The 51,452-nt window shown below is 43.8% G+C and overlaps 1 protein-coding gene across 1 annotated transcript; it reads left to right on the top strand.

Annotated features, from left to right (window-relative positions):
- Positions 1–18,807: 18,807 nt before the first annotated feature.
- Positions 18,808–48,191, top strand: THOC1 (THO complex subunit 1). Its single transcript, XM_069957719.1, has 21 exons — positions 18,808–18,918; positions 19,043–19,116; positions 19,198–19,258; positions 26,537–26,603; positions 29,044–29,162; positions 31,174–31,222; positions 31,351–31,446; positions 31,746–31,828; positions 32,249–32,322; positions 33,510–33,618; positions 33,755–33,886; positions 34,045–34,145; positions 35,585–35,651; positions 35,729–35,779; positions 35,859–35,929; positions 36,052–36,147; positions 41,988–42,053; positions 42,648–42,731; positions 46,298–46,445; positions 46,874–46,955; positions 47,743–48,191. The coding sequence occupies exons 1-21, from the start codon at positions 18,871–18,873 to the stop codon at positions 48,036–48,038; spliced, it is 1,974 nt and encodes a 657-aa protein (XP_069813820.1). The 5' UTR covers positions 18,808–18,870; the 3' UTR covers positions 48,039–48,191.
- The last annotated feature ends 3,261 nt before the right edge of the window (positions 48,192–51,452 follow it).

The raw sequence follows: 51,452 nt of genomic DNA, 5'->3' as shown, positions 1-51,452 counted from the left end.
AGTAGGTGAATCCTTTAAAATAACCCAAATTACTGCACTGCTTACTAATAAAACGAAGTCTGATTATTACAATTATAGACAAACACAATGTAACTAAAGTAATAAAAAAAATGTACAATTTACGTATCTCTTGTGCCCACTGTGCAGCAGGGCCTTATTTAGGACTGATGTGTGAGTACACCGGTTTTAATAAATGTGCCCTATCGAGAGTAAACATCCACAGTACAAGGAGAAAATGTAAGTGAACCTCAGTGTTTAGCAATGTCCTCCACCAAAACCTTTCCTGCAGCTACAAATAAAACTGAGAAACCTTGTGTGCTAAGACCTCTTTAGGTATGTCACAACATCTTGATAGGAGGCCAGACTGACAAGACCATTCCAAATCATAAATATGTTTCTTCTTCAACCATTCTTTAGTTGATTTACTTGTGTGGTTGGAGTCATTGCCTTGTTGCATCACCCAACATTCTTAAGCTTAGTCATGAATTTCTGCCCTTAGATTGTCTTTTAAAATGCTTTGATACATTTTTGTAGTCATTGTTCCCTTAATGGTCTAAATAGATCCAGGCCCTAAGGCAACAGAGCAGCCCTTAACCATGATGGTCCCTCTACCGTGCCTCACAGTTGGAAGGAGATTTTGGTGTTGGTGAGTAGTGTTGAGCTGATCTGTTAAAATGTTCGAGTTTGGCAACTGGAAGGCTCGGCATTTGATTACCGGTGGCTGCAGAAATTGGATGCTGCCCCATGTCCATGTTTTCCTGGCAGCCCTTGGGCGGCATCCAATTTCTGCAGCCACTGGTAAATAAATGCCGAGCGTTCCAGTTGCCAAACGTTAACATTTTGACAGATCAGCTCAACACTATTGGTGAGCAGCAGCCTACTTCCATTTACTTCCATTAACACCATTCGTGTTTGATTTTTGCAGGTTGTAGCACTGTCTGTTACAACATATTTTACCATGTTGCAGATGGAATTTCCTTAACTTTCTCTATTTTATCTCTGAGTTTCTGCAGATTCCGCCCATTGATAAACAGGTACCATCCACTTCAAAATTTGACCTCCCATAGGGGGGAACAGAACTTGCTGTATGGGGTCCAGAAATCCCTAACGCCTCTTAGAGGAGTGAAATAAAACAGATTTCTAATAAACATATGATTTATAGTTCATCTGCAACGCTAATCATGATTTCCGCATCTGCATTTGCCAAGCCAACAAAGCTTTGCCTTGTTTATACATCAAATGCTGAAAAGTGCTGTGGTTTCATATGTATGGATACATTCTCTGAATTCGTAGAACGATTAAGAAGCCAAAAATTACATTACAAATAGTAAAATCAACAACTTGTGTGCCGTCTATCCATAATCGTCTGTCCTCATCTATAGACAATATGAGAAATAACAGAAAGAGGATGTTTGTGGCAGGATGCTTTGTTATGTGGTATTGGCCTCTTTCATTATTCCCAGGAAAAACATGCAAAGAACAAATAACGAAAAGTTGTGGTCTGTGTAATAACTGAAATTGATAACTGTGGAAAAGCAGAACATTTATACGTGACATATTACATGAACATTTATACGTGAGATAATAAACGAAAACCTAGATCCACCAGGACTCTGCATTATTACAGTTCATTCTGTCACTGGATCCAGGACTACACTAAAGACCTAGTCCTGCCTATAGCCTCTAGCTAAACATGGCTAGGTCCAACCACAAGGAGCACTTATTGTTTGGTTTGCTTTTTGGTTTTTTTTCCAAGAGATGTTGTAACTTGCAGTTACTTCACAAGTCCATGACCAGCTCCATTTTGTGTGTGCACCAGGCTATTCCAGCAAAAGCCCCTTTCTCTTCCTAACGTCAGGACGGCTGGTAACAATATATGTCTGCCATCCTGATTGCACTGTAATATGTTGAACTAGATTGACTTTTGTATTTTTCAACCTTGTTACTAAACTTGATTTGAGAAACTAAGTCCTGGCCAATGAAGACAAATAAGATACATTATTAATGGATCCACAGTATGAATATATCATACTCCACCACTGCCCATCCATGCATAACAGAGGGGGATGGGAGGATATTGCAGGCAGTGATCAATAGCTGCTCAATGTTTCCGATGTATCGGTACAATAAGGAAAGACTGTGGAATTATGGATGAATGAGAAGGGAAAGAAGAAGCATCAACAATTGTTGTCTTAGGGTAAATTCACACGGGTAGATCTGCCGCGAGTCTCACGCTCAAAATCTGCAGCTAATCCGCAATACACGTAAGTGCATGTTTGATTGCGGGTTAAACTACATGTAAATCTAAAGCTACCTACTTGCGATTTACCCCCAATCAAACACGCACTTACGTGTATTGCGGATTAGCTGCGGATTTTGAGTGTGAGTCTCGCGGCAGATCCGCCCATCTGAATTTACCGCCCATTTGAATTTTTGAGATTTAAATAAAGGCTTCATCCCTAGAAAAGAACCAAAGTTGACCTGGATTTTTAGCTGGCTGTGATAAAGAATATCCTACATATTTATTATACCGCACTCCACACTCTTTACTGTAGTTCAAGCAGGTAACTGGCATGAACTATAAGAGAAATCTACGCTGGCTTGGAGATACATCCAGTGCTTGGGCATCAGCTGCCTTAGGAGACTCAATAATAGATGTATACTTCTTAATGTGTTTGCCTAATCCAACAGCAGCTGGACTGTTCAGGACTGCCACAGTGCCCGCACTACACAGCGAATGGGACTGTAAGCTGTGCACCGTTCATTGTGTAGTGCTGGTGCCAGGTTACACCCGTGTAGCACCCATTCACTTTAATAGTACAGAAGTATCCACAACTGTGACCACACAATTATTAGGAAGATTGTCCAGCTTCCTAAAAGCACATCCGTCATCAGCGTATGGTGCTCTATGCAAGGGCAGCATACTTTCTGTATAAGTCCCCAGTAATGATTGATGTGTATTGTGTATATAAGCAGATACATCAGTGGCCAACAGAGGAAAGGGAGTAGGTGGATGCTGGGAGTACATGAGAGCATTGGTACTGGAGCTACAGGGGATTTAGCAGGTGAGTGATGTCTTTTTTTTATGAGAAAAAAAACAAGTTCTGCAAGTGAGAGTGCGACAATGATCTTCAACAGAATTGGGTGTTTGGTTGTAAATGTACTATTATGTTAGGCATTCAAATAAATGGCAAATGGCAATGTAAGGTATGCTGACCATGTGCGATAGACTTAGACCTGCTCTTTGTAAGTGTCTCTGTTTTTACGACAACCATATGCCTCAAAATATAACAAGGCATATGGATAAGTGTTGTTTTATTGAGATAACCCCCTTAAATTTATAGAAGCTGTTACCTTTCCACATGGATGATATATGGATTAGATAGCCGTAACATAAAAGCAGCTGAAATCAAAAGAAAACGATGGGTTATTATATGTTTATTGTGTTTAAAGGGCGTTCCCATCTGGGACATTTGTATATCCTTAGGGACATGCATTTATTTCAAGATCTAGCATCCTCTGGCCCCCTCCTACCTGGCTGTGGCTGACATAGGTGGTTGGGAAGCCAAAAATAGCTAAACAGCCTGTTTTACACAGTTTACCACTGACATTAAAGGGGTACTCCAGCGGGGGGGGGGGCACTTTTGTTCTGGGACAGGGGAGGAGGTGGCCGAGGGAAAAGACCTCCACTCACCTCCCCGGTTCCAGCGGCGGGTCCTGCATCGCGGCGCTACGGTGCCTGGTTCCCAGCCGCTTTCGGGTGTCTGACGCGGGCCACTCAGTGAAGGAGACGGGATCTGAGCGGACTTGAAACGGATCCCGCCTCCTTCACTGAGTGGCTGAGCGGACCTGAGACGTCACGTCTCAGGCTCGCGTCAATCACCCGGAAGCGGCCGGGAACAGGGCACCGGAGCACCGCGATGCGGGAGCCGCCGCTGGAACCGGAAGGTCAGTGGACGTCTTTTCCCTAGGCCACCTCCTCCCCGGTCTCAGAACAAATGTGCCCCCCCCCCCGCTGGAGTACCCCTTTAATGTGCTTTGAGCATAGACCATATTTACGCTGTTTATGTCATGTAAACTGATCAATAAATTTCCCATCATCACTTTCATGTCACCTGAACCCCAAGTCATGAGGGTGCTCTCCAGCAGTTTCTCCCCAACTAACCAGTCATGACTGATACCTCCATCCCTGTTTGGGTACAGGGACAGATCTATCAACCAATGCTGGAGGGGCAGGCAGACATTTAAATAAGCCCATGGCTAAATAAAGCTAGTCATCATGATTCTGAGTACACCTCTTTATTTCAATAGTCCTCTCTTTTGGTGAGATATAAATGAGGTTCATGTGCCCAAGAGGCGTTCTCCAGCACAGGATAGTCCAGGCCATCTCTATCCCTGCCCCTCCCTGCTGGCTTCCATCTGCCTATCCCATTTGACTGACAACCTCTAGATAAAGAGGACATGGCTTGGACTTACCTGGACTCCTGTCTTTCTGGGGAATGCCCTTGGCACTTGAGCCTCATTTACATATTTAAAAAAATAGCCTATATCTTGCAGATGGAAAAGATAAAAAAAATAGGTCTGCCCAGAATCATGATGACTAGTTCTATCTAGCTATGTGCTTCTTTACAATTATCTGCTGACAGGTCTGCTTTAACCTCTATAGGAGGTATATAAACTATGCATAATAGACCATTCAGCTGTTCTCTGCTTCCTGGCCAGCTTCCATGGTTGCAGCAAGGCCAAAGGGGGCCTGAGGTCCTTGTTATTGAGATCTCCTGTGGATATGTCATGTATGTCCCAGATGGGAATAACCCTTTCATATAGTTTTGGTCCAAAAACATTCAGTTTAACAAACAGGAAATATCAGAGAGCATAAAGAAAGAGGGCACATACCATTACACAGTGCCATATGTAGTCACTCATAGAGCCGCTCCTTACAGCTTTTCCATAGTCTCTGCTTTATAGAGATGCCTGTGCCTTTTTATCAACATATATAATAGAAAGAAATATTACAGGTGCTGAATTGAGTTTGCCATCTTTATATACCCGAGAACAACAGAAGAGTGGAAGACAATGCAAAAATCTTGTAAGAATATGCAGCTGAATCCTATGAAGTAACCCCTTTATTTGTAGTTTATGGAATGTCCAGTTATGGAATGTCCCAAGCTGTAGGAAAGGTGTCTCGAAACGTTATTTTAGGACCGCGCTTTAACCCTCGCACCATGTCACCTTTACTTTGTATTTATACATGTCCCCAAAAGACATGGAGAAGTGTGTTTATTAATGAGATATCAGCAGGAGGAAGAACAGCAGGCCCCATGCACATCTGTTCCAATGTAGCCCTTCAATAGCAGGGAATCAGGGCAATATACAGGACAACACAGATGAAGACTCTCTTTAGGAGGCCTCAATAAATAAAATCTGGAAACCTTTGACAGACCACCCTTGTAAGAAGAAATGTCTGCGGGGAGCTTATACAAATAACCCAAGAGGATTCTTTAAACCAGATGGCATAAAGGATGAGATATCTATGCCTTGTGTCTTCATAGATGTTCTTATCTGCTTCATATAATCCCAATCTTTTTTAAAAGTTACTTTTTCCTTTTAAGTAGTAACATTCTGGTAATGGAGGGCAGCCGGCGTAAATTGAAGCTGGTGGGTCCTAGCGCCAAATCTGACTGAGCACCGCATAATTTTATAGAACTGGCGTCCTCATATGGGGAGGAGAGACACCCCCCTTGCATCCCCTACAGCTGCACCCCTGGACAGAGGTCTGCAGCATTGTAAAGAATCAGGATATCTGACATTTATTGTGCAGAATGATGAAGAAACATGTTGGGCGCACACCATGCTTCTGGTGTACGCTGTGTGCTATGAGCCCAATGGATGCCTAGCCCTTGATTTTCTTTAGTCTCTGCTTTAGCATATATTCATAAATTGCCTCTTTACATTACAAAACCATGAGATGGCGGAACAGGATTGCACAAGATACTAATATAGAATTATCAATCTCCCTGACACCCAAACTGTCTGGTTTTGCCCAAAGCAACCAATCACAGCTCAGCTTACCTTAGCTGTGATTGGAGGCTATAACGGCAGCTCTAACAGTCAGCCATGCAGCTTCTGTGTAGTACCATACTGGTTATGTTACACTCTGTGTCTATCCTTTTTTCATCATTATTATTTATTTTTAAAGCACCCTTATTTCGAGAGTGCTATACATGCTATTGATCATGGTATCGATCAGGGGTGACAAACAGAAAATTACAAAATCAAAACACGTTATATGAATAAGGTAAATGGCGGACTGGTACAATCCTTCTGTATGATTGTCAGTCCTGCAGCAGACATTATTAATCTGGTGCACATCACTTAATAAATCTATCATATTCTCCAATAGATGACATGTGCCAGAAATCTGTCTGACATGAAAAACCACAGATGTATTCAGTTGTAAGAACTGTTTAGACCATTTTATTAAGGGTGTAAAATATACACATGTTAAACAAGTAATGGTCAGCTCACCCCATAAATATATTGCAGCATTAGCGGGAGGGCGCACAAATCTAGACAGTCCATAGAAGATTCTGTGATGGACCCAGCACTCTAATACATAAATAAGACTTTGATTGCACTCCCAAAGTTAGAACTCCATAACTGGATGGAGCAGACCAGTGTTTTTCATGCAGGTGTATTCCATAATTTAAACTATGATTAAGCGCACCTGCACAAAACACACATTGCTTTGTTAATCCCATTATGGAGTTCTCAGATAGCAGAGAGTTCACTGGACAGTAATCGGAAACTGTCACAGACGGAGACATTCATGTACATGATCATAAATCATCATAATGTACATGCCGCGCAATATATATCTAGAATGTATTGCAAGCTAATTAATAAATCCCACTGTGTGTACAAACATATTCTCCCCTACAAAATCATCTTTCAAGGAATTATCCAAGATCAGAAAAACTTGGCCGCTTATTTTCAGGAACAGCGCCACTCTTGTCCTAAGTGTGTGATTGGTATTGCGGCTCAGCTGCATTGAAGTGAATGAAGGAGAGTGGTAATACCACACACAACCTGACGACAGATATGGCACTGTTTATGGAAGAAAGCAGCCTCCTGGATAATCCCTTTAAATTGTGCAATCTGGTATAGGATGCGGAAAACAAAGACATCAGGGCAATAAAAAGCAAGGTTGCAAAGTAAAGCAAACTTTGCTCAGCAAGGGATGTGGCTGTGTTCGGGGGAATACCAGGATCTCCCCTAGAACATTAGGCTAGGAATATTTCTACTTCATAACTGGGGGTCACATCTAGAGTTGAGAAAACTTTAAGTACGTTCAAATTCATGTGAACCCCAGAGTCCAGTATTTGATTAGCGGTTGCTGCAGAAGCTGGATGCAGCCCTAGGGAGTCCTGGAAAACATGGATACAGCCTATAATGTTAGATGCAATGTGTTAAATATGGCGGTCTATCCCCTATGGCTAAGGCACATGCTATGCTGCAGTCGTTGGGTCCAAGACACTTGACAAACGACTGGGACTAGACTTGCTGAACAATCACAACGGTGATGCAACCTAAATTCTTCACTATGGGAAATGTTTATACTTTAGGTAAAAATAAAGAAGGTTCTGCTGCTCCAAGGATTGTGCAACATATTATTTATAGGGCCTAGAACACAAACAGAATGTGAACGCTCTGTAAACTGCCTCCCACACAGCGATTCCAGCTGCATGAAAAGCTATTTTTATGTTCGCTGCATGAGATGACTAATTAGATAAAGCCTGTTAATTGGAAATTGATGTCACCTTAATGGGACACGACAAGTCAGAAACCTTCTAGTGGGAATTTCTATTACGGGAAGGCCTATTGATATTTCTAAGAGTTTCATGGGATTGGATGGAACACAACTCATTTTCCCAGGGGCTTCTTTGAATTCACATATGGAGCACATCTGTGTTTAGAAAGCTGAAGCTGCATTTTCTTCATGCTTGAGGTCAATATCAAAGAAAATGAAACTGTGAGTTTAGGAAGAGAAACACTCATGTAGATACAGCGCTTTGTTAAACATTTCATTAGGAACGTCTAGCGATCAAAGATCACAGGAGCATACATTGTTAGGTGATATTATCGGTATTTGCAACAGTATTCAGTAAATTGAACACGCCAGCATAGTGATGCCAGTATAAAGCTGTCATTGTGATGGTCAGGCCTCAGATATTTTATTGCAACCTGCCATAAAATGTTAGAATCTCAATTTCACCTTCTGTTTCTCTCCAAGTCTTACAAATGAGAGAAGAGATAAATTTGGTTTCCACAAGAGAAGTGATGGCGTAACCCTAGGATATTCCTAAACAGTGGGGGTCCAAGTAGGATATCTGACAATCTTCATAATAAAGGTAAGTTGAAGCTAGTTATTATTATTATTATTATTATTATTATTATTATTAATAATAATAATAATAATAATAATAATAATAATAATAATAATAATAATAATAATTTACATAATGTACTTTCCTGCAAAGTGGGTGGACAGGATTTGTGACAACTTTTTTCTATAAGGAAAAATATAAATGCATTGAAATGTAGACAGAATAAGATGCAACAGAATAAAAATTTTTAAAATATATTTCAGACCTTTACTTAAAAGCACCTTCAGGCACATTCATTTTGCACATGAATAGAACAGCGCTGCTGCGGAGAAGCCGGTGCCACGGACCTCTTTTTTGAACCGCGGTCCGGTTCCCCTGCATGACTCTGGTCTATTACCGAGCCTCAGCCCGGGCTGGGAGAAGGGAAACCCCCACCCCTCTATGATGCTGCTCCATTGATTCTAAACAAGCAGAAACCAAGCAAAAATCGACACTTGCTCCAGAGCAGGTGTAGATTTTTACGCAATGCCTACTCCAGGCAAAGGGCCTGCTGGCGTATACCTCAGACTGGGGAAAAGGGGACAGGGCTTTAATACTGGAGTACTGGTACGCCAATCTTGACAAGTGTCCCCCATTATGTTTTATCAATAACATAGAGGTTGCTTGCTATATGGCAGGAAGCTAATTCTAGAATGATAACCAATATGGCTGTGGATCCTTTTTCATTTTTACAAAAAGTTTGCAAAAACTCACAGCAAAACAAAAAAGGCAGTATGTGAATAAAAGAAATAACCTCACACTGTCAGATTTTGCTGAAAATCATCTTAGAAAGGGTTTATGCCACAAATAACATTTTTCAAGTATCCACAGTACAGGTGATAAGACCTCCTCCAGATGACCATAATGAAGAGAGAAGTTATATGGAGGGATGAGTCAGCATGTGTGTGGCAAACTATACAAGACTATGGAAAATATGTAATAGCAAAGTGTTTGGGGTCTATATTTTGCCAGCACATTGTGAGCTCACTTCAGTTGAAGGGGTATTCCTATCTTGACAAGTTATGTCCTATCCACAGTATTATGTGTCCCGCTGCTACGATTTCAAGGTCCCGTTCTCAAGAATGTAGGAGGCTCCAGTGATCAGTCCTTCTGCTATCTCTTAGCTATCCCATGGATACTGTGGATTGGATATCACTGTAACTGTAAATCCTTCTATGTATCTGCAATATTCTAAGTGACAACGTCTAAAGCATAAAATCTATTAAATTAAACAATAATTCTTAAAGGCCACATGCAGCTGCTAATCCAATGGCATAAAATCCTGCATAATGAAAGCAGGGATAATAAAAGAATAGGAAACAGAAATGATACTTGAAACATCTGCCCTAAGCTGTCCCATTGGAGCTGGCATGGATAATGAAGCAATTGACTTTGTGAATACCACAACTACTGACTATAGCTGGGCTGTAAACCTTGATCTTCATCACATTTCGATGAGGTGGAGAATGAGCCTTGGCAGAACCATACAAGCTGCACAATGTGCCTTGATGGGTGTGACAAAGCTGTGTTCAGCAGAAGTGTTTAAGGCGAAAAAAACAGATATTTGGCCTACTCATATTTCCAAACCACTAGTGTTATTTCTGGAAGGTGAAGCTGCTGCTGAGTCCTGTAACTAGTTTTCCTACTTGTTCACAATTTAATAAAACATTATTATAAGAAACATTTATCAACTATGTATTTCAGGGCTGCATTGTACAAATTATGAGACTAATGTATCAAAACAAGAAAGAATTGCCCTGTGTACCTATGGTGATGTTCATCCCATCCAGATATGTAGGATGTCAAGGGGTTTTCTAGGTTTTTTACATTTGTCGTCAGCGGGGGGGGGGTTGGGGTTGTTGACCTGGATACAAGTAAGTTACACAAGTATACAAGTATAGCTTTGTTTTAAGGAATGATAACTATAAAAGTGTGATAACTACCAGGGGTGATTACCTACAGAGTGATGCCTACATGGGGGATATTATCTGCACAGAGAAGCCCAACTGCTATATAGGAGGCACATATGGGGCATAACCACTATATGGGGGCACGGGTAGGTGTCTAAATACTATATGGACACAAAGCAGGGCTCCTAATTACTATATGAAAGGAGAGATGTCTTCATGATGGCCTGAACCAGATGAAAAAGAAAGGAAAAAGTAAGCAACTCCAATCAGAGAAGACACCCCTGTGAGTACCTGAATCTAACTGTATTGTAATCACTTATATGATGTGCATAGCCTGTGTTCCATTGCTATGTACCTCTAAATGGGTCAGAGTATGGTGAGATACTGATATATATACAGTGGATGTTAATTTTACTGTTACCACATGATTTGCTTCACAAAGGGGCCCGCTGAGGATTTGTCGCGCAAAGGACCACAAAAACCTGGAGCAGGTTTGTCTCTGAGGTGACATCACAGTCAATGAAATACTTAGTACATATCATAATTGCCATAATTGTTACTTGTTTAAAAAAAAAAACTTTTAAGGGTACGTCCACACGTACAGGATCCGCAGCAGAATTAAAGCAGATTTGATTTGCTTGATTTGCAGATCTGCTGTAGATCCTGTACATGTGAATGCACCCTAAAACTACTAATAATCAGATGGAGACAGTTGGTGCAAAGCGGGAGGATGGCACTATTTCTGTGAGTCTTGTTTCAGGACAGTGCCTAGTACTGCTTCTCAATGTATAGTAATTGGCATTTTTCAGCTGCTGCCTGTATGGGGATATAGCTGTAAGCATATTTAAACAGTTACAGGTATAATACATACACAGTTAGCTCCCCCTAATGGTGGTTGTAGCTAGAAAACTGTGAAAACAAATGGTTATATGTCTCTCATCTGACAATACTCATGTACTATATACTCATATGTAGCATTTTCTCCTCAAATGTTTATAAAATAAATCATCTAACACTTCACATATGAAGAGTTGCTCATCCGATTCTTTGTATGACTCTAGATAGATACTAATTGTTAGTTGTAGCTGTCAGACAAAGCTGGTATTGCTTGTCTGCCCTTTTCTCCTATGTACTCTCACAGCTGCACATTCTCCATGAAGAGTCAATTATGGACTTTTTAATTTGTTTAGGTAGATGCGTTTAATAAGGCTGATCTGATTATCCCCATGTGTTTTCTGTACACATCTGCTGACCTTCCCCATGTTTCCAGGGCTATATTTGCCACAAGGCATTGGTGTGTGACATTCTAGGAGAGAACAATGTGGAGGGCGGCACTGTCATCTGTAGTCAACACTCTAGTTAGTATATTTTCACATTTAAAAAGATGTCAAACTTCATCCTTTATACACGGTCACATCTAGGACTCTTCACGCTCTTATTCTAAATACCAGCCGGGCTGTTGATATTCCGCTAATATCTATAAACAGAGAAGAAAGGAGATTTCCTCCATCGTATATAAATATGAAGAGATAAAACATCAGCCTCCCAGCTCAGTCAGCATGATGATGTAACTGCATCACACCATCTGGGTACAAGAAGAGGACCATACTAATATTATATATATTTTATATTGGTGCAAAAGGGCTGTATTACTGGAGGGGGAGACGCTACTGCTGTACTGAATTACTATAATGTGGCAGAGAAGTTAACTACAAAAGTGTGTAGTAACATGAAAGTGGAACATCATTAGTGTATGGAAATTAAAGGGGGGTGACTAATGTGTAGGGGCAGAATGGGGACATAACTATGTTATGGGGGATAGGGGAATAACATTATCATAATTTGGGTATGAAGCACAAAAACGGGCATTATTAGGCCAGGTTTATACGCTGTAAGACACCAGCTGTTCTGTGACCCGGCCATGTCAGTGAAGATCATAAAATGGATTTCTGTTCAATTGGGGTGCAGGCACAGTGTACACACTCCGGCCGGCATGCCATTGACTGCAGAGCAACATAAATTTTCTATTAATCACAGCCGTTATTGCTGATTGGCAACAACAGCTGTGATTAATAAAAAAAAAATGGATGTTGTGTGAACATAGACTTAGTTTAATACCTTTTTAATGATAATTTAATTTCACAATTTTTTAATGATAATTTTTATAAAATTAGACACACAAGGTAAGGAAGAGTAAATAATAAGTAGCGGCAACGATCTGCGGCCATGGTATAGGTTCGTTTTTTCATTTGTGCTCCCGTTCTCTGTATAAATTACTTATAGGCTGAAAAAAAAAAAGGAAATAAATAAAAAGAGGTGAAAAAAAGGAGAAAATGTGGAGGAGGACTGGGAGAAAAGAACGAAGGAACACAAATCAAACATAGTGAAGGAGATATAATCACAGGATTCTGGGATATGGGTCCAGGAGAGCCAAACTTTTTCAAATTTCTTCAGCGTGTCTTGGGAGTTGGGAAGCCAGGTGTTTATAGTAATCCAATTCAGTTTAGCAGGCAACTTCACCTTCAGCAGCCAGGAAAGTAATTGGTATCAATTTGCAGGGGGTCTAGGGGAGACCTTGCAGGCAAGGGGGGTTATTCTATTAAGCTTCCCTGGGTAGTTATGTAATCTGATGTCTGTTCCAAAATTGAAGCCTTTCTCTCCATCTCCCCCCTCCCTTCTGAGACAACTGATGTAAAAAAGTCCCTGACTAGCTTTATCTATATTCCCACCGCTGACTCCCCACGGAATTCCGCCAGCCTCAGGCAAAGGGCGCCCCAAATTTAACATTGAGAGATTGGGGTTAGAGAATGATGGATTAGGGTTATGGAGCGTTTACACAGACAGATTTATCTGACAGATTTTGGAAGCCAAAGCCAGGAATGGATTTTAGAAGAGAAGAAATCTCAGTCTTTCCTTTATGACCTGATCCCTGTTTATAGTCTGTTCCTGGTTTTGGCTTCAAAAATCTGTCAGATAAATCTCTCTGTGTAAACGCATCATTAGGGTAGCTTCACACGTACCGACTCGCAGCGTTAATGACGCTGAGAGTCGGCTAGGTTCTGGCAGATCACTTTCACTACATGCCCGCAGCCACCGATTGGCCGGGCGGGAGAGCAGTACGCCGGGACCCCGTGCAGCGAGGACAGGTAATGTATACAGAGCGGGAGCAAGAGCCGGGCGGCAGCTGAAGGGGTTAGGCGGTCGGCAGAATTACATACACGCAGCGGTCGTTCAGACCGCTGTGTGTATGTAGTGAAAGTGATCTGCCAGGACCTAGCCGTCGGCAGGGCCGTATTTGTCACTAGGCACCCGTGGTCCGGTGCCTAGGGCGGCGCCCTGGGGGGGGCGGCACCCGCAGGGAACATTTTTTTTATTATTTAAAAAAAAAAAAAAAAAAAAAAACGTCCTTAGGCACCGGCCCACGGGTGCCTAGTCCGCGCCGGGGGGGGGGGGGGGGGGGGGGGGAGGTGTGATGGAGCGGCCGGGAGCAGGCTGGTGGGCAGGCTGGTTCCCTCCCCCCATGCTGCCCCGAGGTCCGGGGTGCGAGGCAGGGGGTGAGCTTCCGGCAAACACAGTCTGACAGAGGCCGGAAGCTCACAGCTGCAGCCCCGCGGTCCCGGATCTTGTCTCCTGCTCGGCGGCGCTCACGTGATGTGACGTCATCGCCTAGCAGGAGAGAAGGTCCAGGAACGCGGGGCTGCAGCTGTGAGCTTCCGGCCTCTGTCAGACTGTGTGTGCCGGAAGCTCAACACCTGCATCGCACCCCGGACCCCGGACCTCGGCGCTGCATGGGGGGAGGGAACCAGCCTGCCTGCCCATCCTGCTCCCGGCCGCCCCGTCTCCCCCCAGCCCCACAGCGTCTGCCCGGCCCCCCTGCATCCTCAGCTGCCCCCCCAGCCTCTCACCTGCCCCCCCCAGCCTCTCACCTGCCCCCCCCAGCCTCTCACCTGCCCCCCCAGCCTCTCACCTGCCCCCCCAGCCTCTCACCTGCCCCCCAGCCTCTCACCTGCCCCCCAGCCTCTCACCTGCCCCTCAGCCTCTCACCTGCCCCTCAGCCTCTCACCTGCCCCTCAGCCTCTCCCCTGCCCCCCAGCCTCTCACCTGCCCCTCAGCCTCTCACCTGCCCCCCCCCAGCCTCTTACCTGCTCCTCAGCCTCTCCCCTGCCCCCCAGCCTCTCCACCTAACCATCAGCCTCTCCCCCCAAACCTCAGCCTCTCCCACTGCCCCCCAGCCTCTCTCCCTAACCCTCAGCCTCTCCCCTGCCCCCCAGCCTCTCCCCTGCCCCCCCCTTAGCCTCTCCACCTAACCCCTTAGCCTCTCCACCTAACCCCTTAGCCTCTCCACCTAACCCTCAGCCTCTCCCCTGCCCCCCAGCCTTTCCGCTGCCCCCCCCCCAGACTCTCCCCCTAACCCTCAGCCTCTCCCCTGGTCCCCAGCCTCTCCCCACTGCATTCTCAGCCTCTTCCCTGACCCCAGCCTCTCTCCCCTGGTCCCCAACCTCTCCCCCCTGCATTCTCAGCCTCTCCCCTGCCCCCAGCCTCTCTCCCCTGCATTCTCAGCTGCTCCCCAGCCTCCCAGCCCCTCCCCCTGACCCACAGCTTCTCCCTCTGACCCCCAGCCTCTCCCCCTGAATCCCAGCTTCTTCCCTGCCCCCCTACCGCTCCCCCTGACCCCCAGCCTCTCCCCCTGAGCCCCAGCCCCCCCCTGAACCCCAGCTTCTCCCCTGCCACCCTAGCTGCCCCTCCCTGCTGGTCCCCTGCCCCCCAGCTGCTCTCCCTTTCCCCCAGCTGCCTCCCTTCCCCAGTTACCCCCAGTTGCCTCCCTTCCTCAGTCACCCCCAGCTGCCTCCCTTGCCCTGTCACCCCCAGCTGCCCCCCTTGCCCTGTCACCCCCAGCTGCCCCCCTTCCCCAGTCCCCCTGTCGCCCCAGCTGCCTCCCTTCCCCAGTCTCCCCCAGCTGCCTCCCTTCCTCAGCCCCCCCCAGCTGCCTCCCTTCCCCAGTCACCCCCAGCTGCCTCCCTTCCCCAGTCACCCCCAGCTGCCCCTGCAGACAAGTTGTGGTCAGAGAAGTCTTCATGATGCTGCGCCAGATGGAGAAGAAAGCAAAAAGTTAGCGACGGCAATCGGAGAAGACGTCACCTGTGAGTCATTAGTAACTGCACTGTAATCACTTCTATAGTGTGCAGAGCCTGTGCACCATTGGGGTCTATAAGGGTCAGTTTATTGTTTGCGGTAGTGTACTGACACAGCCCTGCGGTCACTACAGTACACTAGTGCAAACTTTTTAACTAGGACCCAACTACAACAGCTGCAGGCACTACAACTCCCAGCATATCCTGAGGGCTGCAGACTGTCAGTACTTGCTGGGAGTTGTAGTGCCTACAGCTGTTGTAGTTGGGTCCTAGGTGCATTATACACTGGATGCTTTGTGGCATATAAGAATACATAGATCTGTGGGGGCTCAATGCAGGGAAGTGACCCCAGAACATCACTAATAGGGGATAGAACAAAAACATCTCCCCCTATCCCCTATTAGTGATGTTCTGGGGTCACTTCCCTACACTGAGCCCCCACAGATCTATGTATTCTGATCTCCCACAACGCCTCCAGGACCCAACTACAACAGCTGCAGGCACTACAACTCCCAGAACAGTCTGCAGCCCTCAGGATATGCTGGGAGTTGTAGTGCCTGCAGCTGCTGTAGTTGGGTCTTAGGTGCATCATACACTGGATGCTTTGTGGCATATAAGAATACATAGATCTGTGGGGGCTCAGTGTAGGGACGTGACCCCAGAACATCACTAATAGGGGATAGGGGGAGATGTTTTTGTTCTATCCCCTATTAGTGATGTTCTGGGGTCACGTCCCTACACTGAGCCCCCACAGATCTCTTTATTCTTATATGCCACAAAGCATTCAGTGTATAGGACCCAACTACAACAGCTGCAGGCACTATAACTCCCAGCATGTACTGACAGTCTGCAGCCCTCAGGATATGCTGGGAGTTGTAGTACAGTAGTACAATCCTCTGATAGCTGCCGCTGTAGACAGATGTATTGCTGGACCCTCAGGGCTGATGGTTGTCACCTACAGATTGCAGCCACCAGGAGCCTCTGCACACAGTGATTTATTACAGGGTTGTCCTCTCAGATACTACAACTCCCAGCATACCCTGAGAGCTGTATAAATGGAGGGTGTTCTGAGATTTGTCACAGATACAGATGAATTCAGGAAAGGAGCGGGGTCAGCATGTTGTGTCTCACTGGTTGTATATTGGTGGCTCCAGGTACCCCAGTCCAACACTGGACAGAACCAGTCCCCCGGCCTCCTTCCTTCCTCCATCACGTCTTGTTTGATGAGAACAGCGGGCATCAAGCAGAGCGGCACCCAAGTGCCAGGGTATATACCATGCATGTAAAGTAACGGCACGGCGGGGGGGTGGGGGGGTTGGTGAGGGGGGGCGCCTCTGCGTGCAAAGTGCCTAGGGCAGCATGAACTCTAAATACAGGCCTGGCCGTCGGTAGGTGTGAAGCTACCCTTAGAGTTGAGCGAATCGCTTTGTTTGATCAGCGCTCCACAGGTGGCCTCAGATAATAACAATAATATCTATTTATATAGCTGCAACATATTTTATAGCACTTTACAATTCAGAGTACATATAAAATGGTGAGCCCACAAGAGCCCATCAGTGTCCTGCCCACAAGAGCTTACAATTAGAGATGAGCTCCTGTAATTCTAAATCAGATTTGATGGCCGATTCTACTGTCCACTATATACCTCCCTGCTCATCCCCATTTGTGTATACTCACCCTCTCCACCCTTTGGTCTGTCAGATGCACCTAAGCAGCATTTTTAGCAGATAATGTTAACACAAACATATCCCCAAAATTCTGATTCATATGGATTTTTTAGGAAATTTGGGCCTCAATTATTTAGTTTCAAACCAATTTGCTCATCTCTACTTACAATCTACGAGGAAGCATGTAAAGAGGCTCGTTTTGTAGAATAGTCAAGCCATCTTTATTAGAATATTAAAAACCTAGTAAATAACAGCCTCTCTTCTTGGGTTTACCGTGTATTGAATGGTTTTGTATAATAAAGCTGACTATATTACTAGGGAAAAGGTCACTTTTAGGGAATTCTTACAGCACCAATGCTGACCCCTGCTGCCTACTTACTAACTACATCTGTTGCCAAACAAACCTCTTACCGTGAATTGTCGCGTCTACACTTTTTGTACTGATTAAAGCGGATACTGAAACCTGTTAATTTTTTTTCTATTTTCTGTTAGTGATTTTTTTTTTCTTTACTTTAGTTGTAGTACATTATCATGGGGGCTGCAATCTCGGATGAGCTTTATTAACAGCATTCGGTGACATGCTTTACAGCAAGCCTCATTAACATAGGCACAATAAAAATCTCCAGACACTGTTCATTGTACAGGGCAGGTTTGTAAGCATGCTCAGTGACCTGTGCAGAAGTTACTCTACAGGGGAAGGGAGACAGAACAAGAAGTCCCAGCTTAGTTTTTGGTTTAGTGCTCAGAATGAAAACTGGAAGATTTCAGGATTATTTTATTATACAGACAGGAAAATGTAAAAATAGAAGAGGAAAACACCAAAAATCATTGGAAGATATATATTTGACAATCTGACATTTTTTGGTGACACATGCCCTTTAAAATAAGAGAATCATTTACTGGTTACTAGTAGGGCATCTGATAAATGATCGTATGGATTTTTAAAAATTCTGTTAGGTTAGCAGATCAAGATGTATGGGAATAACACATTGGACTCCTGCTCTGCCATCCTGGACAATCACATGTAAGTGACCTGTAGACTTAAAGGGGTACTCCAGAGAAAAAAATCAACTGTTGTCAGAAAATTATACAGATTTGTAAATTACTTAATACAAATCTCAAGTCTTCCAGTACTTATCAGCTACTGTATGTCCTACAGGACATGGTGGCACAATGTTCTCTGCTGCCACCTATGTCCCAGGAACACCTTAGAAAACCTCTCCCGCTCTCCAGACTGGAAAGAGTACACCACTTCCTGCAGGACATACAGAAGCTGATAAGTACTGTAAGACTTGAGATTTTTTTTAATAGAAGTGAATTACAAATCTGTATAAATGTTTGAGAGCAAATGATTTAAAAGCATTTTTTTCTTTAGGGTACCCCTTTAAAACAGTATGACACATCTTGGTGCTCCTAACCTACTACCTGGATTTCCCCCCTACTGATCTACTTGTTACTGCAGTTCTTTTTAGAGAATCCAACAAAGGTAAAAACCAAAAAGTTTATGAAATGTGTCCACATTATATTCCTCCCTCTTCATTTCTTTGTTCCTTCCCAGATCGAAATAACTAAGCAAAACAGTAGCTCCCCTACACCACCCAGTACTATAGAGTTCCACACAGTCCGCCTAGAGCGCCGCATACTCACCGGAAGTTCTTCCCGGACACCGTTCTCTGCGGGCGCTGGTGCTGTGACGTCATCGGGATGCGCCGTGCATGTTGGTAACTGGTGCACTATGTCTCCGCCGTTGTTCAGTCTCCCCGAGGCGCGGAATAAACTTACGGTAAGAGACGCTTCCGGTGGCGGAGATGTCACGGTGACTCTCACGTTTCTGTATAGTGTTGTGTTAGTCCTCCATGATGGTTGTAGAGTATGTGTAATGTGAGCTGCTGCTTGTGTCTTATCAGGCGGCCACCAGGGAAGCGGTGCCCAGCAAGAACATCAAGCACCTAGTGACCGTGTTCAGCCAGGTCCCCGGCAGGTATACACGTGATCACAGGGCATGCTGAGCCTTGTAGTGCTCTCTATGCGGCCAGTCACCGTACAATGTCTTGTCTTACAGCGAGAATGAGAAGAAGCCGACGCTCGACCAAGTCTTCCGAGTGGTGCTGGAGGAGGAGATAGTAAGTGATCGCCCCTGCCATGTCCTTATACACTATATATACCCTGTCCTGTACTATATATATACCCTGTCCTTATACACTATATATACCCTGTCCTGTACTATATATATACCCTGTCCTGTACTATATATATACCCTGTCCTTATACACTATATATATACCCTGTCCTTATACACTATATATACCCTGTCCTTATACACTATATATATACCCTGTCCTTATACACTATATATATACCCTGTCCTTATACACTATATATACCCTGTCCTGTACTATATATATACCCTGTCCTTATACACTATATATACCCTGTCCTTATACACTATATATACCCTGTCCTTATACACTATATATACCCTGTCCTTATACACTATATATACCCTGTCCTTATACACTATATATACCCTGTCCTTATACACTATATATACCCTGTCCTTATACACTATATATACCCTGTCCTTATACACTATATATACCCTGTCCTTATACACTATATATACCCTGTCCTTATACACTATATATACCCTGTCCTTATACACTATATATACCCTGTCCTTATACACTATATATACCCTGTCCTGTACTATATATATACCCTGTCCTTATACAATATATATACCCTGTCCTGTACTATATATACCCTGTCCTTATACAATATATATACCCTGTCCTGTACTATATATACCCTGTCCTTATACACTATATATACCCTGTCCTGTACTATATATATACCCTGTCCTTATACACTATATATACCCTGTCCTGTACTATATACATACCCTGTCCTGTACTATATATATATATATATATATACCCTGTCCTGTACTATATATATATATACCCTGTCCTGTACTATATATATATACCCTGTCCTGTTCTATATATATATACCCTGTCCTGTACTATATATACCCTGTCCTGTACTATATATACCCTGTCCTGTACTATATATACCCTGTCCTGTACTATATATATACCCTGTCCTTATACAATATATATACCCTGTCCTGTACTATATATACCCTGTCCTTATACAATATATATACCCTGTCCTGTACTATATATACCCTGTCCTTATACACTATATATACCCTGTCCTGTACTATATATATACCCTGTCCTTATACACTATATATACCCTGTCCTGTACTATATACATACCCTGTCCTGTACTATATATATATATATATATATACCCTGTCCTGTACTATATATATATATATACCCTGTCCTGTACTATATATATATATACCCTGTCCTGTTCTATATATATATACCCTGTCCTGTACTATATATACCCTGTCCTGTACTATATATACCCTGTCCTGTACTATATATACCCTGTCCTGTACTATATATATACCCTGTCCTGTTCTATATATATACCCTGTCCTGTACTATATATACCCTGTCCTGTACTATATACATACCCTGTCCTGTACTATATACATACCCTGTCCTGTACTATATATACATACCCTGTCCTGTACTATATATATATACCCTGTCCTGTACTATATATATATACCCTGTCCTGTACTATATATATATACCCTGTCCTGTACTATATATATATATACCCTGTCCTGTACTATATATATATATATATATATATATATATATATATATATATATATATATATATACCCTGTCCTGTACTATATATATATATATACCCTGTCCTGTACTATATATATATATATATATACCCTGTCCTGTACTATATATATACCCTGTCCTGTACTATATATATACCCTGTCCTGTACTATATATATACCCTGTCCTGTACTATATATATACCCTGTCCTGTACTATATATATACCCTGTCCTGTACTATATATATATATACCCTGTCCTGTACTATATATATACCCTGTCCTGTACTATATATATACCCTGTCCTGTACTATATATATACCCTGTCCTGTACTATATATATACCCTGTCCTGTACTATATATATACCCTGTCCTGTACTATATATATATACCCTGTCCTGTACTATATATATATATACCCTGTCCTGTACTATATATATATATATACCCTGTCCTGTACTATATATATACCCTGTCCTGTACTATATATATATACCCTGTCCTGTACTATATATATATACCCTGTCCTGTACTATATATATACCCTGTCCTGTACTATATATACACCCTGTCCTGTACTATATATACACCCTGTCCTGTACTATATATACACCCTGTCCTGTACTATATATACACCCTGTCCTGTACTATATATACACCCTGTCCTGTACTATATATACACCCTGTCCTGTACTATATATATATATATATATATATATACACCCTGTCCTGTACTATATATACACCCTGTCCTGTACTATATATATATATATACACCCTGTCCTGTACTATATATACACCCTGTCCTGTACTATATATATATATATATATATATATATATATATATACACACCCTGTCCTGTACTATATATATACCCATATATATATATATATATATACATACACCCTGTCCTGTACTATATATATATATATATATATATATACATACACCCTGTCCTGTACTATATATATATATATATATATATATATATATATATATATACCCTGTCCTGTACTATATATATATATATATATATATATATATATATATATATATATATATATATACCCTGTCCTGTACTATATATATATATATATATATATATATATATATATATATATATATATATATATATATACCCTGTCCTGTACTATATATCTATATGTGTATATATATATATATATATATATATATATATATATATATATATATATATATAAAAACCGAGAAGAGGCGGCACTCCAATATTCGGTGAAAAATGAGAATAATTTATTCACCCATCAATGTGCAACGTTTCGATCTCCCAATGAGATCTTTTTCAAGCAACACACAAGAGTGGAACATCGACAGGTATATAACCCCCAAGGTTCCACCCCCAGTGCCTCCCCCAATTAATTACATCATCATATATTATCATATATAAACAAAATCAAAATAAGTGCATCGGTGTACATAATACAAAATTCATGTGCATTCAGCCATAGTAGTATATAAGGGCTGTGGAGATAGTCCATGATCGGTAAACAATAACTTCATATAGTCCAAATAAAACTGATAATCCAAAAGTCCATGATCCTTAGGGTTAATGGAGGGGGCCGTCACTCACCAAACAGACTTATCAAGCAGCTGTTCCATCTCACGCTCCGTGTGTCCGCTTCTGTTTGTAAACAACGCTACTGGGCATGCGTGAGAGGACGCATATAACCTGGGACAGCCGGGGAAGACGTCATCACATAGGGTCATCATCTGAAATTTGCGCATGCGCTACGGAAACCCAGATCGTGGGAGCCATCTTGGAAACGGGAAAAAGACCCTTACATGAAGCATTCTCCCAGGGTCCATGGCAACCACCCTAGAGCCACCAAATCGATCGCAACATATTCAGGTAAGGGCATATCATCACAAACAGAGCGCTATAGCACGCGGAACATGTATCCCAGCACCCGCACGGTGTCACTCAGGGAATCTGTCCAGCTGGTTGGTACCCTGTCTTCATGGGGAAATGGGAGAATGCTTCATGTAAGGGTCTTTTTCCCGTTTCCAAGATGGCTCCCACGATCTGGGTTTCCGTGGCACGCATGCGCAAATTTCGGATGATGACCCTATGTGATGACGTCTTCCCCGGCTGTCCCAGGTTATATGCGTCCTCTCACGCATGCCCAGTAGCGTTGTTTACAAACAGAAGCGGACACACGGAGCGTGAGATGGAACAGCTGCTTGATAAGTCTGTTTGGTGAGTGACGGCCCCCTCCATTAACCCTAAGGATCATGGACTTTTGGATTATCAGTTTTATTTGGACTATATGAAGTTATTGTTTACCGATCATGGACTATCTCCACAGCCCTTATATACTACTATGGCTGAATGCACATGAATTTTGTATTATGTACACCGATGCACTTATTTTGATTTTGTTTATATATGATAATATATGATGATGTAATTAATTGGGGGAGGCACTGGGGGTGGACCCTTGGGGGTTATATACCTGTCGATGTTTCACTCTTGTGTGTTGCTTGAAAAAGATCTCATTGGGAGATCGAAACGTTGCATATTGATGGGTGAATAAATTATTCTCATTTTTCACCGAATATTGGAGTGCCGCCTCTTCTCGGTTTTTCTATTACTGAGGTGGTCTTGGAGTCCGTCCACTGAGGTTGAAGCACCCACTTGAGCCACAGAGCCACACAGTGCCGTCCAGCCCTATATTTCTACATATATATATATATATATATATATATATATATATACCCTGTCCTGTACTATATATATGTATACCCAGTCCTGTACTATATATATATATATACCCTGTCCTGTACTATATATATATATATATATATATATATATATATATATACATACACCCTGTCCTGTACTATATATATATATATATATATATATATATATATATATATATATACACCCTGTCCTGTACTATATATATATATATATATATATATATATATATATATATATATATACACACCCTGTCCTGTACTGACACGCCTTTTTGCAAACCACACCCACTTGCTATGAAAAACTGGCAATATTATTAAAATTAAACAATAACTCACTGAGCATGACTATACGGGGGGGTTGCAGAGAGGGGTGTATGACTACACAAGGGGGGAGAGGGGTGTATGACTATACGGGGGGCGGAGAGGGGTGTATGACTATACAAGGGGAGGGGAGAGGGGTGTATGACTACACGGGGGGGCGGACAGGGGTGTATGACTATAGGGGGGACGGACAGGGGTGTATGACTATACGGGGGGGGCAGACAGTGGTGTATGACTATACGGGGGGGCGGACAGGGGTGTATGACTATATGGGGGGACGGTTAGGGGTGTATCACTATACGGGGGGGGCGGTTAGGGGTGTATGACTATACGGGGGGGCGGATAGGGGTGTATGACTATACGGGGGGGCGGATAGGGGTGTGTCACTATACGGGGGGCGGTTAGGGGTGTATCACTATACGGGGGGGCGGTTAGGGGTGTATCACTATACGGGCGGGCGGTTAGGGGTGTATCACTATACGGGCGGGCGGTTAGGGGTGTATCACTATATGGGCGGGGGGGCGGTTAGGGGTGTATCACTATACGGGGGACGGTTAGGGGTGTATCACTATGCGGGGGGGCGGTTAGGGGTGTATCACTATACGGGCGGGGGGGCGGTTAGGGGTGTATCACTATACGGGCGGGGGGGGCGGTTAGGGGTGTATCACTATACGGGGGGCGGATAGGGGTGTATGACTATACGGGGGGCGGATAGGGGTGTATGACTATACGGGGGGCGGACAGGGGTGTATGACTATACGGGAGGGGCGGACAGGGGGACTATACGAGGGGGGTGGACAGGGGTGTATGACTATACAGGGGGGGATAGGGGTCTATGACTATAAAGGGGGGATGGACAGGGGTCTATGACTATACAGGGGGGATGGACAGGGGTCTATGACTATACAGGTGGGATGGACAGGGGTGTATGACTATACAGGGGGGATGGACAGGGGTGTATGACTATACAGGGGGGATGGACAGGGGTGTATGACTATACAGGGGGGATGGACAGGGGTGTATGACTATACAGGGGGGATGGACAGGGGTGTATGACTATACAGGGGGGATGGACAGGGGTGTATGACTATACAGGGGGGGATAGGAGTGTATGACTATACGGGGGGGCGCGGATATGGTTGTATTACTATACAGGGAGGTGCATGCTGGGACCTGTAGTTCCCTCAGTAACAGTACAGGGCTGTAACATAGGAGGAATGAATGGGCTGCAGCAGGATGCCACACACAACAATAACTTATCCTGTCTGCTGCAGCCCATTCATACCTCCTATGCTACACTCCTGTACTGTTACTTAGGGAAGTACAGGACAGCCGCCCCCAAATGCTGCTCCTCCAGCTCTGACACGTCGGCGTCCCTGCACACACAGGAAAACGTGCAGTGTTCGTCGGCCGGGAGAGGTGGGGGGCCTCGGACTGGATGGGACCGGTGGGGTGGGAGGGCCTCAGACGGGACTGGACCGGTGGGGGGCATCAAACGGGTGAGGTAAGGAGCCTCAGACTGGACCAGACGGGTGAGGAGGGCGGGACTTGCGGGGGGCGGGGCATTCTTACCTGGACCCTGCTGCTCCTTCACCACCTCCCGCTCTGACATAATGTACAGCGCAATACCGCAGATACCGTCCTGGCTTAGTTGAGGTCGGTTAATCGACGCCAGTGACGGTATCGGTATTTTTGCGCTATACCGCCCAGCCCCACCCTATCCTATACTATACATACTCTATCCTATACTATACATACTCTATCCTATACTTTACATACCCTATACTATACATACCCTATCCTATACTATACATGCTCTATCCGATACTATTAGAGATAAGGGAACCTGGAGCATGCTCGAGTCCATCTGAACCAGAACTTTCAGCATTTGATTAGCGGTGGCTGCTGAACTTGGATAAAGCCCTAAGGCTATGTGGAAAACATGGATATAGTCATTGGCTGTATCCATGTTTTCCAGACAACCTTAGAGCTTTATCCAAGCATCATCCACTAATCAAATGCCGATCGTTCGGGTTCGGATGGACTCGAACCCAAACCTGGTTTGCTCATCTCTAGATACTATGCACACTCTGTCCGATACTATGCACACTCTGTCCATTCTCCTGTGAATGAGGACGCCGTTCTTTACACACACTCCTGTCTCCTGTCAGAATGGAGGGCTGAGTCACTGTGAGACCTCATTGTCTGTAGGACTGAGTGACCCATATACTGCTGCTGTAGTCTCATAGGAGACTCCGGACCCTGTTCTTGTGATCAGTAAGGTCATAGCGAGCATACGCCTAGGATAGGTAAAGTGTTCTCAGCTTGTGCCTCTCCAGCTGTTACATAACTACAACTCCCAGCATGCCCTGACAGCTAGTTCCTGTAAACTTTCTTCTCCTGTTAATGTAACTCCTATCTCTTTGTGCAGACAGAGCTGTAGAATTAGCCAGAGTAGAGCGAGATTTCTGACCCCGGCTCTCTGTGTAATGTCTCTGGAACCTGTATCGGCCTCCTAGTTCCCCAGCACTTACTGTCTGTATGAAGCAAGCATCCATTAGGTTAGCAGCTGTATATTTGCATTTGTTTGTGACCGCTATTCTTTTTTCTAAATGCAGATAAATCAGGCTTCGTGTGACAACTGTCTGGCGATTATTTCACTTGCCATCAGTGGAGTTACAGAAGGTAATATGAAGAATAACAGAAATAAAGTATTAAAGGGGTAGTGCGGCATTTAAAATTTATTCACTAACACACATTACAAAGTTATACAACTTTGTAATGTGTGTTATTTAAGTGAGTGACTCCCTACGGTATATTTACGTATTCGCTGTCAACCCTGGCCACCACCTTGGGTCGTCAACGCCATCTTCTGAAGGCCGGCCGGACCGCTCCAGCCGTCCCTCATGCCGGCTCCCTTCTGCCGCATCATCAGCTGCTCAGCCGGGGTGGGGGGCACACGGGGAAGGGGGCCATTCACTTAAATAACACACATTACAAAGTTGTATAACTTTGTAATGTGTTATTTAGTGAATAAATACTAAACGATGCACTCCCTTTTTAACAAAATTACAAAGTTCCATCAAATTAAAGGGAAATTCTCACCCTCATAGATTCAACTCAGCACCACCGCATGCTGCCCTCACTTCCTGGTTTGGTGGGGTGGGGCTGGGAAGTAAGAATGGGATCCAGCGGTGCTGAGCTGAATCAGGTTTGTGTCTCCCACTGAGAATACAGACACCTTCAGGGATAATTCACCAGCCCTGGAGAATTGTGTGATCTCAGGGGGGGAACAGAGAAGTTCAGGACAGCATTCTTATCAACCCCTGATGTCCAAACCACTTAAGGATATCAGCTGCCTGGCCACCACTCACAGAATGGAGAGCAGTGGGAGATAAGCTAGGCACAAAGCTGTCAACTTTACAGCAAGAGAAGAGGGCCAAATGCTTTTATACAATATTGGAGCTCACTTTCATTGAAGTGGATGAAGAGCGGAGTTGGTAATACCACACATATACGTGTTATGTGCATATTGCTGTAATGCAGTGTGGTCACTTACTGATACAGTGGCTGCAACTGCCTCAGTAAAGTGTACTGCCTCAGTAAGCCATTAGATGACCATGCTCCTTGTTTATGCACTTATACCTGCACCTCTAGTACTCTCCAACTTCCCAAAGTATGGAGGTCACATATCATGTTCTCTTGCTGAAATCTTAACTTTTTCATAGTTTTCCTGTTTCTAAAGCAGGAGTGTTTCATTTGCTGGGCAGCAAGCTGTGCAGTGTCTTGCAGTAGCAGAGCAGAGCTGTTGTCTGAAGTTAGGGGATTTTTACAGCCCTGTCTGTAGGAACTGTAATCATTTACCTTGGCAATCCCACTAGCAGCAAGCCCTGGCAGCATAACAACAACTGTGCTACACACTGCATGGCAAGATAACGAAAGTGAAAAACATCAATTTCTTAGCTACACTCGTATTATCTGCTGAAAATTCAGCTCATAAGGTACTTGTATAAAATCAGTTCCCCTGTCAGATTTGCAAAATGTCTTGTTCAAAAATTATCAGCACAGACCATTGCTTTGTGATCAGCATCACAAACAACGTATTGAACACTTCAAATAGCTGATTGATTTCTGAGACAATTCTAGTCTTTCATATTCAACATAACCACCTACTTATTGGAGGAAATTGCCCTGTATGTAATGTGGCAGCTTTCAAGATGGAGGCCACGTTCCATACACAGCCTAACAAAAAAGGCCCCCTCACCTATTACCTTCTGGGGTATTCAGATATGTATAAAGGGTGATCCTGTAATAAAAGCTTATCCTGAGACTTTTGATCCTCTATATGTCACATAATATGCTGTTCCACCCACATGTTGTTTTGTGAGAACTGCTACTTTATTTTATTTTGATACTATTGTATTTCTAATATTCATAATGTTTAGTACTAGAAGAGTGTATCAATACTGGTTTATCTGTTTCACTTGACTAAAAGATGCAGGCCATGTTCACATACACTAATTGTGGATGGTTTTTTGAACCCTCAAAAAACAGCTATTTTACAGCTGACTATTTGTACAAATATGGCCATTTAAAAAAACAACCCAGTGGGAAATTGGCTGGTAGTTTACTATGGCAATAAAATGAAGTGCAGGACCCTTCTATCAGCTGTTTACTGATCAAAATTGTCTGTCTTTTGGAACGGCTTTTTACGCATGTTTTATTCCCAAAAATGCCGCCTTTGCAAATTGTATAAAAACATTTGCTAAAAAGTCGAAAAACATTTACAATTTTCAGCAGTTTATTGGACTAGAAAACACTATGGGGAAGGTTTATCAAAGGGTGTAAAATTTAGACTGGTGCTAACTGCCCACAGCAGCCAATCACAGCTCAGCTTTCCTTTCAGCACTTCCTAAAGCTGAGCTGTGATTGGTTGCTGTGGGTAGTTTGCACCAGTCTAAATTTTACACCCTTTGATAAATCTCCCCCTATGTGCATTTTCTTATTCTTTAGTGCACTCTCTGGCTCTGTTTTAATATCTCCACCTTCCACTCCCAGTGAGTTTTCTCTTTTTACAATAAAGTTTGCCTATTTATAAATGTCAGCATGATTCCATTTCCATTAGGTATATGCACAGCCACCACTCCATTTGTGCTGCTGGGAGATGTCCTTGACTGTCTTCCTCTGGATCTCTGTGATAAAATATTCACCTTTGTGGAGAAGAATGTTGGAACCTGGAAATCTGTAAGTGTATTTTAATATGGTTCATGGGGCATAACAATTCTGACAGTAAAAAATATATACTATAGTTTTATGTGGTAGCAAATATTATACACATCCAATACACTAAAAATAAATGACTTAAGATTTATTCTAAAATGCCTACTTACCTATTTTCCTTTTGTTATTACTACTCAAAAATAACAAACTGAAAACCAGGCTTTGTTTTTGTTGTTGATAGTGTTTACCTACAGTCTGATACTGGTAATAAGTAATACTAAGTAATAGATGTCTCAGCTCACCCACATAATAGATTATGGAACCTATAGCGGTAGATAGGCCCATCACTGTCATTTGAGAAAACTTCTAACTTGTCATAGAGAACTGTTTAGAGTTTGGAGCGGTCCAGATCTGATTGTTAAGATGTGTATTGAACATGAGAATAAGCAGAGAGAGGACTTAGTTGCAGTGCAGTCTGTTCCCCGCTTTGTGTCAGTGAAAGAGTGAGGCTCCATAGACTTAACATTTTTAACCCCACTCATGACATGACACACAAAATATGAAGAGATCTTGCCAATGAGACATTTTCTTGACATAATATGGCACAACCTTGTGTTTAAAGTGTATATGAATGTGCATGTCTAGTTACTGAGCTGAGTACTAGAGGATACACATGCTTGAACACTCCACTAATAGCCAGGTCTCTGCATAGTGTATAGTCCAACTTAATGAGAAAATTCTGTGTGTTCGGCATTATCGTACAGCAAAGTAATTCTACTCACCTGCTTAATGTTCAGCGCCGCTACTTTGTTCCTTCTTATTGGGTATGTTTACATTGCTGATGTGATCATGTATGCACATCACCACTGCAGCCAGCCAGTGGCTTTGGCGGTTTTACCGGCCTTGATAGGAGACCACTCGTACCCAGTAATTTGCTACTGTGGTGGTCTGTGTATATGGCCACATCATCACTGCAGCAGTCTAAGCAAAACCAGTATGAAGAACCAGAGCAACGATGTGTAGGTTCTTTATTTATTCATTTATTTTTGTTTAGCATATCCTTGAGTGCTCAGCAATTTTTTTTCAGTAAGTGTGACAACTCCTTTAAAAGGGTTCTTGGGGCTAGGGTGCTTTTCTGGCTATGGCCGGGGAGGAGGTGCATGAGGGCAACAACGTCCACTTACCTCCCTGGTTCCAGCGCCGGGTCCCAGATTGTGCTCCTCTATTGCGCGTTGCCTGGCTGCTTCCTGCTCTCTGACGTGGGTATGAGACATAACGTTTCATGCCCGGACAGCCAGTCAGTGGCAGAGGTGGGATCCTGCCTCTGCCAATGACTGGCTGAGCGGGCTTAAAACATCACGTCTCCAGACCACTTCAGAGACCAGGATGCGGCCGGGCAGCACGGACCGGAGCAGCGCGATCCAGAACCCGGCGCTGGAATCGGGAAGATAAATGGACGTTGTTGGCCTCATCCACCTCCTTCCCGGCCATAGCCAGAAAAGCCCCCTAGCCTGGAGTACCCCCTTTAACATTTAGTGAGAAATCATTGTAATTGATTTATTAGTTGTACATTTTAGTTATATTATCATTTGTGTCTCTATAAACCTATTGTTAAAGGGAGCCTGTCACCGGGGACGCGGGCACAGAGCCCGCCCGACCCCCCGGTGCAGCTCCCGGATACTTACCCTTTGCGATGAGTCCGGTTCCTGGAGCCGGTCCCGGGACGAAGATATGAGCGCCCGAAGCCGTGCGCGCGCTGTATGCAAATGAGCAGAGATGAGTCCGATGCCCATAGAGAATGACGGCTCCGTCATTCTCTATGAGCGTCGGACTCATCTCAGCGGCGTGCGCGCACGGCTTCGGGCGCTCATATCTTCGTCCCGGGACCGGCTCCAGGAACCGGACTCATCGCAAAGGGTAAGTATCGGGGAGCTGCACCGGGGACGCGGACACAGAGCCCGCCCGACCCCCCGGTTCTCTTTAAACATTGTCACTTTGATTATATTTACGCATACTCTGTCTCTTCTGGTTTCAGCATACGTTTTATTCGGCTGGAAAGAACTACTTACTTAGGATGTGTAATGGTAAGACTGTCGCTAGAAGGTTCAATGGAAGGTGGTTGGAGATCAATGCTGCCTGCTTCTCAATTACTGAATTATTATTGCTAGTTTTTATTTTATAACTTCTGTTATTGTCATTGGGTTATATTCAGATCTCTTAAGAAGACTCTCTAAATCTCAAAATACTGTGTTCTGCGGAAGGATTCAGCTATTTCTGGCACGCTTGTTTCCACTCTCAGAAAAATCTGGTAAGATTCATGTTATTTTTTAATGAAATTATAGAATTACATGAACCTATATATCAATATACACATTTATTGAGGCATTTTATGTGTCTCTATAGTTCTATAACATGTAATCTTATTTATGGCCACTGTACATGAAGCTTGCTGCCCCTGGCAACCATGTAGGTAGACTCACATCTGGACACCGCCATTATAATTCTTGGTTGGTATTAAAAATGTCATATTGTGGTATATATTTTGGTCGTCATATAGCTTCCAAACCTTTACATCCACTGTATATGTGTTTTCATTTTTGTTTTAAGGTTTGAATTTGCAAAGTCAGTTTAACTTGGAGAATGTCACTGTGTATAATGTCAATGAACAGGAGAGCACTCTGGGGCAAAAAGTAAGTGGTCATGTTTTAGGCAGTTTGCTTAAAGTGCCTCTGCCATTTAAAAAAAAAAAAAAAAAACTTTTTTGATTAGTCTGACTCTGGGTCCTGAGACCCCCACTGATTGTTAGAATAAGCAAGGAGAAGCATGTAGCTAAGCACGTCTCTCACCTTGCCGCATTAATCAGATTATATATAAAGCATATGGAGTCCATCTCCTTGCCAAGAGAGAGATGGGGATAGAGAAATTCAGCTGAGCACTTCTTCCTTATTGTTCTAGCGATTGGTGGAGTCTAAGCACTTAAACCCTGACCAATCAAACCTTTTCACATGACATGTCAGATGTGTTTGTTTGTTTTCAAATGAAAGTGACAACTTTAGCCTTTTATGGTTTCATTCTGTGGATAATGTAGAATATTTTCATTTTATCTAAAGCAAGTCGAAGACCGAGAAGATGGAATGGAGATTGAGGAAGGTGAAATGGGAGATGACGAAGCACCAAACAGTTCGTAAGTCTTCTTTTATCTATTACTATCAGTAATTTAACAGGTCAGGGTTTGTTAGTTTTTTAATACAACTTAGAGATGTTTTCTTGTAGTCAAAAGGAGAATTTGAATTTCTGTATGTGCAGTGTTTTTTTTGTTTTCGAGGGTCTTTTAGCTTTTGTGACCCATCATGGCCTTTCTTTCAAAAAAACAGGAGCTCTTTAGTTTTAGGGTATGTTCACACGTACAGGATCCGCAGCACATCTGCAGCAGATTTGATGCGATGTTCAGTTATTTAGATGAAATCTGTTGCGGATCCGGTACGTGTGAACGTACCCTTAAAGGACAACTCCTGCGGGACCCCCTTTGAAAAAAAAAAAAAAAAGAAACACACAGACACCATACTCACCATCCCTCCGGTGACGATCGCCACTCGATTCGTCCGCCGTCCAGCGATGTCTCTCACTTCCGGATCCAGGGGATGGAAAAGGCTGCCAGTGCGCTTGCGCACCGGCAGCCTTTTCATTGGCTGGAGTTCATCACGGTGACGGCCGTAATAGGTATTGTATAATTTCTTTAACTTCCGGGGTCAGGGGTCAGAAAGTGGGGGAAGGGGGCCAGACCAGGTATTTAACCACATTACAAAGTTATATAACTTTGTAGTGTGTGTTAAATAAGCAAAAAAAAACATTTTGTGGGAGTTGTCCTTTAAGGACATTCTCTGTAGAGCTAAGTGTTAACTGTTTGTGTCAACTGTGGTGGTTTTGGGTGCAGGATTGGTAATACGTGTCTGATTGCTGGGTTTTCACCTCTGGGAACCCCTTAATCATGACAAGAGGGGTCCTGTGTCCTTCTGTGAAAAGACTGCTGGTTGTCCGCTAAAAGTCTGTGGCACTGACAGAGATAAACAGTACAATACTCAGTTTTATCTATTATTCCCCTAGACCCCCAATGGAGTAGCAGCACACATGCTCAACTGGCACTTCTGTAAAAAGGGACCACATGGTTCTCATGGTCAGTGGGGTCCCCAAAAGGATAAATGTTTTTTGGGAAGTCCTTCAAATAACAGTAATATGGCACACATTTCTATAAATATATAAATCTATAAATTGAAGTCTGTTGTTTCTATCTGTGCTAAAATTGGTGGTGCTTTTCTTTTTGTTTCATAAACCAGTCACAAAGTGATGTAACTTACTGTTTGTTTCCTCCAGTTCTATTCCCATCGATTACAATCTGTATAGGAAATTCTGGTCTCTCCAGGACTTCTTCAGGAATCCGGTTCAATGCTACGACAAAAGCTCCTGGAAGACATTTCTCAAGGTGACTGTTTGCTTAGTTAAAGCACAGTATAGTTGTTACAGGGCATTAGTGTTCTGTGTATATGCTGGGTTACACCACATAAATAGTGCTGTGTAGTTCAGTTTGACCTTACTATATATCATTCTCCTTTTCATAGTTCTCTGAAGAAGTTCTGCAAGTGTTTAAGAGTTACAAGCTGGACGATACACAAGCATCACGGAAAAAAATTGAAGAACTGAAATCTGGAGGAGAACACGTTTACTTTGCAAAGTTCCTGACAAGTGAGAAGGTAACATCCAATAAATCTATTACATTGCGTCTGTCTTATTTTCTTCCAATGTGTTATAAAGGATTTTCTGATTTTCTTTTCATTTACAGTTCTCTTATAATTTACAATAATTTACAATAAAAAAAAAATTATGCCCCCCCCCCCCTTTTTTTTTTTAGTTGATGGATTTGCAACTAAGTGACAGCAACTTTCGTCGGCATATATTGCTTCAGTATTTGATATTGTTCCAGTACTTGAAGGGTCAAGTGAAGTTTAAAAGGTAACCTATACACATACAAACCTTTTGTGTGTATGTTTGTGCTTCTGAATCCTATGGCACTGTGTTACTCATGGGTCTGGACTATTAAAGGGATACTCCGGCGGGGGGGGGGGCATTTTTTGCCTTGGACCGGGGAGGAGGGGGCTGAGGGAAACTACGTCCACTCACCTCCCCGGCTCCAGCGGCGGGTCCCGCATCGTGGCGCTCTGGTCCCCAGTTCCCGGTCGCTTCCTGGTGTCTGACACGGACCCGAGACGATTCGTCTCAGGTCAGCTCAGCCAGTCAGTGACGAGGCGGGATCTGAGAGGACTTGAAACAGATCCCACCTCCGTCACTGACTGGCTGAGTGGACCTGAGATGTCACGTCTCAGGCCCGCGTCAGACACCAGGAAGCGTCTGGGGACCGGAGCGCCACGATACGGGACCCGCCGCTGGAACCGTGGAGGTGAGTGGACGTCGTTTCCCTCAGCCACCTCCTCCCTGGTGTCGGGGGAAAAAATGCCCCCACGCCGGACTGCCCCTTTAGTAGTCACTGACCTAGCTGCACGGATACATTGGTTGTCTTGTTGAAGGGCATTTCCATTCGTATAGCCATAAGTGAGCAACCCATATCCTTCAAAGTTGTGGCCGTGGCTTGACTTTAAACTGCACTAATGTGTGGATTTACTACAAAGCAGTTTTTAAATGGTGGCTAACATCTGTGTGTAATTTTGCAGTTTACATTAAGAAAGTATGCAGACATTAACAATCATTTAACAGACCATATGTCAGTACCATACATATTATGCATTTGTACCCCAATTGGTTTAGCTTTGATAATCTGTTTTCAATTATAGAAACACTCACTTTACATCACTGCGAATCATTCTACACCGTACTGACCACTTGCTGATTCCTATAAGGCTGGTGTTTGAATGTAGTACTTTCTGTAAAACGCCACACAGCATTTTAACCTTTATATTTTTGTGGTTTTTCGCTTCCTTTGTGGAAAGTTTTGGGGGTCAGTGGTAATTAAAAAAAATTAAACAACACATGTAATTATTTATTACTGGGTCTATACAATTGCTGAATTGACAAGAAGAGATTCTTTTAATTTTTGCACCTTCAAAACAAAAAATAAATGGACGTGTAATTTGGCACTCTTTACGCCACAGTGTGCACCAAAAAGTGACTAATGAACTTTGAAAATATGGGGCAAATTACGCACAAACACAGGCCACGTCTCTTTTCCAAGATTAGTGAGCATTGGGCAAACATTTGTCCTTTCATTATCTTTTCCACTTAAAAAAAAAATACACCACAAAAAAATGCATAAAATAAATGCAAAAAAACCAAGAAAAATTGCTTTTTATTTTTAGACTCTTTTTGTGGCTAGAAAAAGAAAAAACAAAGTGTGTAAAAGCAGCCTACACCAAGTGAAAAATAACTTTATTTTTCAGCTCAAACTATGTCCTAATGGATGATCAGTCTTTCTGGATTGAGAACACAACCAAACTTGTTCACCAGGTTTGTGCAGTTTTTAAAGGTGGCAATAATCTGTATTAAATGTGTAAATTGCTGCTAACTCACCTACTTTATTGCAGCTTCTTTGTGAAACCCCGCCTGATGGAAACAAGTTTTCTAAGATGGTGGAGGTAAGCGATAGATGGTGCAATATTAGCACAAGCTGTCAGATGACATTGTGAGACCTAATGTCTAAAACTTCATTTTCAGCACATACTCAACACAGAAGAAAACTGGAACTCCTGGAAGAATGAAGGGTGCCCCAGCTTTGTGAAAGAAAGGTATGGACTGGGACTGGGAATGCCATATTCTGTTTAGGCCACATGTTAGCACAGTCATAAAATACATATTCTATTTATAAATGTTGATGTAATTTGTTGTGGTTTGATTCATTTCTTATTAGGCAACCTGACAGCAAACCATTGAAAATGTCAAGAAAAAGGCCAGCCCCTGAGGACTTCCTAGGCAAAGGATCAAACAAAAAAATCTTATTGGGAAAGTAAGAGTCAAGATATTTCTGCTTCTGTTTGTTAAGGTGTCTGCATCTGGACACATACGTTCCACCCTGTGACATTTTGTACCTGTCCTTTCACATTTTAGTTATGTAACGCTGTATTTAATCTTTCTTATGGCTGTGTGTACAATGTAAACCTCTTTTCTCGTGCGTCTTATTGGGGGACACAGATACCATGGGTATAGGCTGCTGCCACTAGGAGGCGCTGACACTAAGAGAAACAAAGGAAGTGACTCCTCCTGAGCAGGATATACCCGCCCACAGGCACTGAGGTAAACCAGTTTAGCTTAGTGTCAGTAGAAGGCAGACACAGGTCTGGGTTCTCCAGACCAGTTTCTTCCTTTATGTTTAGTTAGTTTTTCTTTTCACTTCTAGGTCCTATGGATTCTTGGGCACGGTGGGTAATCTAAAACTCACCCTGATCCCCCACTATGCGACCAGGGAACAGACCATAAATGTAAATGGGCAGTGACCCTTTGGTCGCCACCGGCCGGCAACGTGACACCAGGGCCCCAGATCAGTCTGACTATCTGGTCGCCTTTCTGCGGACTCTGTATCCGCACAGCCCCTTCCCGCCTCGCCCCCCAAAGCTTGGCGCGTTAAGGTGAGGCACCCACCGGCTGAAGACGACTGGGTGAGTATGGGCTCCTATATGGTGAGTATATTCCCCCTGCCCTCCCTCCCAGGCCGCCATTTTACTCCATTTTCGGGGTCTCCCCTCAGTCAGTAGCAGCCCAGCCCAGCCCCTCCACCATTTTATTCTTATTAGTGTCTCTCTCTGGGTGCTATGGGTTGCACTGTGAGGGATGTTCCTCCCCTGACTGGGTGCTGCGCAGCTTCCCGCACTTTTCCTTCCACCAGGCTCTAGAGACCATACTAAAGGATGCTCCGCCCCTTTTCCATAAGCCCCGCCCCTTACCGGGTGCCGCGGCATCCCGCCCTTTTTTCCCTATATTGTGGCTCTGCAGAGTACACACAGGGCTACCTCCGCCCCCTCCCGATATGCCCCGCCCCCTTTTGGGCGCTGCGCGGCCCGCTTCATTACTTCTCATTATGTTTGGCTCTCACTGGAGCCTGCTCTGGGGATGCCCCGCCTCCTCCGGTAGGCCCCGCCCCTTCCGGGGTGCCGCGCGGCCCGGAGAATTGCGCCTTTTTTCTTAACTGTGGAGCCTGCACTGGAATGCTCCGCCCCTCACGGTAGGCCCCACCCCCTTCGGGAGTCGGGTGGGCCTCAGCATCCCACCTTAATCTTACCTGTGTGTGTGTGTGTGGTCTTCTGATGGAGCTACCACACACTGCCCTTCTATTCCAGCAGCTTGGGACACTTGATGCTCCTCTCCTGGAAGTGTGTTATTACACCATTACATATATGAGAATGGCTTGCATCATGTTTTATTATGGCCAATGTCCCATATAATGTTCCAGTAACCCTTGGGCTGCAGATCCAGCATTTTTGGTGCTGGTTGACACCTCTGTGTCAGATTTTATATATATATATATATAAGATTACATTAATACTTATATGCACACACTCTGGTTCCCCTCCAACCACATACGCACAGACATATTCCCCATCACCATACAGTGTTTCTGTGCCCTCAGAGATCCTTCTGCTACATGGTGTCACAAGTAGGACACGGCACCAGACACGTCACTCGCTACTAGACGGAGCTTACTGTGCTCTGAGCAGAACCCTCTGCTACATGGTGTCACGAGAAGTACATGGAACCAAACACGTTACCTGCTATCCAGGTGGTGTATCTGTGCTCTGAGCAGAACCCTCTGCTACACGGTGTCACGAGCAGGACACGGAACCAGACATGTTACCTGTTTCCAAACAGTGTATCTGTGTTCTGAGCAGAACCCTCTGCTACACGGTGTCACGAGGAGTACATAAACCCAGACACGTTACCCGTTATCAGGGCGGTGTATGTGCTCTGAGCAGAACCCTCTGCTACACAGTGTCACGGTAAGTACACGGAACCAGACACGTTACCTGTTTCCAGGCAGTGTATCTGTGCTCTGAGCAGAACCCTCTGCTACACAGTGTCACGGTATGTACATGGAACCAGACACGTTACTCGTTGACAAACGATCTTTGAGCAGAACCCTCTGCTACATGGTTTCACAAGCAGGACATGAGACCAGACACATTACCGTTCCTAAGGGGACTACTGTGTTCTCGAGGCAGAATCCTTTGCTAAATGGTGTCGCAAGCAGGACATGGAACCAGACACATTACCTATTACTATGCTGTGTTCCTGGGCTCTCACAACAGAACCGTCTGCTACATGGTTTTTTAGACAGGTTATGGGACCAGACTCATCACCCATTGCCAGTCGTTGTTCCGGTGTTACTCAGAGCTTCCAGTCCTGTCACTCACATCACCCATTAGCGGGCGGTGCTTCAGACCTGCCTCTCATCTTCATGACATAGATTCCTTTACTACATGATGTCACAGACATAGAACTGGACATGTTACCCCCTCCCAGGTGGAGGTACAAGGTTATTCAGACCTCTGCCCTCTGCTGCATGATATGGCTCCAACTACATTACCTGTAGTTCGGTGTGCGCAGATTGTGGTAACCTGTTACACGATGTAATACACCACCTTCAGGTCTGCTCACTATCCTGGTGATGCTGGGCAGTTCTCGTATCCAGTCCTCATTTACATTGGGACACAGTCCTGATCTCTTCCCTGCTCCCAGAGCACACACTGTAGGCTTCTGTTTACAGGTCTGACCAGGCACGTTACCTGTTTCCAGTCCAGGTATTTGTATCTCTTGAATGCTGGTCCTCTGTTACTTACTGCTTGCAGCTACTCTGCTCGTGTTACCCTGTATATTACCTTTGATCCTCGTAGGACTTCCATGATCTGTGCCTGTCACTTCAGGGGATCATCATAGGGTAACTTGTTACTACACCATGTTGTCTTCTATATGTTTCCACTAACAAGTCTCATTACCTGCTCTCAGGCAGCGTAACCTTGTTGTATTCCTCTTGGGCTGTATCCTTTCTAAAGCCCAAGCATCCTGCTACGTGTCCCACTACACAAGGTACAGAACCCCCTGCTTTACCTGCCCCCGGACTGTTGGACTCTCATACTCTGGTCCTCTGAGTGGCCGGCAGCATACAGATCCGGTCACTATTTCATCCTGGTACTGTCAGGGTGGTTCTTCTGCCCTTCGTCTGGGCATAACTACCATGTTCTGGCATTTGTCTCGCTGGCTGTTCCCCAGTAGTATGGCTTGTATTGCTTAGGCCGTCCCCTCTTTGATCTGGGTGAAGTGAGGCCTCTCGGCTCCTCAGGTAAAACAGTAAAGGGTTTCTTCTACCCCTGGTGTATGTAGGACATCAATTGCCTACATGTCTATCACAGTGCTACTTTAGGACTTCTCCTTCTGCATCTGCCTATGGCCAACATGGCAAGTATTTAGACTTCTCTCTTAGGCAGCTGCAGTCTCACAGGGTGAGGATTTCCTGTTTACTGCCTGTACTGTTTCTCTACCGTCCTAAGCCTAGGTGTATGGTCTCTTCGTGGTCTAGCTTCTCCAGGTGTCCTTGCTTGGCCATACGGACTATGAAGCATTGTTCTCAGTTCAGGGTTTTGCAGTGCTCCCGCTTACACCATTACTCCTTCTCCCTTGCTTAATGCACTGTTGTGCATGACCCCCCCATCCTGGGTTTGGTTTTTTACCACTCAGTCAGAAAATCTTCAGGCATTCCTTCCCTCCTCCAGGAGGATGGAATATTTAGTATATCCTCCTGAGGACTGCTATTCCGTAATTGCTTCTTCCGACAGGCAGGTGTGGGTTTCTGACCCTCACTGGCCTCTATGAGCACTCCTGCTTGACTTCCTTGTCCTTGGTCTTCTTGTTGACCGGCCATGCTCTCCAGACGGGGCTCCCAGTCCCCCTCCCTTATCTTGTCTCCCATGTGGATTCCTTGAGAACTTATTCCCTTAAAGGTTTCCTCTCCTTGGAAACAGGGTTGTTCACTGGCCCATGTCTGGCCCTACCTTTTATCGTCTCCAAACCTATCGCATTCTGGCAGGACTTACATTTGCTGTTCTGCTCTTACCAAGCAACGTCTCTGCTCACCCTTTGAGGCGTTGGTTTCTGGATCTAGTTTACATATGGACTCTAGTCTATGTATTACCTGTTGTGCCCATTGTCCTGTGACAACTCCCATGCCCATCAGCCTTACCTTGACCTCCCTTGACAGTTGTCTTCTGGGACTCCAGGCTCTCGAGTACCTCTAGGCTTCCTTGGAGCGGAGTGTTTTATATAATCGACCTCCTTTCTAAGGCTCTAACAGCCCATGGAGTTGTTTTTTCCCCGGCTTACTGGCTTTCCTCTGCTCCTCTTTTCTGCCGGGCACTGCGGGGTACCAGGTACTACTGTACTCCTTCCAGGACAACTTACTCAAGATTCTGATCTTGGTTTTCCTTCCTCTAGCTCCTTCCTTCCCTGGACTGCATTATGCTTGGACAGCTTTATTCTTCTTATTAACATGTGTTTCTCAGATGGGATAACTCATGTCATAGGCCATGGCTTCTCTTGTGCTCAAGTTTTGTCTTCTCAGTGAAGACTGTACTCCTAGGCCTATGGAGCTTTCAGCCTGGCCATTCTTCCCAGCTCCATAGTCAAGGACGCAGCTTCTCCTGCATCTCATGTGGCACCTTCTATGAGAGACGCTCAGTCCTCTCTCCTTTATTTGACGCCTTAGACCTCTATGTGCCATGAAACATTTTCCAGTCTCTCCCGTCTTGGTTGTATTTGCCTTTTATTCTGTTTTACCTCAGAGTAAGTCCCTGCTGCCTGTGGTCACCCACTTGGCTGGGCGTCTGCTTTTTTTCCCCACATCTAGCCTACTAGTTCTGTTGGACTCAATGTTACATCATGTCGCTGGCTTCCAGGATGGACACAACCCACTCTGTCTGCCGTGCAGCACATTGCTCCAGGGACTAGACACTCTTTTTCCTTTGCTGCGGACCTGTAGGGGTTTTCTCTGATGCATTCAGCATCATCCCTTACTCTCTTCCTAGTTGATGGTTGTGTTGGTGCTATTCTGTGCCTTCTCACCAAGCGCTCTTGTCTAGCGGTTATCTTTCCCACCCAATGGACTGCTTTTGGACGTCACATGGTATCTGTGTCCCCCAATAAGACGCACGAGAAAAGAGGATTTTTTACTCACCGTAAAATCTCTTTCTCGTAGTCTTCATTGAGGGACACAGCACCCACTCATTTTCTTTTGGGGTTTTTCCTCGGTATGGTAGTTTTCTCCGTTTTGGTGTTATTCCTACTTTACCTGTTGTCTTCTCCTACTGCTCTTGTACAAACTGGTTTAGCTCAGTGCCTGTGGGCGGGTATATCCTGCTCAGGAGGAGTCACTTCCTTTGTTTCTCTTAGTGTCAGCGCCTCCTAGTGGCAGCAGCCTATACCCATGATATCTGTGTCCCCCAATGAAGACTACGAGAAAGAGATTTTACGGTGAGTAAAAAATCCTCTTATCTTTGCTTTCCTCATGAAAAAAAACTTTTTTTCCTGACAAAATCTATAGAGCTGGTAAAGGGTCCATTTACGGAGAAGTATTATCTGACAGATTATCTGCCAAAGATTTGAAGCCAAAGCCAGGAACAGACTATAAACAGAGATCAGGTCATAAAGGAAAGCCTGAGATTCCTCCTCTTTTCAAATCTATTCCTTACTTTGGCTTCAAATCTTTGGCAGATAATCTGTCAGATAATCTTTCTGTGTAAGTGGACCCTAAGGTACATGGATAAGTGGATACCCTGCTTGTATAACTAGAGTATTTCTTTTCAGTGAGGAGTTAACAAGGCTTTGGAATCTGTGTCCTGACAACATAGAAGCCTGCAAGTCAGAAACCAGGTGAGGTAGCACATTTAGCTCTCTCGTATATATAGACGTGCTGCTGCCAGCAAACCGAAATGTTACCCAGTGCCAATGGTGTCAATTTAACATATCTTGATCTTTATACTTTGTTCTTTTTTAAAATCTCTTAATAAAATCAGATTCCACATAACATATCTTGATCTTGTTTTTAGCATTATAATGGCAAATAATTTTAATCTGCATTTTAACATTTTTATGGTGTTATCATGAGTTAAGGAGTATGGACAACAGGGAGGTGGCACCAGCTGATTATGAGCTTATTTAAGGATCTCTTTCAATATGGAATCAATTATAAGGTCACATCCACATGTTACTGTACTGACACAATGTGTCAGTACAGTAGCTTGGAAATTTACAAGTTTTGGAACTCCTGGCATGATAATAATGAAGATGCTGGGAGTTCCAAGGTCCTGGTTTGAGCATACAGTTTATGCACAGACTGTATCTACGGAACCAAGCTCACATCCCCCCCTGAATAGACATGTTTCAAGGTTAATTGACTTTTTAAACTCATTAAGCCAAAACTAACAAGACTTTTAACAGCCCCTTTATATTGCTTTTATATCTTAGGGAGTTTATGCCATCTTTGGAACAGTTCTTTGAAGAGGCAATGGAACAAGCAGATCCTGAAAACATGGTTGAAGATGAATACAAGTATGTTAATGCAATGTACTGCTTAGCCTCCCTTTTATCTAATTGGGTACCATGTTACCTGCACTTTCTTTATATATAAAATATGTGAGCGCCCTCCACTGTAATGACAACAGCTTATTGGCAGAGATTTTTTTGCAGCCGGGCGAATAAGGAATTGGGACAGACACTTTTAAAGAATTCTCTGTTTAGAAGTACAGTGAGACCTAATGCCAGTGAACTTCCCTATTCAGTAATAACATACTTCCTAATACATTAATAGAAACCAACCAAGCCACCAACTTTCCTATGCTCCTATGTTGTCACATAATATTATGTATAATATGCCTATTTTTAAAGTGGATTTATATATATATATATATATATATATATATGAGTGTTATTTTTATGGTATAGCAAATCATGTACTTTTTTTGGATGTTGAGTCTTCTTTGATCCTCCCCAACATACTGTGTGTAGTGCTGGTTCCACCCTTATACATTTTTTTTTTTCTCTCCCGGTGGGGGGGGAGATGAAATAAGTAAAATCGGACCCCAGATCAGCCCCTAGTGCCCCAGTCACTAACCCCCCTCCCCGTGGCGGCCATCAGATCCAAGATGGCCGCCGCCATCACTGTGAACAGACTAATGTCTGTTCACAGTGATCTTAAAGTAAAAATTAATGAAAGCCCCATGCTCTCCGCCACCGGAGGTAGAGGAGAGCATGGGGCAGTGATCGAGGGCCCCCCTGTGGGGTCCCGATACAAGCGGTCAGCGGTGCTCCCCACCACTTTTTATCCCCTGTCACCATGAATGATTGGTGACAGGGGATAAAAAGTGATACTGTGCCTCCCCCCCAGTCACCCCCCTTCCCTATATACTCACCTGATCCTGGGAGCTCCTTCCTCCTCCAGGCTGGTAATGAAGTGCGCATGCGCTCCAGAACCAGCCAACTCTGAAAATTTTAAGTGACAGAGACCAATTTGGTCTCTGTCACTGAACTATGATTACTGTGATAGAAAATATCACAGTAATCATAGTAATACAGTGAAAATGAATGTGTAAAAGTGCAAAAAGTGACAAACATACAAAAAATAACACACTTTTTGTTATAGTAATAATTGCAGTTTACTCCCAAATTACCCGTAATCACGTCAGATTGCCCGTAACCACCGCACGTTGCCCGTAACCACCGCACGTTGCCCGTAACCACCGCACGTTGCCCGTAACCACCGCACGTTGCCCGTAACCACCGCACGTTGCCCGTAACCACCGCACGTTGCCCGTAACCACCGCACGTTGCCCGTGACCCCCTCCAGGTTGCCCGTAACCACCGCAGGTTGCGCATAACCACCCCAGGTTGCCCGTAATCATGCCAGATTACATGTAACCCCCCAGATTGCACGCAACCACCGCACATCGCCTCTGACCACCGCACGTCGCACCCCAAATTGCCAGTGACCACCTCCAGATTGCCCGTAACCACGCCAGATTACAGGTACCCACCTCAGATTACCTATAAGCACTTCAGTTTATCCGTAACCACCCCAGATTGTCTGTAACCACAGCAGGTTGCCCGTAACCACCCTAGATTGTCTGTGACCACCCCAGGTTGCCCGTAACCACAGCAGGTTGCCCGTGACCACCCCAGGTTGCCCGTAACCACCCCAGACTGCCAGTAACCACCTCCAGATTACCCGGAACCACCCCAGACTGTCCGTAACCACCCCACATTACCTGTAATCTCATTTTTTTATTTTATTTTAGTAACTGCGCTATTCTAATAACTATTACTAGCTGCGGTTTTGCTCCAGCAAATTGGCGCTCCTTCCCTTCTGAGCCCGGCTGTGTGCCCATACAGTGGTTTATGCCCACATATGGGGTACCGTTGTACTCAGGAGAACCTGCGTTACAGATTTTGGGGTACATTTTTTCTCCTGCTCCTTGTGAAATTTATTGGAAAAATTCAAGTTTTTCATTTTTACTGGCCAATTTTGAATACTTTCCTCTAATACCTGTGGAGCCAAAATGCTCATCCTACCCCAAGTTGAATTCTTTGAGGGATGTACTTTCCAAAATGGGGTGACTTTTGGGGGGGTTCTATTCTGTAGACATTACAGGGGCACTGCAAACGCACCTGGCGCTCAGAAACTTCTTCAGAAAAATCTGCACTGAAAATGCTAATTGCCGCTCCTTCCCTTCTGAGCCCGGCTGTGTGCCCATGCAGTGGTTTATGCCCACATATGAGGTACCTTTTTACTCAGGAGAACCTGCGTTACAAATTTTGGGGTAATTTTTTTCTCTTGTTTCTCGTGAAATTGAGAAATTTCAAACTAAACGAACATATTATTGGAAAAATTCGAGTTTTTCATTTTTACTGTCTAATTTTGAATACTTTCCTCTAACACCTGTGGGGTCAAAATGCTCATCCTACCCCAAGATGAATTCTTTGAGGGGTGCACTTTCCAAAATGGGGTGACTTATGGGGTTTTTTCTCTCTGCTGACACTACAGGGGCTCTGCAAACGCACCTGGCGCTCGGAAACTTCTTCAGCAAAATCTGCAATGGAAAGCTAATTGGTGCTCCTTCCCTTCTAAACCCGCTGTGTGCCCATACAGTGGTTTACGCCCACATATGGGGTACCGTAGTACTCAAGAGAACCTACGTTACAAATTTTGGGGTGCTTTTTTCCCTCTTGTTCCTTTTGAAAATGAGAAACTTTAATCTAAACGTATATATTATTGGAAAATTTTAATTTTTCATTTTTTTACGGCCTAATGGTGAATACTTTCCTCCAGCCCCTGTAGGGTTAAAATGCTCATTATACCCCTAGATTAATTCTTTAAGGTATGTTGTTTCCAAAATGGGGTCACTTATGGGGGTTTCCAGTATACAAACCTCCTAAATCAACTTAAAAAAAGAACTGGACCCTAAAAAAATCAGTTTTGGAAACTTTCACGAAAATGTGGTAATTTGCTGATAAATTTCTAAGCCCCGTAACACCCTAAAAAAGTAAAATATGTTTATAAAATGAAGCCAGAATAAAGAGGACATATCGATAATGTGACTTAGTAACTAATTTATGTGATACGACTTTCTTTTTTTAGAAGCAGAGAATTTCATAAGATAAGTAAGCAGAGAAGTTCATAAAATGCCAATTTTTTTAATTTTTCATGATATTTTGATGTTTTTCACAAAAAACACACAAAGTAGTGACCACATTTTGTCACTAATATAAAGTGCCATATGTGACGAAAAAACAATCTCAGAATCGCTAGCATACGTTAAAGCATCACTGAGCTATAAGCGCATAAAGTGAGACAGGTCAGATTTTGAAAAATGAGCCTGGTCTTTTAGGTGCAAATAGGCTTGGTCTTGAAGGGGTTAATAAATTTTATGATATTTTATATCACCATTACCCCTTGGAGTGGAGGAGGATACTGGATGTTCCTAATGTGTCTTCTGTAGTTTCTTCACTGTCACTTCCCTTTGCATTCTAGCAATGTTCTTCCTGACTTGAGCTAGGACAGTTGACCAGTGCTGCAGAATACAATTTTGGGGTGTATGTAATGAATGTTCATTTATTTTCAGAGTTGTAAATAACTCCAATTATGGCTGGCGAGCCCTGAGGCTTTTGGCCCGTAGAAGCCCCCACTTTTTTCAGCCTACCAACCAACAGTTCAAGAGCTTACCAGAATACCTTGAAAACATGGTGATCAAGATAGCAAAAGAATTACCTGTAAGTATTATACATTTAGAGAGACTAACCGGGCAGAATGAGTGAGAATTTGTGTTTTGAGAGAACTTTTTATGCCTCATTAGATAGTTAGCTTTAAAAGGAGGCGTGGCTTAAATGTTTACTAGATTTATTGTCTGCGTGCTCCTTTATTTTGGCACAAATTATTATTGTAAAGTGGCATAAGAAAGAGAAGAGTGTAACATATTTATCATAATCATATAATGTGTGCATCACATTCATAATTTTGGTGCAGTTCCTTTTCTGCTGACAGTATTAATAGCTCCCCCGCTACTGTCTTTATCTACCACCAGCATCTAGCTTCCATGGTTTTACATTCACTTCTCTTTTTAAAAACCACATGTACATCCTACTTTACTAGACTTTTAGATCTATTAGTTGTTCATTTTAAATATGCATAATGTTCTTAGCCGCCTTCAGAGGAAATTAAAACGGGAGAAGATGAGGAGGACGATGAAGATAATGAATCCCTTTTGAAGGAAAACAATGAAAGTAAGTACTCAAAGATTTAGTAAGGGTGCCTTTATACAGCGAGATTTATCTGACAGATTTTTGAAGCCAAAGCCAGGAACAGACTATAAACAGAGATCAGGTCATAAAGGAAAGACTGAGATTTCTCCTCTTTTCAAACCCATTCCTGGCTTTTGCTTCAAACAATCTGTCAGATAAATTTGTGTAAAGACACCCTTTATATGTCGATGTCCGAATGTGAGCTTTATTGTATCGGAAGAAGAGAAAGAACTTCATGCAAATGGCGCGGGTTATATTTAATTAGCAGCTTCATTGGTCCGAAAAGAAGTGTCTTGTTAGTATGTTTTTGTACAACATGTTATGTTTTCAGTTCTGTTCTCACTTAGTAGTGCCTTGGCTTCCCTTTTATAATGGACCACTACAACAGATGATGTTGATCATGGCTCTTGCGTGCACAAGTCTATTTTCATAGAGGACACTGGTCTCTAAGTACAACCATAGTGGGGAGAGTAAGAAACTTCCAGTACTGGGAGATAAGGCAATAAACTGGCATCAGAATGTGTAAAATGGGCAGCGTTCAGCTGACAAATGAGCAAATGACCTATCAAAAACCATCACTTACCCAGCCACACGTCTTCTGGTGTAAATAAGGGACGTGCGACAAATGAGTTATAGTCATCAAAGGACCATAGGAATGATCTAGTTTTAGTTCCACCTCAACCATTTTGCCTCAATTTACTGAATGTCACCCATCATCAATTTTTCTACATTTTTGCAGTAAAATCATACATTTTCTATTCTTTTCCAGGTCTAGAGGTCCAGCAGCAGAAGGTAGTCACTGGTGAGCTCATTGAGTCTCTAGCTAATAAGCTTGGAGAGCAGTGGAAGTCTTTGGCTCCTCACTTAGAGATGAAAGACTCTGACATTCAAGGCATTGAATCTGACAGTGAGGATGTAAAGATGAGGGCCAAACTGCTGCTGGTCGCTTGGCAGGATCGAGAGGGTGCGCACGCAACTGTTGAGAATCTAATAGCTGCTTTAACTCAAGCTCAACTGAGTGAGCTGGTGGAAAACCTGTGCAATGAAAGTGAAAATGGAACGTAAACCAGCATGTTTTGGGAAAATATACATCATTCCTTTTGGGTAGCACAACCCTGTGGTTTTGTACTGTTTGGGATTTTGTAGGAGGATATTATTTTTTTTTTATTATTGAACTGCCATTTCTGGAGGACGTGTAATAAAAGCTTTTTCCCCCCATGGCTGTGGTATTATTTATTCAGAAGCACAAGCCTGGAGGACAGATATGGCTGCACATTACACCCATGGTTGACACGAAAGCTTGTTCAGTGACATTATAAACTAACATCAGAAGTTAGTATACAATTTTATCAAATTATATTGCCTCATGTACCAACGTGTAGGTCTTCTGATACACATGAGTCTCTACACTAAACAACACTAAACGCCAATCCTGCAAGCAAGGAAGGGGGGCCACAGAATGGCCCTGCAACCCCACTGCCACAGAACCAAACCCTGCAGGTGCCACCAGCGGAGAAGGCGGCCGCCAAGCAACACAAGGGGTCACTACTCACCATTGCACCAGCAGGTAGAATGGGAGAAAGAGGAGGTACTTCCCATATGTACGCAGGTGCTTCATGCTAATTTGGATCACATGGGTCTTACAAGAGAGGAGTGCTAGCCACAAAGAAAAAGGGACAGAATACATAAAATGCACAAGCCTGGAGGACAGATATGGCTGCACATCACACCCATGGTTGATACGAAATCTTGTTCAGCTACATTAAAAACCAACATCAGAAGTTAGTATATAATTTGATCAAACTATATTGCTTAATGTACCACATGCAGGTCTCCTGATACGAGTCCCTACGCTAAATGACACTGTGGCGGTCAGTGAATACCAACCCCGCAAGCAGGGAAGGGGTAGCCACAGGATGGCCCTGCAACCCCACTGCCACAGGACCAAACCCCAAGGGCCCCTTCAAACCCAGCAGGTGCTGCCAGCGTGTGAACAAGGTGTTAATACTCACCATTGCACCAGCATCAGCCATTTCTCTCCTCCAGGCTTGTGCATTATTTATTCAGGTACATTTTGTTTCTTTATTGTAGGTATCTTGTTGCCAAAGAAAAGAACTAGATTAATAGCACTGATTGCACAACTGTACCTTGTACCTGAAAGATATAGATAGATATTATATAATCTTTTTCTATTAGAAAAATATTTGAAGTTATAAAAACAGAATATATACTTAAGGTATTTCAGTTGTAAGTCTGCAGGAGATACCAATAAATGAGTGCATAAACAAGTATGGGAATGTATCAGCGTCAGATTAACTTAAATAAGAAATAGTATCAATAGTATTATACCCCCAAAGGGTAAATATGTGCACAAAAAGACTGGGGCCCTTGCAGAAAAAAAACTGTTTCAACATATATGCGTGCTAAAATAGTGCTATTGGAATGTTAAACTATAAAAAAAATGAATGTGGCCACTTAGTTAAAAAAGTGTCCCTTTGCCCATGCCAACAAATTCTTTGACTTATGGTCACCCATCATCTTTAGCCTAAAAAGGTCATTGCGCCCACCTGTTTCACTTCCATTTTCTCGTGCGTCTTATTGGGGGACACAGATACCATGGGTATAGGCTGCTGCCACTAGGAGGCGCTGACACTAAGAGAAACAAAGAAAGTGACTCCTCCTGAGCAGGATATACCCACCCACAGGCACTGAGCTAAACCAGTTTAGCTTAGTGTCAGTAGGAGGCAGACACAGGTCTGGGTTCTCCAGACCAGTTTCTTCCTTTATGTTTAGTTAGTTAGATTTCTTTTCACTTCTAGGTCCTATGGATTCTTGGGCACGGTGGGTTATCTAAAACTCACCCTGATCCCCCCACTATGCGACCAGGGAACAGACCATAAATGTAAATGGGCTGTGACCCCCTCGGTCGCCACCGGCCGGCAACGTGACACCAGGGCCCCAGATCAGTCTGATTATCTGGTCGCCTTTCTGCGGACTCTGTATCCGCACAGCCCCTTCCCGCCTCGCCCCCCAAAGCTTGGCACGTTAAGGTGAGGCACCCACCGGCTGAAGACGACAATGGTGAGTATGGGCTCCTAGGTGAGTATATTCCCCCTGCCCTCCCTCCCAGGCCGCCATTTTACTTCACATAGTAAGCTCTCCCTCTCTCCAGTCACTTGCAGCCCTCCCCAGGCAGATGCTCCTCTCCCGCCATTTTCGGGGTCTCCCCTCAGTCAGTAGCAGCCCAGCCCCTCCACCATTATATTTTTTTATTAGTGTCTCTCTTCAGGCATCGTAACCTTGGTGTCTTCCTGTTGGGCTGTATCATTTCTAAAGCCCTAGCATCCTGCTACATGTCCCACTACAGGTGGCCGGCAGCATACAGATCCGGTCACTATTTCTCCTGGTACTGTCAGGGCGGTTCTTCTGTCTTTCATCTGGGCATAATCGCCACGTACTTGCATTTGTCTCGCTGGCTGTTCCCCAGTGGTATGGCTTGTATGCTTAGACCGCCCCTTCTGCTATACTGCAGATGGTCCTCAGCATCGTTTGGTCTTAATTTCTCATGGTGCTCTACTTCCAGTAGCTGGCTTTGGTCAGCACCAGCCACTTTGCCTCTTCTCATTGATCTGTGTATAGTGAGGCCTCTCGGTTCCTCAGGTAAAACAGTAAAGGGTTTCTTCTACCCCTGGTGTAGGTAGGACATCAACTGCCTACATGACCATCACAGTACTACTGTAGGACTTCTCCTTCTGCATCTGCTTATGGCCAACATAGCAAGTATTTAGTCCTCTCTCTCTTCGGCAGCTGCAGTCTCACAGGGTGAACATTCCTGTTTACTGCCTGTACGGTTTTCTCTAATGCCCTCAGCACAGGTGTATGGTCTCTTCGTGGTCTAGCTCCTCCAGGTGTCCTTTTGGCCATATGGACTATGGGGCATTGTTCTCATTTCGGTGTTTGCAGTTCTCCCACATACACCATTACTCCTTCTCTCTGGAGTAATGCACTGTTGTTCAAGACCCCCCTATCCTAGGGTTGGTTTTTTACCACTCCAGCAAGGAAATCTTTAAACAGCCCTTTCCCTTTTCCACAAAGTTGGAATATTTAGTATAATAAGTATCCTCCAGATACTTTTTTCTTAGGACTGTTATCCGATACAGCTTCTTCCAACAGGTGGGTGTGGGTTTCCGGCCCTCACTGGCCTCTATGAGCACTCCTGCTGGCCTTCCTTGTCCTTGGTCTTCTTGTTGACCTGCCATGATCTCCAGTCGGGGCTCACGGTCCCCCTCTCTTATCTTGTCTCCCATGTGGAGTCCTCGAGAACTTAATCTCTTAAAGGTGTCCTCTCCTTGCAAACAGGGGTGTTCAGGGGCCCATGTCTGGCCCTACCTAAGGCTCTATCGTCTCCACACTCATCAAATTCTGGCCAGGCTTACATCTATTCGGCAAGTTGCCAATTCTCTATCATCTTGTCTCATT

This window comes from Dendropsophus ebraccatus, chromosome 2 (assembly GCF_027789765.1).
Source record: "Dendropsophus ebraccatus isolate aDenEbr1 chromosome 2, aDenEbr1.pat, whole genome shotgun sequence".
NCBI lineage: Eukaryota > Metazoa > Chordata > Amphibia > Anura > Hylidae > Dendropsophus > Dendropsophus ebraccatus.
This window is presented reverse-complemented; position numbering and strand designations above follow the sequence as displayed.

Bases quoted from the DNA above. Each gene is read 5' to 3' on its own strand.
- THOC1 (XM_069957719.1), top strand. From the start codon at position 18,871: ATGTCTCCGCCGTTGTTCAGTCTCCCCGAGGCGCGGAATAAACTTACG. The intron at 31,447-31,745 runs GTAAGATTCATG...TTTTGTTTTAAG, and splicing joins TCCACTCTCAGAAAAATCTG to GTTTGAATTTGCAAAGTCAG. The intron at 32,323-33,509 runs GTAAGTCTTCTT...TGTTTCCTCCAG, and splicing joins GACGAAGCACCAAACAGTTC to TTCTATTCCCATCGATTACA.